Source organism: Nicotiana sylvestris, chromosome 4 (genome assembly GCF_000393655.2).
Source record: "Nicotiana sylvestris chromosome 4, ASM39365v2, whole genome shotgun sequence".
Taxonomy (NCBI): domain Eukaryota; kingdom Viridiplantae; phylum Streptophyta; class Magnoliopsida; order Solanales; family Solanaceae; genus Nicotiana; species Nicotiana sylvestris.
Genome location: NC_091060.1, coordinates 147,703,325 through 147,775,413, shown reverse-complemented (window position 1 = coordinate 147,775,413; position 72,089 = coordinate 147,703,325). Strand labels below are relative to the sequence as shown.

Here is a 72,089-nt window from a genome sequence, read left to right as displayed (position 1 = left end):
CAACCTCATTTTATTACCAGGTCAGCATTCCATTTCTTCTAATTTTACTAGACATAGACTTCTTTGGGCTCATTCAGGCTATACCGAGCTTTATATAATTTAGAGAAACCATTAGCTCCCTTATTTTCACGAGCTTAATCCCGAGGACTTATCCATTTTCGTCACCTTCTCGCTTGCCCTTTTCTTATCCTTACTCTAGTCTTTCTAAAACCTTGTTGTTCTATCATACTTTAGCTTGCGACCGATTTTCTTATGCTTTTCTGGAATATCAAGCGAGACATCACATTGTCTCTAACTCTTATTTTACTCTCTAATTAGACCTTTCGGTTCTTAGAAACCATAGGTCGGAAGGTACGCCACTGATGATGCTTCTATCATTCCTGGATATTGGATCCCAGTGCTTCTAGCCTTCTATCTGGAGCATGGACTATTCACAATATTTTGCATTTAAGTATCTCGTATGTTGTTTACCTTTAACTTAAAATCTCGCATCATATCTTCTATCTCTTTCATGACCTCCCTTCCACATTGGTATAATTCACATCCATGACTTGAAGTTGTTATTATAACACCTGCACCTCTTTAGGTGATTCGGTGAGAGATTTATACTGACTTCTTATGAGGATGGTACCCTTCTAACTGGCTTTATCGTAGAGCCATTATATAATGTGGCTGTTGTACTATCTCTATGACTTAATTACGATTTCTATGATTTTCTGTGTCCAATAACCAGACTCCTGATTTACATGGTTGATGTAACTTTTTAGTTTCGTCTTCCTTCTGATTAGCCTTTATGTAGGCTTAAGCTATCTTCCGATCTGCGGCTCCTGGTATTAGTCATTACCTTAGTCTTTCATGGGCGTTAGGGAATATCCATGATATAATCTTCTAACAACTCAATCTTTTGTCTATGCCCTGGGCTCGATTCTTTCTTTTAACTTATACCGGAGTCTTTTTCCGCTGTATGATTGTCAGCCTATATGCTGCATGGACAATACTCTAAAATCTTGAGTGTATCCATAACGTACTAAGTTTGGATCATTGGTCTAATAATTACTTTTATTCCTTCTCAACTTTCTTTAAATGTAAGTTATTACCTTTCCTGGTCTTTTTGTCCCCTTGTTGCATGCATACTTAGCTTATCTTAATTCCCACGCATGTCGAAATTTTTGTGCAACTCACATAATCTCAAATCCTACATTTGCTTTTACTTCCTGTTCATTAGCCACGGTAGGTGCCACTTTCTTATGGAGTGCATACAATGTTGTTGTTAGATTGTTTTTACATGACCACTTCTTCTTCAAGTCACTATACTTAGGTTGAAGCCTTCTTCTTTATTTACTCAGCTAGCCTTTCATTGTAGTACTTAGGGAGGACCCTTTAACTCTTGCAAAGCTACGAGCTTATTACATCGTATACTTGACGGAATTTTTTATGTCCTTCCTCGCCTCTAATTATCTGCAGTTACTTACCTCCACACCCTTGTGCTCGTACTGTTGCTTCTGAAGTGTAGTTTTGACTATCTTCCCAGTGGAAATACCCTTTATCTACCCTAACTTCTACCTAAATATTCTAAAGGATCACGATGTCACATCTGCGAGACTGAATTCCCTATGTTGGGGCTCACTATCTTTATCTTGCGCGATCTGTTGATTTGTCTGTATCCTCTTGTCTAGCCATAACTAGGCTCTTTCTGAATCAATTACTAACTACTCGTTGGCCCATTCTCATATCAATATTCCGCATAATCTTTCTTGGGTTATTTCCTTTATCATAACTTACGTCTTGCACTGACTCCTTATTTATTTATAACATCCCGGGTAGGAACCGTTACTTTCTTTCCTTGGCATCGTGCTTGCATAATGTTCTGAAATCGTAGCATATCGGTAGGATTTGGATAAGTGCAATCTCATTCCTTTCTCATTTTTATCGCATTCTTCCTTTACTATTCCATAATTACTAGAACCACTTAATTCTGACTTAATGCCATATTACTCCATATTCCTCCCTTTAGGGAAGTACAAAGATTTAGCGCTATGACGATCTACCTATAGATATTTTACCTCTTCAGCTTTGGCATCTTCTCACATCATCGGTGGCCCTTACTCAATTTGCGGTAATCCTTCTGTACCAAGGATAACAACTTTCCTTACTCGTGAGAGTGACACTTAGTGTAACCGGCACATACAATCTCTTACGCTTAACTTTGCTCACATTACTTGCTTTAGGGAAGCGTCTTCTTGAATGACCATTCTCTGAATTTCTCATGAATCTTCTTTTGTTGTCCATTCTATTATCACCTAAGCGAAATCTGAAATTCTCATGATACCGACTATTATCCAATCACCCAGTCCCTAATTCATGTTTAGTTTATCTTGTTCACTAGCCCATACTGATTTTTATTACTTTGGGGGTCTAACTTTTCCTTTTGTTCACGAACTTGTTTCTCGAAATGAGGATATGACTTTATGGCCCATACTCTTTTGTTGTCTCAAGGCCTATCACTTCTCGTCTTTTCCTTCACTTGACTATAGACTCTGTAATACTGTCATTTTTTATCTACCGTTATCATCCATGTATCACATCTTACTCATAACGCACTCTCTTCTTATTTCCTGCTAACATTTCTGTCTATCACTTTATTCTGAAAACTTCGACAAGATATTCTTTTGCTTTTAGCTCCCCTTTGCTCCATCCACTAGCTCTTCGGGTTGCTTAACATTATCTCTCTACTAGGGACATGAGCCATACTAAGATAATATTTATCCTTCTCAGGCTTCCAGTGTCTATCTTTGTAGTACTCATATCTAATTGTATTATGCTAGAGTGCACCATCTGGGTGTCTCACAAGGAGATTTATTAATACATTTACACTATCCTTTGGAAATGTCAACTAACTCTACCAGTCCATCCTCTATTTTGGGTTACTCTAACCACAGCCGGATCCTGGTAACCCGTCCTTCTCTTAAACTATATTTGTTAGCTCCCACAGAGCATAACTGAGACCAGTGTGGCTAATTGTACGTACATCTGTCACTGTTGAAGGTAACTCAAAATGCTTATATCTCACTTCCTGAATGGTAAATAATGATAATCTTTATTAACTGGGTACCCCGTACCATTCTTCACCTTGGTTCTTTTACTTGTTGAAACTTGTGTCTTCCTTCCAATTATGTTATTCCTTTTTACCGTAAGAGTGGATAAGTATTCTTGCCTTAGGGATCCTTACCAAGGAGCTTACACATCTTAGTATACACATAATCTGTTGAATACCTCATATTTATCCATTATAAGCATGATGCAAAAACTGAGTTCCTCTGACTCAAGTCTTCCACAGCTATATCTTTTACCAACCCTATTTCTGGACATAGGCATCGTTGTTCTATGAATAAAATAGAGTTTAGGAAATTGATTTCTTACAACTGAGCTCTACCACACGATCTAGAATAAGAAAAAAGAGTGACAGTCTTAAATGCCCTGTAGCCTCCTACTTATAAGTGTGGTGCACGACACACCCATAAACAAGACTCTACAAGACACGGCTTGTAGACTCCCTAGGACATAACTGCTCTGATACCACTTTTGTCATGACCCAAAACCGATAGGCCGCGACGGGCACCCGGTACCTTACTCAACCGAGTACCAACATAACGTATCTTTTTGTATCATACTATCATAGCTAACTGAGCTGGAGTGGCTGTCGTGAAATAGGTAGAATACCATATGTAATACCAACTTATACATAAGACATATAGGCCTCTAAGATCAAAATAACCACTCGTACACTGAACATAGGCAGACAAGGCCATACAATCTTTTACGTACATGACATCTGTCTATAAGCCTCTAAGGATACATAATTGTCATAAAGGTCAGGACAGAGCACCGTTATACCAAACAATAAACATCTAAATCATACTGACCAAACAAGCAACTCCAGAGCAAATGGAGTATACCAACATCTTCCACTGAGTTGATCGCCTACTTGGAGGACTCTCGACCTGTCTATCGAGACCTACGGGCATGAAGCACAACGTCCCCAGGCAAAAGGGATGTCAGTACGAATAATGTACCGAGTATGTAAGGCACATAAATAAGTACGTAAAATACATGGAAGAAATATAGAGTAAATGACTCGACCTGTAAGTCTAGATAACTCTGTAAATTATAAAATAATATTAGTGTCATGCATATACGTATGAATGACATGTCGTGCATATGTACATGTGTTATAATATAATCAAACCTCTGTGGGCATCCCATCATATCATCTCAGCCACTGTGGGTAAAATCATCAATATATACCAGCTGATCAGGTGGTGGTGCGTATATAACACCGTAACCTTTTTCCATATCCCATATATATATAAATACATATATATGCATATATATATATATACATATATGCGTATATAACCTGGTCATGGGTTAATGTATATATATAAATACATAAAATGCATAAGAAATACATTAATAAGATTTTCTCGGAATGCCATAAAATCAATATACCTTTCGAATAAACTTTATCAAATACGTATTTTTCTGAGACCCATGAACAGAAGATATAATAATAATTCACATGGGGAATCAAGAATATAGACAATTCCAAGAATATAGACACACCTAGTAGTTCTATGAATGGAGTCGTTTATGAAAGTTGCGTATTTTGCTCGTTTAATTTGTATTATTTGGATCATGCCAAAAAGAAAGAAGGGATAGACTTAACATACCTGGGTCGATTCTCGTGACAATTCCTCTAACACACGTTAATTACGACGAAAACGTGACGGCAAGATCGGAGTAGGGAAAATCCGTATGATATTCTTGAGAAAGATTGCACCGTGCTCCTTTATAATTGTAAAATCTCACGTTGCTTAAGATGCTACAAAATATTGTTGAATTTCCATGAAATCATGTTGAATTTGTTGAAAAATGCTAAACTTTCCCATGTTACCAAGTTAGAGAGGTCTTATGTTTGAATTGAATTATTGAAGACTAATATTTTGATGAATGACTTCTTTAAGTCTTGTGATGCCTTAAGATGTGGCCCACTTTAGGAATAATTTGGCCAAAAAAATTTATTAATGTGACACCTATCTTAAATGACTAATGAGTCATTTATAAGAGTAGGAGGGGCTGCCACGTTTTGGCTTAAACCTTATCCAAGATTTTGATTTAATTAATCAATAATTCATTAATTAATTATTAATCTCCCACTAAAATCAATAATTATCCGGTTATCCACATAATGAAGAATTATCTCAAATTCCTTAAAAACTACTCACCTTTAGCACACCTTATACACCTTACTATCATGGCCATGTCGTATCTTGTATGACACTAGTTCATAAATACCGAGTATTTTAGTTCGGGCCGTATTTTATCACAACATGTCAAATTTGGATGAAAATTCATTGTCTTTGACTCGCTTCCCCTCTCACCTTCATAAATTTACTCATCACTTACTTGAAATAGCATAATGCTTATAATCTCCAAATAATCTTGTCCTTGAACTGAGATCAATTATCTTACGATAATTTCACGTATAATACTACAGGGTGTAAAATCATCGTAATATAATATTGCGAATTGTAACATCATCGTAATGTAATAATGCAAGGCGTAACATCATCGTAATATAATACTGCAGGACATAATATCATCGTAATATAATATTGCAGGACGTAATATTACGGGGCGTAACATCGAGGGCGACCAAAAAACTATTGAACAGACTCATGAAGTACCCTCCCACCACTTGGGAAGTAATACATAACGCTTATTGTGCTGAGGTCAGAGCGGATGAGAACGACCTTAATGGGCCAACCCAGCGGTTGACGTCAGTCCAGAAGGAGTCGAGAAAAGACCGCAAAAATAACAATAGGAGGGATCATGAAGGTCCGCGCCTCAATCGCGAAAGACACCAGCCATACACCAGAACGGTCGTCATACTACCTCCCCGCCACGGTGACGGCTCACCTAGGCCACAAACAGCTCCACTGTTATCTGCTCAAAACTTCTATGTTTCTCCTTCAGAATCTACGCTCTAGAGAGGCTCGGCCCTAAGGTGAAATTGCCACAAAATATGAAGTCCGACCCAAACACCAGAAAATCGAATGCCCTTTGTGAATTCCATCAGGAGCGAGGCCACAAGACCGAAGACTACATCGCCTTGAGGTAGGAGGTAGTAAATATGCTCAACCATGGGCATTTGAGAGAACTGATAAGTGACCAAGGAAGAGTGAACTTCGCTCGCGGACGAGAATAACATCAGGGGCCGCCTAAACCACCTTCCCCAGTTCGGACCATTCAAATGATCATCGGAGGAGGCAACAACGCATCTATCAACAGCGTGAAGTTCACCACCACCCACAAACTCAAGCGGTCAATCACTCATGAACAATATGATGAACTCGAAGAAAGTATCATCTTCGATAAGTTAGATACCCACGGTTTGGTCTTTCCTCACTGTGACGCCCTTGTCATTACTTTACGTGTTTTTGATACTGATGTAAGACGTATCAAAGTTGGGGTCGGATGGCGATTAAAAAAAAGACGTCATCAGCGACCTTGAAATCATAGAAGCCACGGGGTCAACCGTAGAGGACCTCGACCCCGTCCAACGAGATGACGACGACCATAGCAAGAAAGCTTTCATCGTCCATAAACTCCAACATCCAGGTAAATTTCATCAATTCTTAAAAAATAATGTAGACCTATTTGCTTTTTCCCATGCAAACATGCTAGGTATCCCAAAGGAGATAGTAACTCACAAGTTGAACGACGACCCATTTTACCCCCCAGTAAGGCAAATTAGACGAAAGTTCAACTCTGCAATAAACAACGCAGTTCGTAAAGAGGTCGAGAAATTGTTAGTGAACGGTTCTATCAGAGAATCGAATTAACCTTAGTGGGTCGCCAATGTGGTCATGGTAAAAAAGAAGAACGGTACGTGGAGAATGTGCGTGAACTTCACAGATATGAACAAATCATGCCAAAATGACTCGTTCCCACTACCCCACATCAACCAACTCATCGATGCCACAGCCGAGCACGAACTGCTAAGTTTCTTGGATGCCTACTCGGGATACAACCAAATCCCCATTAAGGAGGAGTACCAGGAGAAAACCACCTTCATCACCCACCAGGGGACGTACTTCTACAGAGTGATGCCATTCGGGTTAAAAAATGCGGGGGCAACGTACTAGAGACTAGTGACCAAAATGTTCAAAGATAAACTCGGCAAGACCATGGAAGTACATATAGATGACATGTTGGTCAAGTCAAAGAGAAATAAAAACCATATCGACCACCTGAGGGAAGCCTTCGACATAATCAGAAGGTACGACATGAAATTAAATACCAAAAAATGTGCTTTCGGCGTGCATCTGGAAAATTCCTCGGGTTCTTGGTATCACAACGAGGCATCGAGGTCAATCCTGACCAAATCAAGGCCATAAAAGGAATCCCAAAAAATCTAACTAGCAAAAAGCAAGTGCAAAAGCTGACCGGCCGGATAGCAGCCTTGTCAAGATTCATCTCACGGTCCTCCGATAGGTTCCACAATCTTTTTGGCATACTAAAAAAGGATAACATGCTCCAATGGAATTTCGAGTGTGTCAACGCCTTAAAAGAACTAAAGGCCTACCTGTCTTCACCACCGTTGCTCACTAAGGCAGAACCCGGAGAGCTCCTCCTTATCTACCTGGCCATGTCCGACGTCGTAGTAAGTCCAGTCCTGGTACAAGAAAATAAAGGTACGCAGTCTCCAATCTATTACATTAGCAAAACTTTGGTCGACGCTGAAACGAGGTACCCCCACCTCGAGAAGGTAGCTTTGGCCCTGGTCGTAGCTTCACAAAAACTTAAACCTTATTTCAGTGCCACCCCATCTCGGTGATCACAACTTTTCCTTTAAGGAGTATCTTGCACAAACCCAAATTGTCTGGCAGATTGGCCAAGTGAGCCATAGAGATGAGCGAGGACAATATAACCTATCATCTGCGAACAGCGATAAAGTCGCAAATTGTTGCCGACTTCATTAGCGACTTCAGTGCGTAGATAATGTCCAAAGTCGAAAGGGAAACCACCATTACTTCCACCAAAGTACACGACCAATGGGTTTTGTATACCGATGGCGCTTCTAACGCATCGGGATCTAGACTAGGACTCGTGTTCGAGGTCCCAACAGGTGAAATGGTTAGCCAGTCAATACGATGCCCTGATATGACTAACAACGAGGTCGAGTGTGAGGCCGTGATTGCAGGGTTAAAGTTGGCATTCAAGTACGGAGCATAATGAGTCATCCTTCAATGCGACTTGCGTCTCGCAACTCGTCGTCAACCAAGTCGTAGGGACTTTCCAAATTAAGGAGCAATGACTACAGAAATACCAGGACAAAATTTTCAAACTACTACCCGAGTTAGACGAATGCCAGCTCGACCAAATACCCCGAGTGCAGAACATCAAAGCGGATGGCCTCGCCAAACTGGCAGCGGCCACCAAAAGCATATTCGAAGAGGGGGACGTGGTCACTCTTCTCCATTCATTAATAGATCAAATCGAGGTACGATCTATAAACCTGACTTGGGACAGGCACAATCGTATTATCTCATACTTGCAGGATGGAGTACTCCTACCCGACAAAAAAGAAGCCAGGAAGCTTTGAATGTAGGTGGCCAGGTACAACATTGTCAATAACGACTTGTACGAAAGAACATTTGGTGGTCCCCTGGAAAAGTGCTTAGAACCAAATCAAACGCAGTGTGTCCTCTAAGAAGTACACGAAGGCCACTGCGGAGCTCACATCGGCAACCGAGCTCTCTTCAGATGCCTCATACGAGCAGGCTATTGGCGACGATGAAAAATGAACCCGCCGACTTCGTCAAAAGGTGCGAGCAATGCCAAAAATACGCTCCTATGATCCACCAAGCTGGAGAGCACCTCCACTCAGTCATGTCGCCCTGGCCCTTCATCAAATGAGGAATGGATATTGTCGGTCCGCTCCCCGCAGGATGAGGTAATGTGCGATTTCTTTTGGTTTTGACTAACTATTTTTCTAAATGGATGGAAGCAGGTGCATTCGCTCAGATACACGAACAAGAAGTTATCTCCTTCATATGGCGGAACATCGTATGACGTTTTGGCATTCTCAAGGAAATCAGTTGTGATAACGGACCTCAATTCATAGGGAAAAAGGTCGTCGAGTTCTTTGAGAAATGGAGCATCAAAAGACTACTCCCCACGCCACATCAAACCGCCGCCAACGGCCAAGCTGAATTCTCCAATAAAACAAAATTGAATATCATGAAAAAGAAACTCAAAAACACCAAGGGCTGTGGCTGGAAGTGCTGCCAGAAGTGTTATGGGCATATCGCACAACGCCAAAGACGAGCACAGGGGAAACACCATACTTACTAGTCTATGGGACTGATGAAATGATACCAGTTGAGGTTGGGGAACCAAGCCTAAGATATTCAAATGAAAGCGGGCTAAGCAATAACGAGAAGAGAAGGCAAGATCTCGACGAGGCAGAAGAAAGAACAGACATGGCTTACATAAGAATGGTGGCCCAGAAGCAATAAGCGGAGCGATACTTCAAATAAATCCAAGGTTAGGCCACTCAAATCGGGGACTACGTACTCAAAGCCAAAACGTAGGCGAGCAAAGACCCACGAGAAGGCAAACTGGGGACTAATTGGGATGGCCCATACAAAATCACGGCGGCAGCAAGCAAAGGGTCATTCCAACTGGAAACAATGGAAGAAAAAGTTTTACCGAACAATTGTGTTGGCCCAAGAACAGGTAAAGTTTTGAAGATTGACAAAAGAACTCAGACATGGACTAGGTCCATCTTGTGAACCATAGTCATGATCAACCTATACATATGAGATGCGTGAAGGAGATAAATCTAACTGATCAAGAAACGATATCTCCTAATCTGATCGAAAATGTTGCATATTGGATAAGGAGAGAAAGACTCCTTACATAAAGAGAACACAGTTTGGGAAGAAGATAGTGTTAGAGTTTGAGATCATCATGAACTCTTCTACGATAGAAGAGTAGCAATTGAATCCCAGTCAAACTCTGATTACTAACCTATTAAATGTCAGTGTTGTTCTCTTTTACATGTAATGCACATAAGCAGAAGTTAAACTTAAATTGAGAGAAAAAGAGCAAGGCGATTTTGCAAGCAATTTATGTGTGATTTGAATGTGCAATACTGAATCTACTTGAACGAGATAGAAGAACCAGTTTCATGTGTCTATCTTTTATTCTAGTTCAATTGTAGAAGGTGATTTTACATTGTACCTTTCAGCTTTCATTGAAGCAATTGTATTAGGTACCTAGAGTGTTCAATTTAAGAGTTAACTCGAAGTTGTCGCAACAGTTGAGGCTGTGTGCTACAACGGGATTAGAGATAATTCTTAGATTTACAAAGAGTTTTTGTAAATGCTATTTTGGCTCAGTGATATTAGTGGAAGTTTGGGAAAATCCTACTGAGTAGTAGGTCGTGATTTTTTCACCTTTTGAGCCAGGTGTTTTCCATGTAAAAATCTCTGTGTTCTTTATTTTATGTATTTATTATTTCGCAAACAGTAGTAGTTGTAACACCTAGAAGAACCATGTCCTTCTATAGTTTAATTAAGCAAACATTGGGTACCACACAAATTATCCCCCCTCTTGTGTGGTATTGACGCTTAAAATATCAATTGGTATCAGAGCGGGTTATCCTTGAAGAGGTGAACACCATAGGAAAAGATCAAGATGAGTGCATCACCTGGAAACTGGGAAGGGCAATCCACTACTAGGCCTCCACTCTTTAATGGTCAGTACTATTCTTGGTGGAAGAACATGATGAGAGATTATATCATAGGAAAAGACTATGAACTCTAGGACATAGTCAGTGATGGTCCCCTAGCGACTACAAAGAAGAACGTCCAGCCAAGCACAGTAGGACTCAAAATTATACCACTGCTAATGAGATATGGAACACTCTACAAGTGGCTCATGAAGGAACTCCTCAAGTAAAGAGATCAAGAGGAACACTGCTATATTCTCAATATGAGAATTTCACTATGAAGGAAGGAGAAACTGTCCAGGAGATGTACACAAGGTTCACAACACTAACAAATGAACTTAAATCTCTTGGGAGAATTATTCTTGAAGAAGACAAGGTTGAGAAAATCTTGACAAGGGTCTTACCAGTGACTTGGGAAAGCAAAATCACTGCTATTTAAGAATCAAAGAACATTGCTACTCTCAAGTTGGATGAACTGATTGGAAACCTTACTGCCTATGAACTGAGAAGGCAAACCATGAAAATGGATGCACCTAGGAAGGAGAGGATTCTGGCTCTCAGAATAGCTGAAGGTGCAGATCTGGAGGATGATGAAATGGCCATGATCACAAGGGATTTCAAAAAGTACCTAATGAGAGGAAAGGGTTCTTCAAGAGGTACAACCTTCAACAAACCAAGGGCTCTTGAGAAACAGACCAACGAGGGTTGTTACAAATGTGGCAAAACTGATCACATGATCAAGAACTGTCCTTAGTGACAAATTGAATGGAAGAAGGAAAGGGCTGAATGAAGGAACAAAAAGAAGGAACAGGTTCAACCCAAAAGGAACAAAGGATCAACAAAGGTTATGGTTGTTGCTTGGGGAGAAACATCAGATAAGGATTCAGAAGATGAAGCTGGAGATGAACAAGCACTTATGGCCATTAGAGAATCAGATGATGAACAGGAGGTAAGTGTCCTTCATCTCAAAGACAAGATTAAATTTCTGTCTAAAGAAAGGTTGTCTGAACTATTGATGGACTTCATCGATGAGTCTGAAATAATTAACAATGAGAAAGAAGAGTTGTCTAGGGAGTGTGTGATCTTAAAAGCCAAGTGCAAAAATCTAGAATCTAGGGCTAATGAGAGTGACAGTAGAAATGCTGAGTTGAAGAACCAGGTTCTTGAACTTGACACTAGTGTCCTAGAACTTAGGTCTGATAATTTAAAACTAAAATTAGGAACAGGTAAGAAGAAAGCCGATCACATACATCTCATCTTAGAAGAAAACCTAGGAAAAATGAAGGATGAGTTATACAGGAAGGATGAGCAGATAAGAGTCTTAAAATAAGACCTAGGGAAGGTAAAGCATGAACTAGACAGAACTTGCAAATGGAATAACGCTTTTGATGCAGTATCCTAGCTACAAGAACACCACAGTAGCAATAAGAGAGGACTTGGCTATGGGGCACAAGCATCTAAGTGGGACCCCAAAAGCAAGTACCTCACTCTTCCTGAAAACAAAATCTGCACACATTGTGGCAAGACTGGTCATTACAAAAATGAATATAATGCAAAAGAAAAGGCCACTCAAAAGAACAAAACTTTTGTTCAAGAAAAAAATAGGCTGCCTGGATGGGCTAAAAGGAATTTGATTTATCCCTTTGCCTATAGAAAGGGACCCAAACTAGTTTGAGTTCCTAAGACTAACCCCTAATTTCTTTTTGCAGGTCCAAGTTAAAGGAAGTAGCCAAATATGGTACATGGATAGTGGCTGCTCAAAACATATGACTGGAAGAAAGAACCAGTTCCTTTCACTTGAGGACTTAAAAGGAGGTAATGTCTCCTTTGGAAATGGGAAGAAAGGTGAGATTATTGGGGTTGGAAAGGTAGGTAAGACAGACTCACACTCGATTGAGAATGTCTACTTGATAGATAGCTTGAAATATAGCCTAATCAGTGTATCACAACTGTGTGACAGAGGTAACCTTGTAGCATTTACCTCTACCAAATGCTTTGTGATTAACCTTACCACTGACAAGATTGTTTTGCAGGGAAAAAGAGTTAATAATATTTACATTGTAGATTTGTCCACTCTTTCAGAAAATGAACTCACATGCTTGAGTGTATTGGAAAATGATCCCCTCCTGTGGCACAAAAGATTTGGTCATGCAAGTCTGAATCAACTCAACAAATTAGTTTCAAAGGACTTGGTGATAGGGTCACCTAACATCAAGTTCAAGGAAGACAAAGTTTGTGAGGCCTGTGCAAGGGGGAAGCTGGTAAGATCATCCTTTAAAAACAAGAAATTGGTAAGCACGACCAGGACGTTGGAACTGGTTCATATGGATCTCTATGGTCCAATGAGAACATTGAGCAGAGAAAAAAAAAAGTATGATGGTACTTGTTGATGATTATTCTAGGTTTACCTAGATACTATTCTTAACATCTAAGGATGAAGCATTTGACATGTTTACTGCCTTTGTTAGAAAAACTCAGAAACAACTAGGTAATCAACTTGCATCCATCAGGTCTGATCATGGAACTGAATTTGAAAATGCTAAGTTTGCTGAATTTTGTGATGAGCATGGTATAGATCATAACTTCTCTGCCCCTAGGACTCTTCAACAAAATGGAGTAGTTTAAAGGAAGAACAGGACTCTTGAAGATATGGCTAGGACTATGCTTCTTTCTAGTAAATTGCCTCATAGCTTCTGGGCAGAGGCTGTCAACACTGCATGTTATATCATAAATAGATGCATGACTAGACCTCTTGTAGAGAAAACTCTCTATGAGTTACTTAAAGGGAGAAAACCAAATATATCCCATCTTAGGGCATTTGGATGCAAGTGCTTTGTGCACAATAATGGAAAGTACCCTCTAGGTAAGTTTGATCCCAGAAGTGATGGAGGAGTATTCTTGGGATATTCTTCACATAGCAAAGCATATAAAGTGTTCAATAAAAGAACTTTATGTGTAGAAGAAAGTGTGCATGTAGTGTTTGATGAAACTAACGTTCTTTCTGAGAGACAAGAACATGAAGATGAAGCCATTGGATTGGTGAAGGATTTGACTAAAGTCTCAAAACAAGTTAAAATGGCACCAAAAGAAGGAACATGTGATGGAACAGGTCCTTCCATTCAGGGTAACCTGATAGGGGGAATTGATCAAAGAGGAATCGAAACAAATCCCCTAAAAGAACCTGTTCATGACCCTGTTTCTCAGCAGCAGAACATGGGAGAAACATCAAGCAGAAATCAGTTGGTTGTGAAACCTCACAAGTATCAAAGTTCTCATCATATTGAGAACATAATTACTGATCCAACCTCTGGAGTCAAAACTAGATCATAATTAAAGAGTCTGTGTGATTTTGATGCTTTCTTATATCTTAGTGAACCTAAAAATGTTGTTGAGGCTTTGCAGGATGCATACTGGGTAAATGCGATGCAAGATGAACTCAATCAGTTCGAGAGAAGTCAAGTTTGGCATCTAGTTCCAAGACCTAAGGACAAATCAGTGATTGGCACAAAATGGGTCTTCAGGAACAAGCTTGATGAAAATGGAACAGTTACAAGAAACAAGACAAGATTGGTGGTCCAAGGTTACAGCCAAGAGGAGGGTATAGATTATGATGAGACTTTTTGCTCCAGTTGCAAGACTGCAGGCAATAAGACTTCTCATAGCTTTTGCAGCACACATGGAGTTCACTCTTCATCAGATGGATGTCAAGAGTGCCTTCCTGAATGGCTACCTAAAAGAAGAATTGTTTGTTAAACAACCTCCAGGGTTTGAGAGCAAGGAGTGTCCTGAACATGTGTACAAATTAGACAAGGCTCTTTATGGACTCAAGCAGGCTCCTAGGGCATGGTATGAACGATTGTCCAAATTTCTGCTTGAGCATGGCTACAAAAGAGGTAAAATTGACAGTACTCTATTCTTGAGGGAAAAAGGTAAGGATCTTCTCGTGGTACAAATATATATTGATGACATAATTTTCGGGGCAACTACTGACAAACTGATTAAGGATTTTGCCAAATTAATGGGAAGTGAGTTTGAAATAAGTATGATGGGTGAGCTTAACTTTTTCTTAGGCTTACAAATAAAATAAAACCCAAGTGGAACCATGATCCATCAGCAGAAATATGCAAAGTAGGTGATCAAAAAGTTTAAAATGGATGAATCAAAGGAAATAGACCCCCCATTGCAACTGCCACTAAATCAGACATAGATGAACCTGGTTCATCAGTTGATCAGAAGTTGTATAGGGGTATGATTGGTTCACTTTTGCATCTAACTGCCAGCAGACCTGACATAGTTTTTAGTGTAGGGATTTGTGCTCGCTTTCAAGCTAATCCAAAGGAATCTCACTTGACTGCTGTCAAGAGGATACTGAGATATTTGAAAGGCACTACTGATCTATGTCTTTGGTACCCTAAAGGTAGTAATCAATCTAGTAGGGTAAGTTGATGTTGATTATGCAGGTTTCCTTGTAGATAGGAAAAGCACCTCAGGTATGGCCCATTTTCTTGGTTCATGTCTTGTATCATGGGCCACTAAAAAGCAAAATTTCAGTGTCCTTATCCACTATTGAGGCTGAATATGTTGTTGCTGCCTCTTGTTGTGCTCAATTGCTGTGGATCAAATAGCAACTGGTAGATTTTGGCATTGAAGTTGGTTGCATTCCTATCTTCTGTTATAATACTAGTGCTATAAATATGACAAAGAACCCTGTTCATCATAAGAGAACTAAGCATATAGATGTTAGACACCACTTCTTAAGAGATAACTATGAGAAATAATTGATCTCCATAGAATTCTGTGCTACTGATAAACAAATTGTTGACATCTTCACTAAAGCACTAAGTAGAGAAAACTTTGAGAGGAACATGTTGGAATTAAGGATGATTAATATCTCCTAATAGGACCAGCTCAGAATGCAAAATGAGAAAAAAAATTGGCTAGGAAATCTGAACTTGTGTAAATATCTAGATTAATTTTTACTCACCTTCATACTGTAATTAGTATACTACTATGACATGTGTTAATATGACTCACTGATCTTTTACAACATTTTCTCTATTATGGCAAATTGAGGCATGTTCAAGAGAATTCTAAATGAAGAACCTGGTTCATCAGTATGGGTTCATCTGAAAGCTAAGATATGTTTTCTATACTCTGCACAATTAGAAATATAAATATTTAAATCATGAGCAGAAGTCCTATAATTGATTCAATTCCTTAGAAAATACTATCCGCTAGTTTTGAACCAGTTCTGATTGCCTTAGAACTCTAAACCACAAAAATTGCCTAAAATCTAGGGAAACTTAACCGATCATTCAAACCAGCAATTTCAGGTTGATTAGACCTCTAATTGACCGCTACTAAAGCTGTCGTTATACATTAAATGTGTATTTTTCTTTAAATACACATCATTACCTCATGCCATCTCCATAATTCTAAACCGTCAAAAATCCCTCTCACTTTCATTTGCCTTCTTCTCCAAAATTCTAACTCACCAATTCTCTTAAGAAACCAGCGATCATGACAAACCCACAAGACAATCCTGGAACTCTACCACAACCCACTCCCTCCGATTCATCTACCCCTCCTCCACCCAGTACATCTCCCAAACCCAGGCTGAGAAGGACCTGGGTCTTTTGACTCCAACTCTGATTCTGAGTCATACAAATCCGCTAGTGAGGGGGAAGGACCTGGGTCTTCTAACTCTGAAAAGGATCAAGAATCCCCTTCTAAGGTAAGTTCTTCTTTATCTAAAAATCTAGAAACTAGGTTTCTTCTGGTTGGGCCTGTTAAGGATGTAGAATTACCTGAGTTACGAAGGAGTGGAGGTAAAAATAAATCTAAAAAGAAAAGGAGAGAGAGGGTACATATGGTGAAGAGAGGGGAAATGGGAAAAGAGTGGTTGATCATTTACCCACTGTTGATTTGTTTGTGCCTGCTATCTGTGGGGTTGAACAAGAAAAGGTAGAAGAGAGTGACAAGAAGTCAGGGGAAAGTGGTTCTGGTAAAGCTGTTGAAGGGTTAGTTTATCTACGCACACAAAGAGATTAACCTGGTCCATCTACTGAAGAGACCCTCGCTGACCTGTTGAAAAAGGTTGGGGCGAGTAATCCTAAACCTTCCAAGAAAAGAAAGGCTTCATCCCAACAACTACTGAAATTTCATTGCCAAAGGGAAGAGCTACAAGAAGCAGGGTGAAGCAGAGTGAGAGTGATCTTCAAAAGGCTCTAACTAAGAGTAAGAAGAAAAAGATGGCTAAAGGAAAAGGGAAGGTTGCATAGTTCTCAGAGGTTGTGGAGGTTGAGGAGATGGAACAAGTCCATCAGGAGGAAGTTCAAACAGTGGAGGTTCAGACCCCTAAGCCCAAGACTTCTTCCAAGAAGTCTTCCTCTGTGTCTGAGGCTGCTGAACCTTCATTAGCCAAGAGGACAAGGTCTGCAGTTAAAAGTAAACAAGTAAGAATTTCTGAAGATGAGGAATGGAGTGGAGAAGAAGTAGAAGATAATTCTGATGGTGAACAAGACAAGCTTGCCATATTTGGCAAAAGAAAGATTTTGAAAGGTAGACTGCTGAAAGACCTGGTGGAACCAGGAATGATGAGACTGGTGGATGCCTTGCTGCTCAGGGGTGGAAGGACATGGTCCTTTAGATGGATGGTAGGCTAGCTAGGAATGAGATCATTGAGTTCATGGCAAATGCAGAGGTTAAGGATGGCAAGGTTAGCAGCCTGGTGAAAGGAGTTCAAGTGTCCTTTGATGCAGAGAAACTGGGAGAGATCCTTGATATATCCTCTGAAGGGTTTGATGACTAAACAAGGCAAAGGTGGCCTTGTCTGAACTCCCTTCCTACTGCCCTTGACATTAGCAGGAGGTTCTGTGATGCTGAAGATGTGAATGAGGCTAGGGCTGTTCAGAAAAGTGAAATGAGGCCTCAGCACAAGGTCTTGTTTGAATTTGTAAATAAGTGCCTATTGCCCAGATAGGAGAGAAGGCATATTGCAAATTATATGGACCTAGTTCTTATAAAGTGTGTGGAAAGTGGAAGGTAAATTAATTGGCCTGCCTTCATCATCAAGCTGCTGGACAGGGTCATCAATGGATCCAAGGCTCATGCTACCCCCTATGGCTTTATTCTGACTACGATTCTAGATAGGTGCAATGTGCCTCTGAAGAAATGGGAAATGGCCTCAAGCAAGGATCACTTTAGCATTAACAATCTGATTGCTTGTGACTACTTAGTCAGTGCCATCCCAAATGAACCTGGTTCATCCAAGAAGACTCCTATCAGCAGTAAAGTCAGGGCTCTTGTTCAGGAATGTGAAGCCAAGGATGCTGAGATAGCTAGGCTCAAGGCTCGTATGGCAGAGGTGGATTCTGAGAGGGATGCTCTCAGAACTGAGCTTACCAAATAAAAGGAGAAGAATGATAGAATTCTTCATAATATGCTGAATCTTCTCCAAGCCCAAAACCAACCCTCTAGTTCCCCCAAGCCTTAGGAATTCTAGCTTTCTAGTACCTTCAGTGACCCGGATTAGGGATTTTTCTATCTTTTTGCTCATGGTTTAAATGTTTTTTGTTTTTCTTGTTGTAGATTGTGGTAGCAACATTTCCTCTATCAATGATATCTACTATATTTGCTCTTGTTCTATGTTAATCTTTCCTTGATAGTTTAAATATGTTTGCTTGATTACTGATGATTAAACCATGATCGCACTTGCAGTTGCCCCAGTGGCCAGGAGTACTTATTAAAATCTGGGAATCACACTTTGTATGCAACTTTTTGATGATGCCAAAAGTGGGAAGAGATATTGTGCTTTACACATTCTGAATTAAGTGATACTTATAACCTATTAACCTGGTCCTTGATGATAAGTGAATTTTCTAAACTTTGAATTGATGGTTCAGCTGAGTTCTTACAGGATCCAAGTAAGTAAAAAGCACATAGTTTGTCATCATCAAAAAGGGAGAATTTGTTGGCCCAAGAACAGGTGAAGTTTTAAAGATTGACAAAAGAACTCAGACATGGACCAGGTCCATCTTGTGAAGCACAGTCATGATCAACCTATACATGTGAGATGCACGTGAAGGAGATAAATCTAATTGATCAAGAAGCAACATCTCCTGATCCGATTGAAAAGGTTGCATATTGGATAAGGAGAGAAAGACTCCTTACATAAAGAGAACACAGTTTAGGAAGAAGATATTGTTAGAGTTTGAGATCATCATGAACTCTTCTACGATAGAAGAGTAGCAATTGAATCCCAGTCAAACTCTGATTACTAACTTATTAAATGTCAGTGTTGTTCTCTTTTACAGGTAATGCACATAAGTAGAAGTTAAACTTAAATTGAGAGCAAAAGAGCAAGGCGATTTTGCAAGCAATTTATGTGTGGTTTGAGTGTGCAATACTGAAGCTACTTGAACGAGATAGATGGACCAGTTTCATGTGTCTATCTTTTATTCTAGTTCAATTGTAGTAGGAGATTTTACATTGTACCTTTCAGCTTTCATAGAAGCAATTGTATTAGGTACCTAGAGTGTTTAAGTTAAGAGTTAACTTGAAGTTGTCGCAACAGTTGAGGTTGTGTGCTACAACAGGATTAGAGTTAATCCTTAGGTTTACAAAGAGTTTTTGTAAATGCTGTTTTGGCTTAGTGATTTTAGTGGAAGTTTGGGAAAATCCTACTGAGTAGTAGGTCGTAGTTTTTTCACCTTTTGAGCCATGTGTTTTCCACGTAAAAATCTTTGTGTTCTTTATTTTCTGTATTTATTATTCCGCAAACAGTAGTAGTTGGAACACCTAAAAAAACCAGGTCCTTCTATAGTTTAGTTAAGCGAAAATTGGGTACCATACAAATCACCCCCTCTTGTGTGGTATTGACACTTAAAACATCAAATTGGAATGTCGCTCACCTCAAATACTTCAACTTCTAAAAATAAGACGTCCTCCAAGTTGTACTCTTTTTCCCTCGCCCAAGTTTTGTACCAATTGGGTTTTCTCGGGGAGGATTTTTAATGAGGCGTCGAAGAGGGCATCTCGAAGTTACGTATAAGTTCATCGCCCGACCTCTCGACAACCTTTCCAGGTCGGCCGATGAAGGGACTAGATAGAGTGGGACTTCCCTAATGTATGTATGAACAAAGCAAAAACATGTAAACTTCTCCAATGAATGTACAAACAAAGAGAAATACGCAAACACATGAGTTTCTCATTTCTCCGCCAAGTTTATATATTACGCCAATATCAGAGTCAAACATTCGACCTCGCTCAAATCGACTAACATTCGACCTTGTTCGAATCATTTAGAGTCAAACATTCAACCTCATTCGAATCATTCAGAGTCAAACATTCAACCTCGCTCGAATCGACTCACAATCGACTTTGTTCGAATTAATTAACATTCAACCTCGCTCGAATTGACTAACATTCTACCTCATTCGAATCATTCAGAGTCAAACATTCGACCGCGCTCCAATCGACTCACAATCGACTTTGTTTGAATTAATTAACATTCGACCTCGCTCTAGTCGACTTATATTGGACCTCATTAGAATCAGAGTTAAATATTCTTCACTCGTATCGACTCGCATTCGACCTCATTCTAATCAATATAAAATCAATATTTGACCTTGCTCGAGGCAACTTATGTTTTGACTTTGTTCGCTTAAAAACATAAGTTGACATTCAACCTCGAACCAGCTCGATTCGCAGTCGACCTAAGTAAAATCGCAACCAAGGTAGTCGATTACAAAAAAATAACATTCAAGGGAAAAATAAGAAATTCAAGAACAGAAAACAAATGTATTATCATTGCAAAATGTCGTCTTACAGGGGCCAGATAAATGCCCGTAAAGAAAAAAAAAAGAGAACAAAAGTACAGAGAAAAACACACTATTTGGCCGCAGCTCCCCCATCGCCATCACCACCAATGCCCTCTCCATTTGAGTATTCGTAGTCGTACCAAGCATCTGGCTGAAGCCCGTTCAAATCCTCTTCGTCATCATCCATCCCGAGCGTGTCGGGGTCATAGCCGCAAGCGGCACAAACTGCACATGCCGTAACACAAGCATCATCAAACTCCGCCTCAGAGGCTTTTCGAGCCTCCATCAAACCCCTGTATATGTCAACATGAGCCTTAGCATGGACCCACTTCTCGTACAAGTCTCGTGGGATGTTGGGATAAGTGGAAGCATGAGAGGTAGATGACTGAGCCTTTTGCTGTGCTTTCTAGGCCTTGAGGACAGCTATCTGCTCGTTCAAATCCTGGACTTCACCTTCCAGTCCGCCTATCCGCTCTTCGAGCCTTGCCTCTTTAAGAGCAGAAGTCTCTGCTTCACTAGCCTGCTCTGATAAGAGGACGCAGAGGGTGCCCGCTAGCGCCGCCGCGGCTGTTATAGCTCTCTTAATTTGCTCCAACTCCGCAACTTCTGCAGCGAGCTCATCCCTTAAGCTGTTAGCTATAGTTTCGCTCTGCTCAAGCTTGACCCATAAGGACGCCACCTGAGCTTGGAGGTCGACGCACTCGGTCATGACCCCCTTGCTCACCTCGAGCTCATCGTTTTTGGTCCTTAACGTCTCTTTGAGCTTGCTGCACCTGCCAATAACCCTCATGAGCTCATCATCCTTCTCCTTCAACTCCTCATTTTTCTATCTCAGCTCGTCACAGAGAGTTTGGAACAAAGCGTCCTCACCAAGCATGCGGACCAGGACCCGCTGTTTGGTACGATAATCTCTATATTTTGACTCCATCTTGTTATAGAGAACCTTTCTCTTCTCCTCGCGACGGGCGCTCTTAATCTCTAGGATGAGAGTCTGATAAACAGAACGACAAAAGGTCAGCAAAGGCAAATAACGTAAAGGAAAGAAGAAATAAAAATGCTAAGAGAAAACTTACTCGTAGGGCCATCCTGGAAATGCCTAATGACATGTCTGCATCCTTCAACGTCTGCAAGGTCCTGTTCTTGGGGTTCGCGCATAGAGGGTAAAGCCGAAACCACATGCTCCGAGTTGACCAACAAGTTAAAATCCACAAGGATGACAATATTCCGAGTGGATCCCTTGGTCCTCACCTCCACTCGAGTAAATCTCTCCTCGAAAGTCCGTACCTCCTCAGGGTCGATATCAGAATCGACCCGTCATCCTCCACAACGGACCTCTTTTCCTCTACCACCAGTAGACGAAGAGCCAACCTCGGCTTCCCCCGGTGTTTCCCTTTCTGCAGCAGCCTCCATCATCTCCAACGGTCTATCTTCCGCGGCAACCTCTAAGGGGGGAGGGAAGCGGTCCCTGTAGCTGAAGGGCACGCCGCTTCCACGTCCACAATTATTTCCCACTCAGGTATGGCCACAGACTATACTCGTCGTCTTTTCAATGGCGATGTTTCCTCCTCGTTAGGGGAAGATTCGTCCACTAAATAAAATACTGGGCAGGCCGGGACCTCCGCTAATGGAATGGTCATCTGATGACCAGGTTCGCTTAATATCGGAGTCAGGGAAGAAACAGTTTGCATAGACTCGGCCAACACAAACTGCATCCCAGCTGAAGCAACCGCCGGGCGAAATGCAGGGACAGGAGCCTTTGCCTTCTTAGAAGTTCTCCAACCTAGCATCAAAATAAAACCATGAGCGGCAGAAAGAAACGCACCACAATAGGAGTGAAATAGTTATAAGGGCGAAACCCGACTTACCGATCAAAGGCTTGAGCCCGAACTTATTGTTGAAGGACGCCCAGTAATGGATCCCTACAATATGAGGCAAGACGCGGGCCACCCAGTCACTGATATCAGCGATCAAAGAAGGGGGATGCCTCTCAGCTACAAAAAGAAAACAACGTAACAAGTCACGAAACATGAAAAGAACGGAAACATACTCCAAATAATGACACTTACAAGAAAAATTCCATTGTTCAGGAAATTCGCTAGGGTTTGCCACCACGTGCTCGATTTTGATGAAGAAGTAATGGGACCAAAACTGGCGGTTCGTCCTATTATCCATCCCCACCACCAACCCTTTGGTTCTGCAGTAGCGGAGGTGAATCATCGTGTCCCTATGGAAGCTCGGTCCGAAAAGATGCAGTAGATGGCGGATAGAGACTTCGCAACGTGCCAGCTCTGCAAACTTCACCAACATAAGAAAAACATTGTAAAGGTAGGGAGAAAGCTATGCCAGGCAGATGTTGTAGTAGCGGCAGAACTCCTTCGCCAACAGAAGAAGAGGAAGAGAATAACATATCTGGAATGGGTAGGCGTAAATGCGCAATACCCAGGCCGGTGAACTTGAACCACGTCGTCTCCTGCCGGAACCAGGTCAACATGGGCAGGAATGACATATTTGGTCCTAAGGGCGTCAAGGTGTTTCACCTCCATCTCAGATTTTGCAGGCTCCGGTTCATGGTCGGGTTCCTTAGAGAAGTCGGACCTGGAAGTAGGGTTACGAGGAACGATCTTCTCTACAGTGAGGAAGCTCTCATCCTCTATAACCGTTGATTCTCCGCCACCAAAAGGCATGGCCACCGATAATGGAGTAGGGTCAGAGATCATCTCAGCGTTGGGGGTCACGTTAGCTATTTCCGCTAATATGTATACGGTGGAACAGAAAAGGAAGAAAGGGTGGCAACGACTACAATTGCAGAGAGCAAGAACGCAAGAAGAAGAAATGGAAGCGAGTGCAGTGTTGAAGAAATCAGAGAATACAAAAGTTTCATTGAGAAGTTTTCCCCTCTTTATTTATAGACATCAGAGGTGTTCGAATCGATGCAAGCAACCGCCAATGGCCCTAGAATCGAAACGACAGGGACTCGAGGAATGAGGCAACGCATCGGAAAGATGCGAAATGATGATGCATGCGTCGTGACGTCATCCTGCACCAACCCTATGACCCACGAATCTCAGAGCGACACGTCATTATTTTGGCTACGGACACCTCTACTCGATCACCACGCCATAACTTTTCCTAAGTTGCCAATTGATAAAGTCCGCTCATCGGGGCCGACCAGAAGGCGACCTCGACAAGCGGAGGGACTAACTGTATGCGTCAAAATCCGGCTTAGGAAGTTAGGCGTGGGAAAATCGTTAAGTGAGAAGACTGTGTTTTGATTTGGGCAGCTAGGCCGAGGTCGACCAAAGCCCAACAACGAGCATTCGCTGAGCAAGCTGTTAAAGCCGAGGTCGAGTAGCAAAGAGTAGGAACAACGGCTAGTGTAGTCTTGAAACTAGCGACAAGAATATTCCCTTGAATATTCTCTTTGTTGTACTTTTTAGGATTTTTAGAGAATATCCCATATAAATAGAAAGGGAGATAGAGGAAAAGAGGCACGTGAAATTGATTCTGGAAAAAACTATTGTAAGAAGTTGACTCTTGAGAGAAAATACAAAAGTTTACTTTTCCACAGTGATTGATTTTATCGATTATTCTTCCTTTCTACTCACACGATCCAAGAAAGCATTGTTCATTTTCTTACTTATTGCCACACTTCGCTGTTAGAAGGAATAATCTTCCACATCATTCAATATTTGGTTGAATCGTTCTTCCTGTTTACATTTATTGTCATTTTCCATATTTATTGCTCATCATTCATTCTTTGTTTATTTTCAAAAGTGTGCATTTAATAATCTTATAGCCGATTCTGCACATTAAGTATACGATACCATTTAAACACTTAGCTAGATCTAAGAATTATTATGTTTGACTAGGATTCACCTTTCACCTTATTTATCTTTTGATTAGTTTAACAAAAAGTACTATACTTTTTGGTTAAAACATTTTCACCCATTGTAAGCTCTTCATTGAAACTTATGGCCAAATCCAACTTTTATTGGTCTTAGTCAAAACGTCAAATAGTACTTGATGGTTCTTGGGTTTTTTACATCGACCATGAATCCTCATTTTTCAGCATAAAAATAGTCAAACTTCTTTTCATTCTTTTTAAACTATTTAGTATCAGTACTCACCTACAGATTCGTACCACATGTGATCCATTGAAATAAAGAGCGCTCTTATTAGTGGCTTCTTCATTTTCAAATTCGAATTCTAAATTTTTAATTAAGAATGAAGGGATTCTACAAAAATCATTTATGTTCTATGATTTTTATTTTAAATCTACTTTTGTCACGTTTCAAAGATAGCGGATGAGCAAAAAAGTTGGATGAAAGAATTATTAGCCTATGTGAAGACACTCTAATGCTACAATCATTGGTAACTAAATTCCAGCAATATGATTCCTGGAAGTTTGCTTCCCACCATCTAAATCTTAATAGTTTAGATAATATAGCAGAATTAATTAAATATTGTTCTTGGAATTATGCAAGCTCAACATAGGTCATAACATATACTTTACGCTTTATTTTTATACATCGTATAAGTTATAACATAGAAGTCGTGGGAGGATTTACAACAAATATGAACTATGATTATGAACCCCGATAAAATGAATTAAGCTTAAGTGCCTTGTGATGAAATTAATAAATAAAATAAAATATTTTTTATTGAACAACTTAAATATTTAGCTAAGAACTAAGATAGTCACACAATTGACATTAAACAACATAATAACTGTGAATTCAAATTTGACCGCACCCATACAAAAAATATTTTATGTTTTTGGCCTAACAAGAAAAGAATAAGGCTGCATGTAAAGAAGCATGCATATTGTAAACCTAAATAAATAAATAAAATTTTCTCTTTAAACAATTTGAATTTTTCGACGAAATGATTACAAAATGCAATGAAGCTAATTAACATTGCCATTACGAGCTTTTTATACATCAAACTATTTAAAATTAAGTAATTATCTATAATGAATATAGTAATACTAGAAAACTTGGCGATTGCAGGGAGCCGGCGGAAGTAGGAGTTAAACAAACGACGTCAGAAATTTGGCCGGCGGTGGTTGAGAGCCGGCTTGGTCCCATTCTCGCACGTGCCTCAGACAATTCCATTGTTGCCCCATCCCATTTTAGGGAACTATCATGTGTTGTAGGGTCGTTGTTGACACGTGGCAAATGTTTGAATTTTGAAACTTCCACTCTTTTTATTTTATTTTATTTTATGTTGTGAGGCAATTCCATTTGGCATTTTCCTCTACTACAAGTATATAAGAATTTTGTTTTGCTTAAATATAGTTTTTTGGAAGAGATATTGCACTTATTCTAGCTTGAAATATTTTGTCATAATACTCCTTGATTTGTGGTCTGGTGGTCCAAATGAGAATATTCTTAGGAGTTTAGGAAGGTCTAAGTTGACAACACAGAAAATTTGAAGTCCTAGACACTGCAATTTGAATTTGACATATTGACTACCAAATTGTTAAGGGAAAAATATTTAGGTACATTGAAAAATATACTCGATTATGATTATCTCATAAACATATCATATTAATGAATAAAAGGATAGCCCGATGCACAAAACATCTCGCATTCACACAGAATCTGGAGAAGGGCCACACCCCATGGGTGTGATGTAGACAGTCTACCCTAATACAACCATTAGTAGCTATTTTCACATTTCAAACGTATGACTCATATGTCACAAAAAGATAATTTTACCGATGCTCCCTCCGTCACAAATGAATCTTTAAACAAATTAATTGTCATGTTATTCACATAGTTACAACTCATTTGATATGATAGGATAATGAAGTGTGGAACACAATCTAACTGTAATACATGATGTTTTTACAAATTTTGGAAGTGAAAGTCAATTCAAAGCTTTAATAATGGATAGAGACTTATTAGAGTGAAATTTGGGGGTAAAGAAGAACTCCCAAGAAAAGAGCAGGCAAAAGTGACATTTGTGTACTTAGTCACATGACCACAAAGGATTAACCTTCGAAACTTCCAAAACGTTGTCTTAAAATTTTGAACTTTTAAATTTATGTGTAATAAATTATAAATTCAGTAGTTAAGTTAATAAAATAATATTCGAAAGTACTTAGTTTTTTTAAAAATATTAAATTCCTGTTAGGCCTCTTTTACTCAATCAACGAATTTACCGGTCCCAATTTCTCTACTATAAGTAGTAAACAAATATATTTGACCGCAAACTGTCGGTGCTTGGGTTCAGAGTTAAGAAGGTTGTCCTACACCTTCATAATTTAATCAGTCCAATGTTTCATAGTCATTCGTAATGGACTAGCTTTGTGTGTGTGTGTTTTTTTAATTCTTAATTTTGTAAATTATTATTGCTCGTACATCATCTAAAGTGTGCCTCTAACGCGGTATAATATTCAAGGTGATAATTTTATTTATTCGAATATGTTCTTATAACATGTTATAATAGAATAAATTACATTAACTATGCAAAATATTTATTACAAGTCAGTATATTTAACTTAAATTCTTTAGATATAGAATTATTGCACATCCAAATGAAAAATTAAGGTAAAGTCTTAAGTCCATTGCATTTTCATGGAAGGTGGAGAGTCCGACGTAAAAGTTTGATTTCTAGCAATATAATTTTCGCATTCCTTTAAATTCATTTTCCTAAATTAAAGAAGTTGACTTGAATTTATTAAAAGTTTGATCTTACATGTTAAAACGTTAGTCAATAACTTTCATGGACTTTTGCCTTTTTTAAATTCAGTTATAATTTCTTTTCGGTAAAAAAGTGATCTCATATTGCCATATTAAGTACCTATTACTACATGTAGAGCACTTCTCAATTTTATGAGTACTATGCTTCTAAAAGGTAACAATATGTTACCCTATTTTTTTTTTTTTTTTGAATTTTTACCTTTAGAAAAGGAAAGATTTGATGCAGCTTTCTGCTTTGTAGCTCCACTTGTTCTAGGCAACTTTCGTTATTTTCGGAAGTATTATAAAAAGACAATTTGATTTGATGTCATTCCTAAAAATAAAAATATATACTGTATATAAGAAAGAAAAAGAGGTCCACCACTAAATTCTTAAACCTACAAAATTTTCTCTATAGTGAAGTGGCAAGTTTTCGTTTGAGCATTGTCTTTTTGGCCGAGCGTGAATGACGCTAATTATTGAAAACTATTATCACCACAAAGACAAAACCGGTTAAGACGAAAGAAAAAGTAGACATACAATGCGCAATGACTATAAACTCCTCCAATTTCAATTTTTTGAACGAGTTTAAAATTGTATATACTGTCAGTATATAAAATTACCAGTACGATAGTATTATAGATTTTAAAATTTTTAAATCATCATATCACCCTTGATATTAAGAGTAATTATTATTGTTGGTCAACTTAATTTACTAATATGTATTTTTTAAAATGTCAAACCGTAGGATATTATCTCTTCATGTATGATAGAACTAACATTTCCCAAGGGTGATTTGGACATTAACACTTAGGTGACGGCCATGACCCGCTCTTTTCTCGGTCAACGAATGTCGAACCTAACCAAAAACAAGACAACAAATTAAAAAATAGATTTCATTTTTTTTTCTTCTTTTTCCCCCCTACAAAAATATGAATTTACATCAAAAACAAATCCCAGATCTTATCTCTCTAATAACTATACCATTGCAAGTTAAGTTTTGATGATTAGCAAATTCAGCTGATTTATCTCATCCTCCCCCTACATTCTTTTCGTGTGTGAATTAATACTATACCGTATTTCTATCAAATTCTTTGTCTATTTTAATATTTATATTCTCCCTATTTTTATCCCTTGATATCTAGATAGATACCATATTGTCCTATACCAAAAGACAGATCTTGAATCTTGATTTCTTACCTTATGAAATTCACACGCAGAAATATTACATCCCAGTAGAAAGGAAGGGGGATTTGAAGCTTCATAAGATCTTTTACAGTCCATATTTTTACCCTATAAACTTCATTTGAATCTCTGTTTATCTACAAATATTATTATGTTATGAATATAATATCCGTAATGGTAGTTTCTTTTTCTGTTTTTTCATTCTTTTTTCTGGGGTGTTGCTTTTGATTCATTATTATATATGCATTATAATAAAGGAGTAGTAGGTGGAAAGGGAAAGAGAAAACATAATAGCCCACAAGTTTTATGTCCAATTTGATTTTGGGTCATTTTGATGTTGTTGGTCATGTGAAAGGGTGAAAAAAGGAGAGGAATAAAACCACTCTGGTAAAAAAAAATTTGGAAAAAAAAAAAAACAAGAGTGGTGGTATTGAACAAAAGAACGTGCTGTCAATTTCCTTTTGAATTTTTTTGATTTTCCAATTTTTATTGAATACTGGGAATCAAAATCAAAGACGTGTTGAGCTGTTACCATAAACAACACTAGTACCATTCTTCTTGCCTTTATTTTCTCTTTCTAAAATCATCTTTTTCTATTACAAAAAATTCTGAAATTCCTTTTTATTTTCCCCCTGCAAGCTGTAATCCAAGGGGCTGTAGTACTATCTTCAACCAAATCATAGAGCATTATAGCCTCCTCCTCCTCCTCCTCCTCTCTTTCTCTCTCTACATTCAATATACTCTTTTGCAAAATTTCATATTCCCCTTATAACCACTGTGTGTGTGTGTTTTTTTTTTTTTGTGTCTGTCTGTCTGTCTTCGTGAAATAGAGACGCCTTTGCATCTTTTACCCCTCCCCTTCACACGCGTCTCTCTTCTTATCTCTTTTACTGTGGATTCTCTGCAATGGACTCATCATAGCATTTTTGTGTGCTAAACTCAACGACCCTTTACTTTTTTTCCATTTGGGTTTGCTCACATTGTGTTAATTTGAGCTGAAAAGTCTCAATCTTTACAACTTTTAAGGCTCATTTTCCCATCTGGGTCTAATTCAAGAATTCAACAAATGGCACCATCTTTTAACTGGTGGGCTAAAGAGACTCATAGGGGTACACCAGTAGTAGTAAAAATGGAAAATCCAAACAATTGGTCAATGGTTGAGCTTGAAGGACCGTCCGAGGATGACTTTTTATTACCAAACGATGATGTTTCAATGTCTCCATTCAAACGTGAAAAAGTCCGAAACAAGAATGCTAAACAGCTCACTTGGGTTCTTTTACTCAAAGCTCATAAAGCTGCTGGTTGTTTAACTTCCATAGCATCAGCATTGTTCAGCCTCGGCGCCGCCGTCCGCCGCCGTATAGCCTCCGGGAGGACTGACTCCGACAACCCAGCTGGCAAGAACCGGTTCTACACTTGCATAAAGATCTTCCTTTGGTTGTCGGTAATCTTGTTAGGTTTCGAAATAGCTGCATATTTTAAAGGCTGGCACTTTAATGCTCCAGATCTTCAACTGCAGTATTTATACTCTTTGGATTTTCACACATTCGCAAATCCATTAGCTGTGAAGAGTGTGTTTGATTCGTTTTATTCCAAGTGGGTTTTGATTAGAGTGGAATATCTTGCCCCTCCTCTTCAATTCTTAGCCAATGCTTGCATTGTGCTTTTCCTTATCCAGAGTGTGGATAGATTAGTACTGTGTTTAGGGTGTTTTTGGATCAAGATTAAGAAGATTAAGCCAGTGGCTAAACAGGGTCCACTGGATCTGGAATCTGGTGATGCTAGTGGTTACTACCCTATGGTTCTTGTTCAGATCCCTATGTGTAATGAAAAAGAGGTAAACTTTAAAATTTCCAAGATTTTCTTAATTATTTGTCAAGAACTCATTTTTTATGCTGTCGGTGCTTGTATTAATGTTGCTGTGAAATTTTGTGTCGGTGGGAATTGTTTTCTCAGGTTTATCAACAATCTATTGCTGCTGTGTGTTGTTTGGAGTGGCCTAAGTCAAGGTTTTTGATTCAAATTCTTGATGATTCTGATGATCCTACTACTCAGACATTGATCAAAGAGGAGGTGCATAAATGGCAAAAGGAAGGTGCTAATATAATATACAGGCATAGAGTGATTAGAGAAGGTTATAAAGCTGGTAACCTTAAGTCAGCAATGAATTGCAGCTATGTCAAAGATTATGAATTTGTTGCCATTTTTGATGCTGATTTTCAGCCAACTCCTGATTTTCTTAAAAGAACCGTTCCTTATTTCAAGGTATCCAATTTTCTTCAATCTTGGATTCTAACCCCATGTGATAGTCTCCCTTAATTTTGTATGGTTTTATTATATGATTCTAATACTGCTATCACTTAGTGTAAAATGTGTTCATAGAAGTGTTAGTTTTATTGAGTTTATGTATCCTTCTGACTTTGAATTGTAGGATAATGAGGACCTAGGATTGGTTCAAGCAAGGTGGTCTTTTGTGAACAAGGATGAAAATCTACTAACAAGGCTGCAACACATTAATTTGGCTTTTCATTTTGAAGTGGAGCAGCAGGTGAATGGTATTTTCCTGAATTTCTTTGGCTTTAATGGGACTGCTGGAGTATGGAGGATAAAGGCATTAGAAGAATCTGGTGGTTGGTTAGAAAGAACTACTGTTGAAGATATGGACATTGCAGTTCGGGCTCATCTTCACGGTTGGAAATTCGTCTTTCTTAATGATGTTGAGGTAAACTCACTGCTAGAAGCTATAATCTCCGGTATCCCTTTATTGTAAATCCTCTGTCCCTTTATTGTAAATCCTCTGTTTTGAGTGAAGCTTAATAGAATTTGTTAATACTTCAGTGCCAATGTGAGTTACCGGAATCATATGAAGCATATAGGAAGCAACAACATAGATGGCATTCTGGGCCAATGCAGTTGTTCCGTCTCTGTTTACCTGCCATCATTAAATCAAAGGTATAATAAGATCATATTCCGAATGCTTCCACTTGAGTGATCTCCAATTCTGTTTGTTAAGTTAGCATATTTTTGGATGTTTTGGCTAAGCAATAATGCATGCAATTTGGTTAATGCAGATAAGCATTTGGAAGAAGGGCAATTTGATATTCCTTTTCTTCCTTTTGAGGAAGCTGATATTGCCATTTTATTCATTCACTTTGTTTTGCATAATCCTCCCAATGACAATGTTCATTCCTGAGGCAACGCTCCCATCGTGGGTTGTCTGTTACATCCCTGCCACCATGTCATTCCTCAATATACTTCCGGCGCCTAAATCTTTCCCTTTCATCGTTCCATACCTTCTGTTCGAAAACACCATGTCTGTTACCAAGTTCAATGCCATGGTCTCAGGACTCTTCCAACTCGGAAGTGCATACGAATGGGTAGTCACCAAGAAATCAGGGCGTTCCTCGGAGGGCGACCTCGCCTCGTTAGTCGAGGAAAAACCGAAACACCAACGAGGTGTTTCAGTACCTGATTTGGAGGAATTGAGAGAGGAAATTAAGGAGAAGGAGAAAAAGGCATCAAAGAAGAAGAAGCACAACAGAATATATACAAAAGAATTGGCCTTGGCTTTCTTGCTATTGACAGCTTCAGTGAGGAGCCTATTATCAGCTCAAGGAATCCACTTTTACTTCTTGCTGTTTCAAGGTATATCATTCCTGCTCGTTGGACTAGACTTGATCGGTGAGCAGGTCGATTAAATCGCTGGTGTAGGGTTCATAGGTTAGGGATATATTAGTTCAACTGAAAAGTCAAGTTGGAAATTAGATGCTGAACCTGACCTTGGTACATTCATGTAAATGAGAAGAAGAAACAATGGGGAAAATATGTGGAGAGCTGATTGCACTTAATTCCCTCTCTGCCAACCATTAAAGCAAATGGTTAAGCAAATGCAGCAGCAGCATCTATGAATAGGGAAAACCATTAAGAATGGTGATAGTGTTGATTTTAAGCACCCACCTCCCACTCTGTTCATGTAATTTCTTTATATCTTCTGGATTCTTTTTTTCTTTTTGTTGGGCTATATTCTTTTGTAAGAAGAATTTGTCGTTGAAACATTTAAACACGGAATTTAGTGGAAGTTGAATAGTATAGCAGCATGCTGCTTTTTCACAATATAAATCTCCTTGTCTTTTTTCTATTGAGAATCTGTCAAGGTATAAAGGGGAAAACTCAGTATGTTGTAATTAAAGGATTGTACATTTTCTCACAACTATGAGAGGTGGCAATAGGATTTTTCTGGCAACCTTTCTGTCGGCTATTGATATATTCTTAAGGCCTGGAAATCAAGTACCAAAAGACCAGTCTTGGATCAGCCTCTTGTGACATTGTTCCTGAAAATATTTGTCATGTTGTTTTCTCTGTTTTTGACATACACGACCCATGAGCTTCACGGGGAATTTAACTTTTATACAGGAGGGGGCTAGGGTGTCAAGTAACTGTTCGGTTGAATCTTTGGTTCAAATTTTGTACAATAATAAAAAAACTCTATGTAATTTCACAAGTGAAGTCTGGGGAGAGTAATGTGCATACAAACCTTTAATCCTACCTTGTGACGATACAGAGGTTGTTTCCGATAGACATTCGGCTCAAGGAATAGTGAAAAAAAAGCAACAAACAATAACAAGGAACAGAAGCAAATGGCACAATATATAAAAAATAAAAAGGGCAGCCTGATACATTAAGCTCCTGCTATGTGCGGGTCCGGGGAATAGTCAGATTACAAGGCTCCATTGTATGCGGTCTTACCCTACATTTATGCAATAAGTTGTAATAACAAAAGTTTAGAAATAAGAAGATACAAGAATAGTACTGATACTACTAGTGAGAATGACACAACGTGTAATAATAAAGATTTAGAAATAAGAAAATACAAGAATAATATTAATACAACTGGTAAGACTAAAAGAAACTCTAATCTTCAACTCTAATTCTCGACGCTTTAAATTCTGTGTTAGTTTTAAAAAAGCTTTAGTTATTAAATTTTTTATTAATATGTATAAATTATTAATTTACGACCCAATAACTTAAAAGGAATTAATTCCACCTCGGCTTTCACTGTACCTATGTTAAACTGTTTAGATAATGTATTACAAGTTGTTGACCTTGAAATTCCGATAGTACCCCTAGTAGAGATGAATTTGGGTCTAGAAACCATTTGTCCCTTTTGGTAACCTTATCTGTCGTCGAAGTTAGTAAACACCGACAAAGAGTAGATTGAATACAGTCAACTCTATCTGCATGCTCTTTTTAACTCTGTCTTGTAGTGAGATTGCTTATAATCAAAGAACTCCATTGTTATTTTCTTGGACCTCTTTTCTAGCTAGGAAATCATTAATCTCGCTGGTTGTCGATGATATAAATGCAAACTTCACCAGAATTACTGGAAAAGGAATTCCTCTATTATTGTTTATACAGTAAGTTAAATATGTAGCACAGACCTCTTTATATATATAAAGTACTACGTTAATTTCAGTACGCAGTTCCAGATTTTTTATAAGTACTGACATTATTTAGAAAATCGACGTTTAAATTCACCAAAAAGCTAGTAATGTCTACAAATAAAAACAAAGCTAGGAGTTAAATTTTACAGCTTGCGCACTAATTAATACAGGCCTAATTTCTCTTCCATTAATGATTGCAGTGGTCGCAAACTAGTAGAAAATTTTCTATGGACTCTTAACTAAACACTACAAGTAAATTGTTATCGCTAACTGCATAAGCAGCAGATTTTGCACATTATTAAGACATAATCCATACGATTTTAAGAAAGGCTTATTCAAGAGGAACTAGCTGTCGAAGCCAAGCTTGTTTTGTAATTTCCTCACTTGGTGATTAATCAAAAGTTTAATTAAAAAAAAAAACAACCAGAAAATGGACACACTTTTACGTTTCCCTTGAAGGGGAAAAAAACAAGAATGCAAATTAATTTTCTTTTCTTGAGCGAAAACAATACAGCACCTGTCATGAATTTCACATAGTCAATTATGTTTTAACCAAGTCACAATTTTCAAATTTGACAGATTAATAATGAACACATATTTTTTTTTGCTTTTTTTTTTAAAAAAAAATCTGTTTCACGGAGGAAGGGGAAATAAGGTACAAGAACACTGCGAGAATTGAATTTACACATTGCGCGAGAAATTTTCACATTGATCACTAAACTATAAGCTTTGATAATTTTAAAAAGGTGAATAAAAGCAAATTCGAGTTACTGCCTTACTTTAACATAGTAACAGAAATAGAAGGTCGTAAAGTAGCATAGGGCACTATGACAAAAATAAAAAGTAAAATCATAGAAACCTAAAGCTATGTATTTTGACAAAATGAGAGCAAGGGCAAAAGAGTAGATGTAATTAATGAGTTAGTAGCTGGAAGTGTATTAAAGATGGGTGAAGATGAAGATGGAGGTCTTAATTATTAGTACGTGGTAAGAGTGTATATTCTCAAGTGGAAGTTGGGAAACATGAACATGAACATGAACATGACTGCATTAAATTAATTAAAAAGAGGGGGCAGGGGAAATATTGATGTGGAGTTTGGTGGCACAACCCACTGGTTTGAATTTGATTAATGTGACTTGTTAACTACCCTATGTCTTTATTCAACTTTCTTTTTATTTATCCAGTTTTGTTCTAATTAATTAGACTACTTTATTTTATTTTATTTGTACAAGGAAGGAATTTGTAAGTTTTCCTTCTGTCTTTATAAATAGCTGGCTGATTGTTTGTTTGTTTGTTTGTTTGTTTTATTACTTAACAAACTTCCCTGATATCCGTGAATTTGACACGTAAATATTGACGTGCCTTTCTTAGATATAGAGTAATTTACCCTTACCAATTGCCAGTTCATCAGTTGCTTGTTACTATTTTGCTCAAATACTCACAAGGACAGTCCAAAAGTTATAACTCCAACCAGTGTCACGATCACTACTCTTCTGTCGAACTGTTCACATTGACTCAAGCAAATTAGAATCGAATATATAATTTCTCACAATTTGTGTAGCTCCATTTAAGTTTATCACCGTCTAGATGAACATGTACAAACGCACTTTATGTTGTGAGACTTCATCATTATTTGATTAGTTTTGTGTTAGGTTGTTAATTTACATACTACAAGCTTCTTCGCGATCGATAATGTGGGCAACCTCACACAGATAATATATCTGTTAATAATATGATTAAAAAACATTAAGAATTTCTCACTTTGGTCAAGTTTTCTATTTTCTTTTACCCTTTTGAGTTATCATAACCTAATGAAAATAGTATCGGGCTCTTACATTCAAAATGTGAAATATTGAATGGTTTGTTTGCTCATGTTACATGTCTTAAAAATAAAGCCTAGCATTTTGCCATATGTTTTCATTCCAATTGAGGTGATTTGCGGGCTTCTATAGGCAATATATTGTATTATTCGAAAAGGTACTGTCGGCACCACCCGACATGGTTTTGTTAGCTTTTCTTTTATCTAAGTTTTAATGTCTATCCATGTGAGTTCAATCTTTTGGTCGTCTTCAAAGTTACTATAAAAGAAATGTCTTTACTTTTTGCAAAAACTTTCCAAAGAACTTTAGAATGATCATTTACAACACAAGAATGCAAGTATTTACCACTGAAACCATGTACATACTACTCCATTTAACAAGAATCACGGCCTAGAAATAAAGGAGGCATTAATGAGATACTACTAAACTTTCCGTTGCAATCTCGAGTTATATATACAATAATAATTGAGTTTACAGTTAAATATTTACACATATTTAATAAATTTATTAATATAAATATAGAGTATGAACAAAAGCTAGTGATTTCACGAGAACTCATATGCTCAAGGCTAAATCGTCCTCGGCTCCTCCGACAGGGTTTGCGGTTTTAATAATGGAATTTTTATATTCCTATGCTACATAAGAAACCTTTTTACCCTTAATGTTTAAGGTTTGACTTAATTACACTTAGTATACCAAATTACCATTTCTATACCATAATTAATTAAGGGTATAATTAATGAGATGTTTTTTACTCCTTAATTAAAGGATTTCCGTTTAATTCTAGTATCTCCACTCATCCCTTACTTTCTCTCTCCTAACCCCTCAGCCCTGTATCCACATTCTTTTTACCCATACCCACGTTCTTTTTACCATTTTCCATCTTCTGAAACCACCCAATCTCCCTCTAAAATCATAGAAAATTGAAGAAACCCTTCAAACAAATTGGTTCCCCATTTTACTCCAGTTGAAGTTCATCAATGAAGAACAATAAAGCTTCGAAAAAGAGACCTAAAAAATCAGCAGTAGCTAATATACCCTCCTTTGATTTGAGTGTTTTATCCCCAAAATCACCCAAAAAGCAAGGCAAATCTCCACATGCAATTGCAGAGACTACTCATAGTTCCTCTCCCCGACAAATCAGAGCCGAGATGAGAACCAAACAAAAAAACGATGTAGATGCTGGAGAAACTTCTACACCAGTCAAACTAGTCCAACGAAAAGGAAAAGAGATTTATGTAGACGACGACTTTGTAGAATAGGTCCCTAATCTTCGAACAGGAAAGAAAGCAAAGGTGTCTCCTGGTTCGAAAAATCTAAAAATGAAGAAACATTCAAAAAAATACCCTAAAATTGTTCGGAACCAATCATTGGCGAAGGTAAACATTTATTAGTTTCGTTTCTAAATTTTTTTGTTTGGTTTAGGATGGTAAAATCTATGTTCTACGTGTTTTAGACAATTGTAGATTAATTATCTTAATTTTGAAGATTAGTTGTAGTTGTGATGTTTTACCTTTATAGTTTTAGATATTTTGTAGTTATACTGTTAGGTAACTTGTACTATTTGAAGCAGAATTGTAGTTATCTTTCGTTGCTGCCTTTTTGTAGAAAATGCTTTAAATTGTATATATTATGTAATTATTTGTAGTTATGTTGTTAAATCTGTGTTCTACGTGTTTTAGACAATTGTAGATTAATTGTCTTAATTTTGAAGATTATTTGTAGTTGTGGTGTTCTGCCTTTATAGTTTTAGATATTTTGTAGTTTTTTTGTAATTATACTGTTAGGTAACTTGTAATAATTGAAGCAGAATTGTAGTTATCTTTTGTTGCTGCCTTTTTGTAGAAAATGCTTTAAATTGTAGATATTATATAATCATTTGTAGTTATGTTGTAGAGAAAATGTAGATGAATTTATCCTTTTTATGTATTTTATTAATGTGAATTAATTTATTATTTATGCAGAATGGACAGTTTTTTACCCCACATAATGTTGATTATGGGATACTTAGATTCCGCACTTTGTGTGATCCTAGCATTCCTAGCCAGATTAAAGAGCTTCTATCCTCAAATGGTTTGAATCTTTTCAAAAAGACGTGTTTTGGATACTTACTGTCTCTTCCCACTATGTGCATGCAAAACCAAGCCATTCATCTTCCGATGAAGTATGAATTGACCAAATCCAATGAATCATATTTTTCTGTACAATTAAAAGGTGAAACATTAAATTTTGGATTGCGTGAGTTTGCATTAATTACTGGTCTAAGATGTGTTACCCAGGTTACTGATTTTGGTTGTACTCCCACTTATGTTAGCAAAATAATGAGTAGTTATTTTCCTAACAAATTAAGAGTGGAAAAGTCTTATTTGAAACAGATAGTAACCACTAGATCCTGGGTAAACGATGAGAATGCGGTGAAGTTGTGCATCCTTTATCTTTTAGAATTTTTCATTTGTCCTTCGTACAAAGGTCATATTTCTTTTGTAGATCACTTTAGGTTCTATTTAGTAGAATCTGGGCAGTATGAGTCGTACCCATGGGGTACTAAATCTTTCACCCAGATGATGGAATCTGTTAGGCACAGACTAAATCCGTATGTACATTCTTATCTCATACGGAGATGCTCACTAGTATTGCAAGTATGGCTTTATGAGTGTTGCTCTACTGTCAGCACTGATCTAGCTGCAAAGGTGTTCTAACTCAATACCTCGCATACTAAGATGGTCAGCTACTAAAGACCAGATTTGGTTAGCTGCCTTTGAAGAGAAGATGATAAAGCCCGAGTGGATAAAGATATAGTTTCTTTTATTACGATTATACATTTACCTTCAACATATCTATAAGTATTCTACATATTTTGCCTTGATCAAACTAATTTATTTTTCCTCATTCAGTTTACCAACATAGTTGAATCTGGAGAAGAGATTGCAGTGTTGATTTTGCCCGACAAAATTGAGTACAAAGTTCAATAAGGTGAACAAACATCTGAGGTTTCCAATGCTGATCCTCCTACGTTGGAACCCAAAGAAACAGATGGAGAAGAGGACAAGGAGTCTATTGCTGAGAAGATCAGTAAATTAGAAAAAGGAATTGAGCAGGTAATACATATAAACTACAATATATCTATATTTTATCTATAATATATCTACATTTCATAAACTGTCTACCAAATATCTACAAATTTGTAAATTCTAATATATATCTTTACATAATTGCATATGTTTTTGCATTGTATGTTAGGACATATTATGAAGTTAACAACTTACTATATTGTAACTTGTAGGTTGATAGAAACTTGAAGATTTTAGGAAAGCTGTCTTTGTAGAATTCGATAGCCTTCGAGTGTTTATAAATGATTCTGTGCGGTCTGTTTTGTAAATGATAAACATTAGAAATGTGCAAGATGATGCAAAGGTAAGATCTGACTTTTATTTTTATAGCAAAACAATCTAGACAATGAAAAAATATATACAAACTAACATAAAACATTCAGTTTGCTGGCAGTTCAACAAAAAACAATGACCAACAAAAAGACTTGAACAATCAGCATTTTCAGTTCAATATTAGGGAACAAGTGCAGGAAAGCACCAGCAAAATAGGTATTTATAAAATACCTACAAAATATCTACAATTTGTGTCAGTGTATAATTAACATATCTACACTTATCCATAAAATATCTAGAATTTTGCTACACATATGCTACACCTTTCAAGCCACCATTATCCAGTATTATTTACCATTTTAATTATAAAACAGAACATGTTGAAGGTGTAGTTGGTCAAGAAAATCTTCCAGCACATGGTGATTTATATACACATTTTCAAGTTGCAGCTGATGAAGACAAAGCAGGTATCATACTGTCACTGAGAGATATTTTTTTGTTGTTTATAAATTTTAACATTCTTGTAAAAATTGATATGAATTGTGTTATAGTTACGGAAGATATCAATGCACAGTCCCCAATTCACGGAGTGACAGTAGCAGCTCAGTCAGAACAGGTCATTGAGGAACATGACAATGAAGGTGCAGATGCACAGTATGTGGATCTAGGTGATTCAGAAGGATCAGGAGTTGAGAAGAATGGGGTCACACTAGATGATTTTGAGTTGCCCGACAACTTATCCCAGTTGGTTATGTTTGGCGAGCCCATACAAGATGATGCAACACCTATGCATCCGGGGAGAACAAGGCATTCGGAAAAGCATGCCCGATCACCGATTATCTTTTACATATCTAATTCAATCTACAATTTTTTTTATCATTTATTTGTTGTTACAGGAGGAAGACGCTGTTTTTCATAAAGGATAACCAAATTAAGCCTTTGTTAGACCTTGGAGTGGAAAAGGTTGATAAGAAGGAATGATTCTTTTCGCTGGCTCACCCCGGATAAGTCCTCAATGACTCGGTAAGTATCAAGGAGTCTATTCCCAAGATATGATTTGTAGATATTTTGTCTTCTGTTTTGTAGATAATATATGAAGATGACTTGTGGTATAAAGTGTAGATATGATGTAGACATGATTGTAAATGTTGTCTTTCTTGTATGTAGTGTAATTAATATTTAGGTTTCATGTTATGTATCATATTTGAAGATTATTTATAGTATAAATTCTATATGTATTTTGTGGACAGAATAGTTTTATTACTGTATTTACTGTTTGTAGTGTAATTGTAGTTATTTTGTAGTTTATGTAGAACATTACAAGATTAATTGTAGTCTAAAATGTAGATATAATGTAGACATGATTGTAGATGTTGTGTTACGTGTTTGCCTAGTAACTGTAGGTAAATTGTAGTTATTTTTAGATTAGGTACTTAAACTGTAGGTAAATTGTACATTTACTGTAGGTAAATTGTAGAGCTGTTTTTAGATATCATTGTAGATATTTTTTGTTTCTATTTTGTAGTTAATTGTAGTTATAATGTAGGTTTCATGTAGATTATTTGAAGTTGAATTGTTGTTTATATGCCAACTATTTTTGGGTGCAGCACATTAATGTAATAATGTATTACTTGAGAAAAAGAGGCAAGTATGGCCCCAATAACAAGACCAGGTTTACCACAACGGATTGTGTGTTCAAGACCAGGATAGAACAAATTTATGAAAAGTTCATAAATTTATCTCTACAAGAGAAGTATTCGGTTGTTAAACCCCAAGATGTTGTTGCAGAATATATTTTGGGGTATAGACTACTTGCCAATGTTGCATGGGATGAAGTTGACTATGTCATCATGCTCGTCAATATTAAAGAAAAATTCCATTAGGTGTTGGTCGTTTTCGACATTGCAGACAGGCAACTTTATGCGTTTGATTCCATGATCTCTTCACACAACTATCATGTTGTTGAATCCTATGTCGAAAAGTTTTCCGTTAGTATCCCTTTGTATTTTTCATGCACTGGTTTCTATGGGAAGCATAAGGAAATTAACTTCATGAATATAAAGGCATACATCGAGAAACCTGTTACCGACCCTCTTAACATTCAGTGGATGGTTGCAGAGATTCCACAGCAAAAAGAAGGGTCACTGTAAAAGATCTATTCTCTCTTTTTATGCATTTAATTGTTTTTTTATTTCTAATTATTTGGTAAATATTTTAAAAAAAATTGTGTTTCTGCAGCGATTGTGGTGTATTTGTTACTGCATTTGCGGAGTATGTTAGCCTTGGAGATTTGTCAATTCCCGCAGAAGACCTTTCTGATATTGACCAACATCGCAGACGCTATGGAGCGCTCTTATGGGACTATGCTACAAAGAAGCAGGAAGATGGTCAGTGAAAGTGAGGTTACAGACAGACTAGAAAGGAGGAAGGGTGCACCTGCATTGAATGGGAAAACAAGAGTCCTGAGAAAGAAGAAGTAGTGTCATGTCTATGTAATTTAGTTGATACTAGTTTGTAGGAGAAGAATAGTACACAACTTTCTGAACATTTCTTTTGTGTTTTTATTGTAGCAGACCTTTTATTTTGTTAATTTCTATCCAATTTAGTAGTTCACTTGAAAATAACTTGGTGGTTTTATCTCTAGTTGTTTAATATTTACAGCACTTATTCTTCATTATCTTAAAAGTAGTTATTATATTGTTAGAATACAAATTATCTACAAAAAAACTTCAAATTATCTACAATCTGGAAACACTGAATGTTGAGATTGTATATAATTTTATAGTTAAATATATATATAATTTATAGGGAATACCTCTAGTTGTATTTACTTTCTGTATATAACTATCAGTTCAAGTTATATTAATTTTTTTTAACTTGTAGTTATATTGTAGATAATAAATATTAACTGCTATGTACAGAATGTAAAAAATGGAGATAGATGATTGACACAATACAGAAAAACATGTTAACAAACACAGAAACAAATTGAAGTTAACTACATTATGATCTTTCAAAACTTAAACGATTACACACAAAATTATGTTAACTTGAACACACTAACAATTATTTTGAAATACTATTTTAACTACACGATATTTATTTCTTTTTGGGTGCATTCTTGCAAGATCTTTTGTTATGCCCTTCATCTCCACAGTTGGCACATGACACCTTGTACTCCTTTGACTTTAGTTCATCAAATGTTTTGTATCTTTCCTTTTGAGGACTTACTGGCTGCTTTTTCTCTCCCGTAGGTGGATTTACTACTTTATCAGATATATGTTGTGGCACATTCCATTTGCTTTCATCAGGAAGAGGATTTACTGGTATTTCATATGTACGCAGCAGGCTCTCCCTTGTGTAATACGGAGAGCAATAGTTTTCATAAGTTTCATTCATGTGCCTTAGAGCTGCCAAAGCATGTGGACATGGAAGTTCATCAAGTTGGAACTGGCCACAACTACATTTCTTGCTTTCAAGACACACAATGTACCGCTTCACACTATCTATCACAATATGGATATGATATGTTGAAGCCCTCACCTACAATTACATAACAAACAGAAAGAAAAATATTTACAATCATAAAAATAGATTATCTACAATTTATCTACAATTATATCTACAAATTATCTACAATCTTCAAATTAACTATAATTTGTCTACAATTTATCTACAATCTAGAAATAATGTATATTAATTAATTAATTTTCTGCACCAAATAAACAGATCTTACCCTAAGTTTCTGAGATAATGTACTGTTTTTCTCCAATTCTTTGTTGAATTTGTACCCAAGGTATGTGAAAGTACCCTTTGCCTTCAATAACTTCTCTTTCGTCCAACGTTCAAGAAGTGTCCTCATATACTCTAATAGGTCAAATATTGGCAGCTCTCTTGCCTCTTTTGTTACAGCATTCAACAACTCGGCAATGTTTGATGTCATAGTCCAAGTTCTATTCACCGTTGCATGTACCCTTGACTATCTATGATAGCCAATATCATAGAGGTATGATTTAACACGCGGGTCTATCTCTTCAATCTTCGACATCCTTTCATTAAATTCATCCAGAGTGTATGACCCTGCTGTAGCAAAGTACAATTCATTTAATTGTAGATGACCCTTCTTGAACTTTGCCCTTATATTTGTCTAAATATGCCACACGCAAGAGTAGTGTGGTACGCCCGGATAGACAATTGATGTTTCCTTCAGGATACTCTCATTCCTATCTGAAACAACACACATTGAAGTTCTTTCACCATATATTTGCTTGAATTGCTCAAAAAACCACTTCCACGATACGTCGTTTTCCGAATCAACCACAGCATATGCCAAAGGCAATATTGTACCTACATTATTAGTAAAAAAATAATTAACTGGCAGATTTGAAAATGAATATGAAAATACAAGTACATATAAACTACAATATATATATATATACAAAATATCTACAATGTATCTACAATTTATGAACTGCCTACAAAATAACTACAATTACCTGTTGCATCCATTGTGCTTGCTGTCAGCATAATCCCCCTGTAGGCTATCTTTAAGAATGTCCCATCAACCACTACTACTGGTCTACAATATTCCCAACCACTTATTAATGTACAAAGAGCAACAAATGCATATAAGAAGCATTCATCTGTTGTCTTCTTCAATTTAACAACTGAACTAGGATATGTCTTCTCAAGAATATAAAAATATTTTGGTAATTTGTTGTAGGAGTCAGCCGGATGACCTCTCAATAACTGTAAAGCCTTTTCCTTTGCCCTCCATGCTTGCATGTAGCTTAGGGTCACTCCGTGTTGGGACAACATGTCAGTTTGTATGTCCTTTGGTGTGTAAACTGTCTTAGGATCACAATACTTTGGCATGACCATGCTACCAACTACAACTGTAGTACGTTTGCGCTGTATGAATGTATCGTCCATTAAGGTGCATGTGTGTTGTCGGTTGAAACTCCTGATCTTGAACATGGCAGAATCATTAATTGATGTTGCCTTGAAGTGCCAATTACAGTTTTCTGCAACGCATATGAGCCAGTAGCTACAAAAAAAATACATTTATAATACAGGTTATCAATGTAGATTTAACAAAATGATTGTTTTAACATAAAGTAACACACTATACAATATAACCACTTTTCATCTACATATCACAAGGAAAATACTGTTTATAAAGGTCTTTTCACAATTATTATCTTCATACCTTCTGTGGCTAGATCTTTTAACCCTGAATTGGAACTTGTGCATGACAGAATAGTGCCTCATTGCAGTTGCAATTGTTTGCTTGTCTTGATATACTTGTCCTTCTTCGATAACACTTTGTGTACCTTCAGTTATTATTTCACTTTGATATTCCTCTATGATGGGAGAGGCTGACATATCAAGTAACTGTATTGTCCCAGACGAACCTGCATGAAAATAAAGATAAACAGTGTCATATACAATTTTGTAGAATCTTTGTAGATAAATTGTAGATGAATAAAAAAATTTGTAGTCAAATTTTTTTCAACATGGATTGTAGCTTAATTGTAGTATAAATGTAGTAATTTTGTTGATAAGCATGAAAACAATATTGCTTTATACATCCTAAAACTAAATTGTAGTTTATTTATAGATAAATGTAGGAATTTTGTAGATATTATCGTAAAATCAGACTTCCATAGAATTTGAAACATAACAAACCTGCACTTGTGTTCTCATTTGTAATAGCCAATTCCATATTGAAATCTCGTACACTTATGAGTAACGGATACGATCCTAAGTTTTTATTCTCCTTTTTTGTCTCCATATACACACTAACCCCCATATTGTTCTTAATCTCCAATGGAGGACAATTCTCATTCACAATGTATTTGATTTCTACAATTTTTTCCGAAGTATCAATCATTAATTGCTCTGCAATTGTAGAAATCAACATACTATAACTTGTCTCCTCATCAAGCACAATGCCATCAACTTGAAAATCTCTAAATCTGCCATAGCTATCCCAATTGCCATTAAAATGTAGCATGATTGGGATTTTGGACATGATTGCGTGTCGTTGCTGAGGTATTGTTCAATATTTTGTCGCTTTTTTTATTTTTTGGATTAAGAAAAAAAGACGAAGAAGAGAGAATCGGCAGAATTGATTTCTACAATTTGACTTGAATTTGTTGAATATTTTGTCGCTTTTTTGATTAGTAGATTAAGGAAAAAAGTCGACAAACTGAAATTTGCAGAACTGATTTCGACAATTTGAAATTGAGCTTCTGATTTCGATGAACTGAGATTTTGATTTGTAGCGATTGTGAGAATATCGAAGAACAAAATTTGATTATAAATTGAAGCTAAAGGATTTTCGTGATATGATTTGATCTGATTTACGCCAAATCTTTTTAGAAGATTCTGTTCCTGAATTTTAGCTCGACAAATTAGGAAGATTCAGCTACTATTAATTAGTATTTAATGATTGGTTAATAACTGTAGAAAAAATGTGGACAGGGCGAGTAAATTAGAAACTATGCACATTTTTTATAATAAGGTTTCATATATGGTATAAGAAAGAAAAAATCTCTTTAATAATTGTAGGTTAGTGGCAAAAGTTCCATATCTCATTCGCTTTCTCCTTTTGGAATCTAACTCAATCCAAGAAGATTGTAAAAGAAATTAGCGATTGCGATAAGCAGTCATCAAAAAAATTATGTTGGGCTACTTGATACTACTTATGTTAGTAAAAATAGCACGGTATAGCCAGTTTTCAGACTGGTTATTCAAAAATAGCCAGCGTTTACCAAGTTAATGAAAAATAGCCACTATTTTGCTGCAACAGAGACCGGTCCAGCATAATATACTGGAGTTCGGTGCACCTATGTATGAACTCCAGCATATTATGCTGGACCGGTATACATTGCTAGCCCCAGTATAATATACTGGAGACTGGAGCACCGGTGCTCCAAACTCCAGTATATTATGATGGACCAGTAGCTGTAGGAATCATTGTAGCTGTAGACAATTCATTAAATAAGGAATCATTGTAGCTGTAGGTTTGCTTATTTTGGCGCGCTGAAATTGGGGATTTAAATATTCTTCCAGATCTTCTACAATGCAAATCACGCACATTCATAATTATCGTCGGTTTTGTTTCCAATTTTTCATACTCTGTTTTTGCGATACACTCTGTTTCAAGCTTTTTTCTGATTTCACAAATCAAAAACTATTAAATCTTCTATAATTCTTCTACAACAAACGCAATTATGTCCAAAATCCCAATTATGCTACAACTGAATAGGAATTGGGATAGCTATGGGAGATTTCGAGAATTTCAGGTCGATGACATTGTAGTCGATAATGATGTAAGTTATAGTCTATTGTTTTCTACAATAGCACAACAATTAATGATCGATACATCTGAAAAAATTATAGAAATCAAATACATTGTCAACGAGCATTATCCTCCAATGGAAATTAGGAACGATATGGGTGTTCGTGTATACATGGAGACAAAAAAGGAAAACAAAATTTAGGATCATATCCGCTATGTATAACTGTTCGCGATTTCAATATGGAATTGAGTATCACCAATGAGAACATAGCTTGCAGGTGTGTAATGTTAATTTTTTTAATAAAATTCTGGATTTATGTCAATGTACTACACTTTATCTACATTTTATCTACAATTAAACTACATGTCAGAGTAAATATACATCAGTATGGATTTTCATAATATCTACAAAATTTCTACATTTAGTCTATAATAAAACTACATATCATTTGAAAAATTAATATGAAATACAATACTTCAACCTTTCTACAAATTATCTACAAACTGTTCATAATAGTATTTATATTTATTTTCATGCAGGTTCGTCTGGAACACTAAAGCTACTTGATATGCCAACATCTCCCGTTATAGAGAAATATGAAAGTATAATAATAATAGATAGTACACCAAGTTCTATTGAAGTAGGACAAGTATACCTAGACAAGGAAACAATTGCAACTGCAATGAAGCACTATTCTGTCATGCACAAGTTCCAATTCAGGGTTAAAAGATCTAGTGCTAGAAGGTATGAACATATGAATGGTCAAAGATCATTATTTTTTTTATTTTGTAGTTTATTTGTAATATTTTACTTCTTCAGTTTTTTCTTGTGATAATGTTTATCAGAATTGTAGATGAATTGTAGTTATGCTGTATATAGATGTATAATGTAATCGTTTAAGTTAAAATAATTTTTTTTCTTTTTAAATCTACATTTTAAACCAGTGTTTAAATTATATTTATGTTGTAGCTACTGGTTGATATGTGTTGGTGAAAACTGTACATGGAACTTCGAGGCAACTAGCATAAATGATTCTACAATGTTCAAGGTCAGAAATTTCAACAGCCAGCACACATGCTCTTTAATGGACAATACATTCATACAACGCAAACCTACTGCCATGGTAGTTGGTAGCATGGTTATTCTAAAATATTCGGATCCTAAGACAATTTACACTCCAAAAGACATACAATTTGACATGTTGTCTGAACACGGCGTGAATCTATCCTACATGCAAGCTTGGAGAGCAAAGGAAAAGGTTTTACAGTTTTTGAGAGGTCATCCTGCTGACTCCTACAGCAAATCACCGATTTATTTGTATATTCTAGAGAAGACTTATCCGGGGTCAGTAGTTAAATTGAAGAAAACGGACGATGATTGCTTCTTGTATGTATTTGTTGTGATTTGTACGTTAATCAGTGGTTGGGAATATTGTAGGCCAGTTGTAGTAGTTGATGGGACCTTCTTAAAGTCAGTATACAGGGAAATAATGCTAACAACTAGTACAATGGATGCAACGGGTATTGGAGTTTTATAGTAGAAATATTGTAGCTTGTATGTTTTTTGTAGTACTTGCAGATTTATTTTAGATATATTGTAGAAACGTTGTAGTTTATATATATATATATATATATATATATATATATATATATATATATATATATATATATATATATATATATATATATATATTTCTTCTTCTACATTTTTCCTGCAGCCAATTAATTTCTTTTTTGCCACATAATGTAGGTACCATATTACCATTGGCATATGTTGTTGTTGATTCAGAGAATGACGCATCATGGAAGTGGTTTTTTGAGTAATTCAAACATGCATATGGTGAAAGACCAAATATGTGTGTTGTTTCGGATCGGAATAAGAGTATCTTAAAGGCAACATCTATTGTTTATCCCGGCATACCACATTATTCTTGCATGTGGCATATTTGGACAAATATACGGGCAAAGTTCAAGAAGGGACATCTAAAATTAAGTGAATTATACTTTGCCACGGCACGGTCATACACCCTTGATGAATTTAATGAAAGGATGTCAAAGATTGAAGAGATTGACCCCCGTGTTAAAGCATACTTACACGATATTGGCTATCATAGATGGTCTTGAATACATTCTACGGTAAACAGAACTTGGACTATGACATCAAACATTGCAGAGTCGTTGAATGCTATAACAAAATATGCAAGAGAGCTGCCGATAGTAGAACTATTAGAGTATATGAGGACCCTTCTTGAACGTTGGACGAAGGAAAAGTTATTAAAATAAAAGGGTACATTCACATACCTTGGGTTCAAATTCAACAAAGAGTTGGATGACAATGTTCGCAAAGGGTACATTCACATACCTTGGGTTCAAATTCAACAAAGAGTTGGATGACAACAGAACATTGTCGCACAAGCTTAGAGTAAGATATAATCATTTATTGAATCAAATTAATTTATACAAGATAATGTAGATATATTGTAGTATTTTGTATATAGTTTGAGTTTAACCGTATACGAATTATTTTTTTGTTTGTGATGTAATTGTAGGTGAGGGCTTCAACAGATTACATCTATGGTGTGAGGCGCTATATTGTTTGTCTTGAAAACAAGAGATGTAGTTGTGGGCAATTCCAACTTGACGAACTTCCTTGTCCACATACTTTGGCTGCTTTAAGACATAGGGATGAGTCTTTTGAACAATATTGTTCTCCTTATTACACAAGGGCGAAACTCTTACGTACTTATGAAATACCAGTAAATCCCCTGCCTGATGAAAGCAAATGGAATGTACCACAACATATATCTGAAGAAGTAGTAAATCCACCTAAAGGAGGGAAAAGACAGTCAGGAAGACCTCAAAAAGAAAGATACAAAACATATGATGAATAAATTCAAAGAAGTATAAGGTTTCATGTGGCAACTGCGGAGGAGAGGGGCATAACAAAAGATCTTGCAAGAATGCACCCAAAAAAAAAATTATGCAGTTAACAGAATATTTCAGTTGTTGGTGAGTTCAGGATAACAGATTTTGATGTGTAATTATTGAGGTTTTTTAAGATCATAATGTAGTTAGTTAGAATTTTTCTGTACTGAGATAATACTTTCATAGAGTGATTTGTTTATGAATGGTTTCTATATATAATCTACAACTTTTTTACTATCTCTAAAATCCTTTACACATTAGTTAATGTGTTTTTGCAGTTTATCTACATTAAAACTAAAAAAAATACATTAACTGGAATTTACAGAGTATCTACATTATAAATCAGTAGGAAAGTAGTTAAAAACTTTAAATATGTAGATGAAATATTGTTTACATCAACAAATGAATATAAAAGAAATAAAACACACTGTTAAATATTATCAACAAATTATCTACAAATACAACTACAAAAAACTACAATATTTGTAGCTGACATAATAGATAGATTATAATTCAGCTAGAAAGAAGCTATATGGTAAAAATAATGTAGATCATGTAAATTATCTACAAATACAACTACAAAAAACTACAATATTTGTAGCTGACATAATAGATAGATTATAATTCAGCTAGAAAGAAGCTATATGGTAAAAATAATGTAGATCATGTACTTTATACATTCAACAAATTGAATTTAAAAGCAACAAAATGTTTAGTTACTGATTTTTACACTTTATCTACAAAAAAACAACAAAATAACTACATATTTTTGCGTTGACAGAATAACTGTATAAAAATTCAGTTGGAAAGGATTTATATGCTAAAAAATAATGAAGATCAAGTATTTTAAAGATTCAACAAGTTAATATAAAACCAATAGAATGTTTCCATTTGAACTACTAAAAAAAATAAAGACTACTATAATTGTAGCGCTATAATTAAAACAACAAAAATTGTTCAAAAACTTGTCTACCATCTTTCTTCTAAATTAGCATCAACTAAACAATTGTACTAGATGTTCCATACAAAATATTACAACTACTTCTTCTTCCTCTGGACTCGCGTTTTCTCATTCAAAGCTGGTGCACCTTTTCTCCTTGCTAATTTGCCTGTCAACTCACTATCACTAATTGCCCCATGCTCCTGCTTCTTTCTAGCATAGTCCCAAAGTAGTGCTCCATAGCGTCTACGGTGTTGGTCAATATCAGAAAGGTCTTCTTCCGGAATTGATAACTCTCCAAGACTAATATACTCTGCAAAGGCAGCAACAAATACACCACAATCGCTACAAAAGATAAAAAAAGTCAATATTTACCAAACCATCAGAAAAAGGGTTAAATGTATAGAAAAAAAGAAGATTTTTGTTACAGTGATCCTTCTTTTTGATGTGCTATCTCTTCGACGAACCACTGAATGTTAAGAGGGTCGGTAACAGCTTTCTCAATGTATGCCTTTGTATTCTTGAAGTTGATGTCTTTACGCTTCTCATAAAAACCGGTGCATGACAAATACAAAGGGATAATAACAGAAAACTTGTCGACACAAGATTCAACAATAGGGTGATTGCGTGAAGAGACCATGGAATCATACGCATTAAGTTGCCTTTGTGCAATGTCAAAAATAATCAACACCCAGTGGAATTTTTCTACAATGTTGACGGGCATGATGACATAATCAACTTCATCCCATGCAACATTTGCGAGTAGTCTATACCCCAATATATATTCTACTACAACGTCCTAGGGTTTGCCAATAGAAAACTTCTTTTCTTGAGGAGAATTTTGGAACTTTTCATAGATTTGATCAATCCTAGTCTTGAACAAACAATCTGTTGTAGTAAACCTAGTTTTGTTGTGGGGGCCATACTTGCCTCTTTTCCTCAAGTAATACATTATAACATTAATGTGCTGCAACAAAAATAAATTGCATTTATTCTACAAGTTATCTTCAAATATTCTACACAAAACTACAAAATAACTACGCTTCATCTACAATCAGAATACAAAGTATCTACAATCAGAATACAAATTATCTACAAATTATCTACAAAAAATCTACAAATCAAATACATTGAATCTTACCGAGTCATTGAGGACTTGTCCTGGGTGTGCCAGGGAAAAGAATCACTCCTTCTTGTCAATCTTTTCCACTCCAAGATCTAACCATGGCTTAATTTGGTTGTCCTTTATAGAATACGGAGCCTTCCTCTTATATAAACAAATACAAATTAAAATAAAATACTGAAATAAAAGTGTCAAATTGTGAAAACTAACCTCCTTGAACCTGTGTCGGTACTGTGTTATAACCACTTGTGGAATTGATCCAATAACTCAGGATCTATATTTTGACCAATAACACTAGTAAATAGGTGCTTGAGGTGAAAATTTTGGGGTCCAACCGAGGTACTGCCACCAGAACTGTAAAAAAGGAGAAGTGGTGATCGAGCATGCTTTCCCGGCTGCCTTGTTCTACCTTGATGCATGGGTGTTGTTTCATCTTGTATAGGCTCGCCGAACTTAACCAACTAGGAGAAGTTATTAGGCAACTCGAAATCATCAAGTGTAACCTCCTTCTTCTCACCTCTGGAGTCTTCTGAATCACCTACATTCACATAGTCTGCCTCTTCACCCACGTTATCATCTTCCTAATTCTGCTGTTCTGTTTGAGCTGTTACTGTCACTCCGTGAATAGGAGATTGTACACGCATATCTTCCCTCTTTGTAACACCATGTATATATAGCTTAATAGAATGGTAAAAATATTGAAACATAAAGAAAATATACCTGAATACAATCTCATACCTGCATTCTCTTCATCAACTGCCCCTTCAAAATGTGTATATAAATCAACACGTGCTGAATGATTTTCTTCACCAAGTGCACCTTCAACATGTTTTGTTTTTTCATTAAAAATATTAAATCATAATGGATAGTAGTGTCTTGACAGTTTAAGAAGATATATAGGTGAGTTATAAGATCCAAATAAATCTGTAGAGCTGTGCCAAATATGCTATATTTATTTTTATATATTTTGTATATATAATGTAGACAAATTGTAGTTATTATGTTTATAACTTGTAGATATTCTGTATATAATTGTAGATAAAGTGGAGTTATTTTGTAGATACTTGTTTTACTGGTACTGGCTTGCACTGATTCTCTACTACAGAATTGAAATTGCTGATTGTTATTGTCTTTTGGTTGGTTAGTATTTTTGGTTGAACTCCCAACAAACTGAAAGTTTTATATTAGTTAGGACATATTTTAGAGGTGACATAAATAGTTTTGTTAATTTGAATAAAATTGAAATGATACATTTGCATCAACTTGATCATTTGGACTGTTTATCACCTGCAAAACATTCTTGACTGACTCATTTATTAGCACTCGAAGGCTACCTAGTTCTTCAAAGACATCTTTCCTAAATTTTTCAAGCTTTTCATAGACCTACATAATAAAAAAAATACATAGTTAACTTCAGAATATGTCTTAACATACATTAAAGAACAGATGCACTATTATGTATACATCACAATGCTATTTAGGAATATATGTTACATTCTCAAGACCTCTTTTTAACTTGCTTATTTTACGAAGAATAGACTCTTTGTCCTCTTTTCCAGTTGATTCTTTGGGTTCCAATGGAGGAGCATCAACTTTGGGATCCTCAAAAACATGTTCAACCTCTTCAATTATGTATTCAACTTTATCAGACAAAGACATCACTGAAAGCTCTTCAGGTGATTCATTTATGTTGGTGAACTGAATGAGGAAAAAAAATTAGCTTGATTAAGGCAGAATATGTATACAAATTGTAGACATTTAGTAGGTAAATTGTATAATCATAAATAAAAACCATTTACCTTCATTCATTCAGGCTTGATCATTCTGTCTTCAATTGCAGCTAACCAAATTTGAACCTTACCAGCTGACCAGTTAAGTATGCGAGGAATTGAATTAAAAATCCTTGTATCTATATCAGTGTTGATAGAGGAGCAACACTCATACAACCATACTTGCATGGTTAGTGAGAATCTTCAAATGAGATAAGAATGAATGAAAGGATTTAGCCTATGCCTAACTGATTCAATCAACTATCTGTAAGACCGAATACCCCATGGAAATGTCTCGTACTGACCGGATTCCACCAAATAAAATCTAAAATGATCTACTAACCCAATATGGTCTCTCTCTGAAGGACAAATGGAGAATTTTATGAGATATAGAATACATAACTTTACTGCATCCCCATCATTTACTCAGCTTTTGTTGGTTACTATCTATTTTAGGTATGTCTTCTCCACTTTTACTTTTTTTTTGGAAAGTAACTTCTCATTATCTTACTGACATAATTAGGAGTGTAACCAAAATCTGTCACCTCGGTATGGCATCTAAAACCAGTTATTACTGCAAACTCTCTCAATCCAAAAATTAACCTCTCACATTTTAACTCAGCTAAAAAATAGGAAGCATCAGATGAATTCAATTCATACTTCATAAGAAGATGAATAGCTTGATTTTGCATGCATAAATTGGGAAATGACAGTAAATAACCAAAGCATGTCTTCTTGAATAGCTTCAAACTATTTGGAGACAAAAGCGCTTTAATTTTGCTAGGAATGCTAGGGTCACATAATGTGTGGAATATAGTCACCCCATAATCAACATTATGGGATGCAAAAAAAATGCCCATTCTGCAAAATTCAAAAAATATAATCTAACATTAATACAGTGATTAAAAACATAGATACATTTGCATTTTAGCTACAAAATAACTTCAAAAAATATACAAAATATCAACAATTTAAAACAGATCAACAAATCTACAATTAATCTTCAAAATTAAGACAAATAATCTCACATTAATTCAGTGCTTAAAAAACATAGATACATTTGCAATTTATATACAACATTTCTACAAAAAATCTACAAAGCAAAAACAACACAGATTATGTAGATTTTTAACAACTAAAACAAGCGAAATAGCTAATGAAGAAATTACTAAATTCTTAACTTCATCAATGACTGTTTTTGAGCATTTTTAGGAGATTTAACACTAGGGGCTTTTTTTGAATTTTTCTTCTTTTTGGGAGTTTTTGAACTGGGAGCCACCTTCGCTTTCTTTCCAAGTTTACTAATAGGCACATCTTCTACAAAATCATCATCGAACACTATCTCTTTTCGTTTCCTTTCCGCTTGTTTGATTGGCCTCGAAGATTCTCCAGCATCGAAATCATGTTTTTGTTTAGTTCTAGCTTCAGCCCTGATTTGGTGCGGAGAAAAACTATGCTTCATATCTACAATTGCATGTGCAGATTTCCCTTGATTTTTGGGTGAATGTGGTGATAATACACCCAAATCTAAATAAGGTATATCAGCTTCTCTAGCTTTTTTAGGGCTGTGCTTTGAAGGTTTGTTCTTCTTCATTGAGAAAATTTGAAGCTGAAGGTAAATGTGTGTATGAACTTTGAAGATTTGACTTCAATATTGACTGGTTATAGAAGAAAAAACTTGAATTTGGACGTTAATGGAAGGGGGTTACATATGTTTCTCTAGTTTTAGCAGAGGGAATAATGGTTTGAAAGGTGGGTGTGGGGTGATACGTGGGTGAGGGTGTGGATTTGTGTGAGAGAAACATCGGGGGTCGGGGGGGGGGGGTTGTGGGGGGATTTGGAGGATATACGGTACAATTAATGTAAAACACATTATGGTATAGAATTGGTAATTAGGTATACTAAATGTAATTATATCAAACTTTAAACATTGAGGATAATATAGTTTCCTATATGGCATAGGAATGTAAAAATTCCAAAACATATTTCACTGAAAGGAGGAAACTGTTCTCTTTTACCTCAAAGTCTCGAAGTTACTGCTCTATATGATTATGTTTTTTGGGGGAGGATCCATTAAATGGACCAATGGAATACTGTCGGGTCGATAGTCCTTGATTCTAAATCTTTTTTTAATAAAAAATAGTTGGATTTACTAATTTTAGCCGAAGAAGATTATTTGTATAGTGGTAGGTTCAAGAACCAATTCAAACCATCTCATAGGTCATCCTCAGTACAAAAGATCGATTCAATTGCCCTGGAATGAAGCATTATTCAAAAACAGTAGGCAAGGCACTTCGAAGTGAAGTAGGTAACTTCATATGTCCCTCCAACCAATTAGACATGATTATCTATCTCTAATACTAAAAGATTTTATAAAAATAGTATCGGATTTGATAATATTATTATAGACTTTTAATGCGGGTTTTTTTCAAAAAATATTTTTTCACTCACCTACCGAACCTCAAAAAACCTTTTTCATGAAAATACTTCCAGAACAATGAGTTATTTTCCAAAAGACGACTTATTTATCTAACCCAGGCCTCTTTTGCTGTGTGTGCACGGGGTGGTGGGTTTTTGGTGTTCTTATAGCTATTGATCGATAGTAAAAAAATGTTGGACCTTTTCTTACTTTCTCATAGTGGCCTCATTGTATATAGCTATTGATAAAGGGAACATGACATTGTATAGTCGCTCTCAAAATAATCGCTGAAAAAATGTATTTTTTTTATATGTATATACATTATGTATGTTATATACAAAAGTTATATACACTTCTTCGATTATCGAATATAAAAAGTTTCTAACGCACGCTAAAAACAAAAAAAGCCCATTGATCAATGTTATAAAATCCCATATTGTGCTTGCCATAGAGTATGATCCAGAGTGGCTGCCGATAATGTTGTATTCTGGGCCGGGCCTAAATGGGCCGGGCTTAACGGGCCTGGGCTCTGGCGGTCCCGGGCCTCACTGTCCCGGACTTCGTGGACTCAACGGGTGGAACCAGCCTGTGACGGGCCTAAGCCCATATGGTCTTGGGCTAAACGGGCCGGGCTCGTGGGCTTAGCGGGCCTAATGAGCTTTTTTATTTCCGGGTTTTTTTTTTTAAATTTTTTTTGTTTAAGGCAATTTCTTGTAAACCATATCATGGCTATATAAAAAATATATATGTAGTATATTTGTAGAAATCTAATTATTAAAGTGCTTGACGAAAAAGTAAAATAACAAAACAATAGTAAAACTAAATTGCCATGCATAATAAATTAATAAGAAAGTACAACATGAAGCATAAATACGTCTAATAATTTTAAAATAACACAAATTGTTGAAAAATCTTAAAGACGAATTTGCGGATAAATACCATCCAACACAATACGTTATATGCCTCCTTAAAATGCCTGTGGTACACCCTGAACGAAAATTTAAGACTCTTCCACAGTTCTTGCACTTTAATATTTGGCCTTCTTCATTTTCTTCAAGCACTTCATAGTAGTGCGAAACAAATAAGTGCACTCTTTCCGAACGAGGCATGATGTAACTTGAAAATTAAGATTGAGACTTGAAGTCTTGAAAATTGGAGATTGAGAGATTGAGAGAAATTTAGATTGAGAAATGAGTATTGAGTATTGAAATGAAGAAGAGGGAGGGGGTATTTATAGTGTTAGAGAAGGTTAGTTTTGTAAACTGAAAAAATGGCTATTTGTGCAATATGGCCGTTGGTGGTCATTGGGGGTGGGGCCCTCATTTTGAATTTTGAAAAATCTTGTTTTGTAGTATATATAGTATACTAGTATAGTATACTATATATAGTATGTTATGTATATATATTTCCAAATATAATTTCTTATAATGTTTTGTAATATATATATATAGTATGTTATGTTATGTATATATTTTACCTTATATATTTTCTTGTAGTATATATTGTATGTTATGTATATATATTCCCTTATATATTTTCTTGTAGTATATATTGTATGTTATGTATATATATTCCCTTATATATTTTCTTGTAGTATATATTGTATGTTATGTATATATATTCTCTTATATATTTTCTTGTAGTATATATTGTATGTTATGTATATATATATTCCCTTATATATTTTCTTGTAGTATATATTGTATGTTATGTATATATATTATAGAGTATATATTGTATGTTATGTATATATATTACCTTATATATTTTCTTGTAGTATATATTGTATGTTATGTATATATATTCCCTTATATATTTTCTTGTAGTATATATTGTATGTTATGTATATATATTCCCTTATATATTTTCTTGTAGTATATATTGTATGTTATGTATATATATTATAGCTTATAAATAATTGCAAGTTAAAGACAAAAAAATATTGCAAAAAGATATTCAAGGGCATGTCTTATAATTTTTATTACCAAAAATGGCATATCTTTCTTAGTCTTCCTCCCCCCAATGGAATGAGCACAACAAGGTACTAATACCACCATTAAAAGGGAAAAAACTAAAAGAAGATATGCCAAAGTACAAGTTACACCATAATCTACATTGTATCTCTAACAAATTTCATAAATCCTTCAAGGTTCGGAGGAGGTTGCGTTGGTGGTGGTGGAAAAGAAGCTTGTTCATCACCACTTCCGGGCGAAGCAGCATCCTCCGCAAGTTCCTCCATCATTTCTTCATAAGCTTCATCTATCGCCGGTTGTGATTCCGCAATTCCAAAGTTTCTTCTTTCCGAGCGGATCCAATCTCTGAACAGTACAGATTTTTCCAAGCTCTCCCTCATTGACGCTCTATGATCACCTATTTGAAGTCTTGCTTGACTGAAAGCGCTCTCTGATGCAACAGTTGAAGCTTGAATAGATAAAATATCTCGAGCCATCCTTGCAAGAATCGGAAAATATTTTTCCCTTGCCTTCCACCATTCCAAAAGATCAAAAGTGCCGTCTAGATTCTCCTTTTCAAGTCCCTGCGACAAATAAACTTGAAGCTCATTTAGATGTGAAGTTTCATCATAATTATCACCTTGAGAATCCCTGAACTCCGTCCAAGATTTAAGTGCTTTTAAGCCCGCAGCTCTTTTAGACGATTGTGAACTAGACGAAGTAGGGGTTGGAACATTTGGCCTAACATGCTCTAAGGCAAGTTGATAATCATTATAAATTGTTTGAGCATTGATTTTAATTGAGGCTTTTGCATCTGCAAGTGTAGCAAATTCCTCATGTGAAAGATTTAAAGCCTTATAAATACTTGAGTACCAAAAATGAGGACCTCCTAATTTTATTGTAGGATTTAACATTGCAGCAACACCATAAATAGGAGGGATAGGGAAAAAAATGTTTTTTAAACTTTTCTTTCATTTCATTTATAGCAAGTTGATAAATTTCCCCACCCTCCGAAAATTCATCAAACAAATCACATAGTGCTGCAATATAAACTAAATAGTTTGAAATAGTAGGATAATATTGCCCAGAAAATGCATTTGTAGCAATTTGAAAATGTTCTAAAAAATCTATAAGAATTTTAACATTCATCCAATCTTGAGTAGTAAGCATTTCATCATCATCCTCACCACCTACCCGAGCATTAAACGTTGTATTAATTGGGTTTCTATATTCATATGCAACTACTAAACTTTCGTACATACAATTCCATCTAGTCGGGCAAGCTTTAGGAACCTTTCTTTCTCTAAGGCCATATTCATCACATTTTTTAAAATATTCTCTAAGTCTACTTCTACGGTTTGAATAAAAAATCCAATTAAGAGCCATTCTAACCTTTTCAATTTCTAAATTTAAAATTCGCATACCATCACCGACAATTAAATGATAAATATGACAAATACATCTAACATGAAATATATTCCTAAATGCAGGATTTAGTGTTGTTGTAAGTATGCCTATAGCACTAGTGTTACTAGCAGCATTATCCATAGAAATTGCCATTATTTTATCTCTAAAGCAAAAATATCTACAAATATCTGCAACAGTGTTAGCTATAAACTTACCTGTGTGACATGAATTAATTATTCTATACGCAATAATGCGTTTTTGCATTGTCCACTCCTCATCTATCCAATGACTTGTAACAGTTAGATAATCACAATCATTACCACTTCTACCAATATCAGTAGTAATAGAAATCCGATTAGTTATATGAGTAAATAAATACCGCAAATATTGTTCATATTCATGTTTATATTTATAAATATCGCTCTTAACTGTTGCGCGAGGCCAACCTTTATAAGTAGGATTAAAAACTCTTCTAATATAATGCACCCAATTAGGATTAGAAGGAAAAGAATAGGGTAAGCACATAACGGTAACCATCTTTGCTAATTCTTCACGATCTCTATTTGGATCGTAATATAAAATACCTCCGGTCACAGTGTTAATTCCTGGTTGAACTAGATTTGAACCTGTACTAGGGTTAACATCAGAATCTACATGTGTTCCCTCTAGCTGCGCTTTCATTTGTAAATATCTAACTTTATCTCTAGGGTGTGTTTTTATGTGCCTAGTCAAACTACCCGTGCCGCTACGGTCTCCAGTATATTTATGCGCCAGTAATTTTCCACATGTTTTACACTTAACCTTATTTTGTTCTCTTACTTGAGTAAAAAAATTCCAAACTAATGATGTTTCTAGGTGTTTAGGAGGTTGTCTATTAAAACTAGGGGTTTCTATAGGTGGGTCGGGGTACATCAGTTGGGTTATTAACAGGACTAGTAGGTGTATCATCTAAATCCGGTTGGGTTTCATCTTCATCCTCATTTTCAAAGATAGTTTCATTAGGATAAAGAGCATTCAAAGTTTCATCATCTAAATTTTCACCTGGTGCAACATTATGGAAAAATTGACTATCGAAAAATTGAAAACAGGGGTTATCACTATCAAGAATAATAGGAGCAGCAGGACGTCTACCAGGTCTGGGTCGGGGAGCCGGGGGAAGGGTAGTAGGTTGGCCACTACTTTCACCAGTTTTAGCTTTACCCTTACCACCAAAAATATTTTTCAAAGAAAATGCCATATTAATTATAATTATACTAAATAAAACTAACAAAACTATAATATTAAAACTTAAGAGTTGGAACGCGTTTACCGAATTGCCGAACAACTTCTTGAAAATTGAAAATCGTTGAAGACTTGAATACTTCAATTCACCAACTTCACAATTTTTCACGAAATTTCAACAATAAAATAAGCAATTATAGTAGAGAGATTGAGAGAGATTGATGAATTGGTGAGTAAAAATAAAAGAATGAGGGGGTATTTATAGTTGAGAATTGGGAAAAAGTGTAATTATATAAAGTTTGGGGACCAAATGGCTATTTTTGAAAGTTCCAAACGGTCAAAATTGCAGCCCAACGACTACTTTTTTAATTTTTGAAATTTTTTTAAAAAATAGCCGTTAGACCCGGTAAGACCGGCCCAGGCCCACCAGCCGGTCCCGGGCTCGTGGGCTATTTTATCATACCCGGCCCGCCCCAGGCTTTTTGCACCATTAAGGACCGGCCCACCAGGCCCGACTCGCTAGGCCCGTTTAGCCCGTTAGGACCGCGGGCCCGGTCCAGTCCCGGTCCCTGCCCGACCAACCATACAGCACTAGCTGCTGAACATTGGTTTACATGTGTATGGCCCAAAAATTCCTCCATTTCATATCTCTTAGTTCTGAACTACCATATCAACATTATCCTTACTAATCCTAAGTTATGGGTATTTACCTCGAAAATTCGAGTAACAATTAAACTTGTTTGTGGTTTTAAAGATATGTGATTTAATCCAATACTAATTGATAAACAATGAATCTAATGTATAAATTTAAGAGTAAGACAAGTCAAACCAATCATGTAAGCAGACCTCGACCTCGAGCAAAGGCAATCTCGAGGTATATGAGCAAGAACAATAAGAACAGTAGAATAATAATAAGATGATTCAGATGAGCAGCAAACAGAAAAGTAAGAGAGTATATTCTTTGCTAATGATGATGATGGTTACAAATGATTGAGTCTCTTTTATATAATAGGGAAACCCTAAATAAGGTACATTTCTATTTATAGTAAAGAATCTTATTGCGACAGTTGTCTAACCGTCTAGTACGAATTAGTACTAATTCGTACAAATCTATTCCGGAATTTACGCCACGATTTTGGGAATGTGGAAGGAATCTTTTTATTCTGTTACAAACTCATAACGACACCATCTCAGGGTTGGGTATACTCGGGTTCGATACTCATCGCGTTCTTCGATCCTCGAGCCTTGTACTCTGTCATCGGGCTCGAGCTTGGTCCATCGAACCTCGAACTCGACCTATCCTGACCTCGGGCTTAAGGCGACCCCTCGAGCCCGTGAAATCGGGCATACCTGATTTCGACTGTATACAATAGGATATTACATATCATTTATAAAAAACAATATGGGTAGAAATTTCATTCAAAAAGTAAAAGAAAAATGAGTAAGTAATAAACGAACAAAAAATCACTGACATATAAGATAAATACAAAAAAGATAAGACGAGATATGTACCCTCATGAACTGGCAAAGCAACTCTCATTTTGATCCCCTTTGTATATGATAACTTCTCAGTGGATTATGGTCAAGATCTTGCTTAGAAACCTATCTTAACACTATGTTTGGATCATGTTACCTTTTGTTTTATAATATGTTGTATTGTGTTGTACTGTATTATATTTTATTGTATCTTTTTATGGATACAATATTTGGATAGATTGCATCGTTTAATGTTGTTAAATAATATTTTTGTTATTTGATTTGGCTATATTGTATTGTACTGTAACTAATAAGTTTACTAAAATACCCTCAATTATTTTAAATATTAAATTTATCAAAAAATTATGTATAAATATAATTAAATAAACCTTTTTTCTACTAATTTATTCACCAGTTACGTAGCTCGGAAACAAGAGCAAAAACCTGGGGGGGAGAGGGGTGGAAGGTTAATTATCATTAACAAAAAAAATCATAGAACGATGAAAATAGACAAAGAAACGAAACGAGATCTGGAGATTTAGATGAAAGCACAGCACGAACAATCTCTGAAAAAGATGGACGAAGACAAATAGGTAAATAGGTTAGAGATTTGGAGTTAAAATAAGTAAAGGGTAAATTAGAATTATGGAGTAATAAGTAAAGGTGTAGACATTGAAATTTTAACGGATTAGCATAAATCCTAAATTCACGATATTACAAGACGACTTTTGAAATTCTAGGAGTCCATTAGGGCTGCTTGGAGGATTCTCTACCAAAACCCTAACTTGGAGGCTACTCTACCTAAGCCCTAGGTCATTCTTATAAAAAGGGTTACATATTCTCTTAAACATCTCTCGCAAATTGAGGTCATCTCAAAAAATCCCATAAATTCTCGAGATATTCACAAAGGAATCAAGGCATAAAATAATGTTGTGATAAATAGATGTTCTTCTTGATAATCAAATATTGCAAGAAGAACATCCATACAATGATCAACTTTCATGGAGATCAAATAATCCAGAGAGGTCCGCATCATTCTACGTTCGAGAATATGCTGATCCATCCCTCGAATCACGAAGAACAATCTGGAGGAAGAATCAAAGGATAAACATAGTTGTAACCAGTAATTTTCTTTATAGTTATTTGTGATTGCAGTTTTATTTTTTTTGCACAAATTTACTGCAAACAAATTGAGCATGTAGAAACACTCCATTTGGATCTTGAATGTTGCTAGAACTTTGAGCAAGACATATTTGATATGTCTTGGATCTCTTAATGAATATTCCAAGAGTTTTATGAAATTTTGGAGATAGTATATTTGATCTTTTTGTGTACATTCCGAGAGCTTATGTAATTGTTTTGTCATGACTCGGATTTTCCACCCTCGGGAGTCGTGATGATGCCTACTCGTAGAAGCTAGGCAAGCCGCGCAAATGAAGAATCACTAACCCTTTCATTTTACCCCTTTTTAACAATTGAGATTAACAGGTAATCAATATTGAATATTAATGATAAATAAAACAAACGGAAGACTTAAACTGATAAAATAACCAAAGCCGGTACTACAATGCCAACATACGTCTCTACCCAGAATTTGGTATCACAATATCACGGACTGTATATGAGTACTACATACAAGTGTCTGAAAAAAGGGAATACAGTTTGTCTCGGATACAAGTGAAAACAGAGCACATAATAATATAGAAGAGAACGTCGGGCCTGCAGACGCCTGCAGGATTACCTCGGGATCTCTAGCTAGACTGAAGGGAACCACCCAAATGCTATGGTCCAAGAGTTGCTCCAGAATCTGCAAATAGTGTAGAGTGTAGTATCAGCACAATCCGATCCCATGTGCTGGTAAGTGCCTAGCGTAACCTCGGCGAAGTAGTGATGAGGCTAGGACCAGACTACCAAATAACCTGTGCAGTTATATAATATTCAGCGGAAAATAAAACAAAAATAAACAAGTAAAGATGGGAGGGGGTATATGCTGCGGGGTATACCAATATCAACAGTAAATCAAGAGTAACAACATAAGAACAACTTAGATTCCACAACAAACAATAAGAAATTTGTATCCAATCTATAAACACTTTGTATCAGAAATTGTTGCGGCGCGCAACCCGATCCCAATATATATCAACACTGTTGCGGTGTGCAACCCGATCCATATCATTTATCATTGTTGTGGCGTGCAACCCGATCTAAATATATCATTGTTTCGGCATGCAACCCGATCCAAATATATCATTGTTGCAACGTGCAACCCGATCCAAATATATCATTATTGCGATGTGCAACCCGATCCAAATATATCATTGTTGCACCGTGCAACCCGATCCACATATACGATCAACAACAATCATAGCAAGAGTCCCGACAAGGGATCAATAAAGAACTACACTATCCCGGTAAGGGAATTGACAGTATAAGTAACAACATCCCGGCAAGGGAGAAACAACTATAACCAACCTTGTTCCAACATCTAACTACCTCAGCTAACACCAATACTTAGTCATAAGTAATTTCCATGAGAATAATCACGATCCTTGCTCAATACAGAGAGTCATCAACTTAAACATCCGTAGTATTATTTAAGAACACAACAAATTACAATTCAAGACTCACGGTCATGCTCGATACCAACGTATAGATACTCGTCACCATGCCTATACGTCGTACTCCACAAGAAACAAGTAGCAAATAGGACACAACTCCTAATCCCTCAAGCTAAGGTTAGACCAAACACTTACCTCGAACTTCTATGGCCAACTCAAGCCTCAAAAACTGTTTTTTTTTAATTCGGCTCTAAATCAATTGTATCTAGACATAATCGACTTAATAACATCAATAAACGCTAAACAATCCAATTCCAACACTTAATTATAGCTTTCCCGTCATTCTTCCTAAAAAGTCAAAAATTGACCCGAGCCCGCTTGGTCAAATTATAAAGTTCAGACTAAAACCCGATCACCCATTCACCCACGAGCCTGAATATATAGTTAGTTCCAAAATTTGACCCCAAAACGAGGTCTAAATCGCAATTATACAAAAAGCCCTAACTCTACCCAAATCCCTAATTTTCTACCCTTAAGAACATGATTTAAGCCTAGAAATCTAATGGGGGTTAATGGAAATTGAAGAAAATGAGTATAAGATTACATACCTATGAATTGGTGGTGAAATCCCCTTTCAAAAATCGCCCAATTTGGAGTTTTGAAGAAGAAGTTATGAAATTTAGGCTAAATCCCGTTTTGGTTCTGTTTTAAAATCACTGGACAGGCCTTCATCGCGTTCGCGACAGGCCTGTCGCGTTCGCGATGGGTCAGTCCAAATAAACCATCGCGTTCGCGGAGCTTCAGTCCCTAGAGCCTTCGCGTTTGCATTCGTGTGGAAGCGTTCGCGTAGGGTAAAATACCCCTCCCCCTGCCCAGGCCCATAAGCCTTCGCGTTACCAGGCCCGCGTTCGCGAAGGGAAAACCCCCAAAGCTTCGCGTTCACGACCTGGGTCTCGCATTCACGTATAAGGAAATCTCCTTTATCCTGACTAACTCATCGCGTTCGCGAGGGTCCTCCCGCGAACGCGAAGAAGGACATACCAGAACATCAGAAACTGAACAACCTGTAACTTTTTATGAGTTCAAAACCTTCCGAAACTCACCCGAGCCCTCGGGGCTCCAACCCAAACAGGTACACTAACTCAAAAACATTATATGAACTTATCCGTGCGATCAAATTGCCAAAATAACCCCTTAAACAATGAATTAAACCTTAAAATCAATGAAATATTTCAAAACTTCTTAAAATATCAAATTTTGCATTTAAGGTCCGAATCACGTCAAATGACATCCGTTTCTTACCAAATTTCACAAACTTATCTTATTTCAAATATAAGACCTGTACCGGGCTCCAGAACCAGAATACGGGCCCGATACCATCAAATTCTAAATGCATTTCATTTTCAAAACTCATAGAAATTTCCAGAAAATAATTTTCTTTAAAAATTCATTTCTCGGGCTTGAGACCTCGGAATTCGATTCTGGGCATACGCCCATGTCCCATATTTTTCCACGGACCCTCCGGGACTGTCAAATCATGGATCCGAGTCTGTTTACCCAAAATGTTGACCATAGTCGACTAAAATGCATTTTAAGTCAAAATTTCAACATTTTCACAGATTTTCACATAATAGCTTGCCGGCTACGTGTCCGGACTGTGCACGCAAATAGAGGTAATGCCGAAAGAGGTTTTCAAGGCCTCGAAACGTAGAATTCAATTTAAAAACAAGTGAGGTCATCACATTCTCCACCTCTAAAACAACCGTTCGTCCTCGAACGGACATAAGAAGGAAGTACCTGAGTCGGGAAAAAGATGGGGATAACGGCTCCGCATATTGGACTCGGACTCCCAGGTCGATGCCTTAGTAGGTTGACCTCTCCACTGAACGCGAACAGAAGGAAAACTCTTCGATCTCAACTGACGAACCTGCCGGTCTAGAATAGCTACCGGCTCCTCCTCATAAGACAAGTCCTTGTCCAACTGGACAGTGCTGAAATCTAACATGTGGGATGGATCGTCGTGATATTTCCAAAGCATGGACACATGAAACACTGGATGCACGACTGACAAGCTCGGTGGCAACGCAAGTCTATAAGCCACCTCTCCCACTCGGTCAAGAATCTCAAACGGGCCAATGAACCTAGGGCTAAGCTTGCCCTTCTTCCCAAACCTCATCACGCCTTTCGTAAGCGACACTCGAAGCAATACCCTCTCACTGACCATGAATGCCAAATCACGAACCTTGTGGTCGGTATATCTCTTTTATCTGGACTGAGTTGTACGAAGCCTATCCTGAATGAACCTAACCTTGTCCAAGGCATCCTGAACCAGATCCGTACCCAACAACCGAGCCTCTCCCGACTCAAACCATCCAACCGGAGACCGACACCGCCTACCATATAAAGCCTCATAAGGAGCCATCTGAATACTCGACCGATAGCTGTTGTTGTAGGCAAACTTTGCTAAAGGCAAAAACTAATCCCACGAGCCTCCAAAGTCAATGACACAAGCTCGGAGCATATCCTCCAAAATCTGAATAGTTCGCTCGGACTGCCCGTCTGTCTGAGGATGAAACGCTGTGCTCAACTCAACCCGTGGCCTAACTCTCGCTGAACTGCTCTCCAAAAATGTGAGGTAAACTGCATACCGCGATCCGAAATGATAGACTCAGGCACACCATAAAGACAAAAAATCTCCCGGATAAAGATCTCAGCTAACCTCTCGGAAGAATAGGAGATCGCCACAGGGATGAAATGCGCTGACATGGTCAGCCCATCAACAATAACCCATACTGCATCGAACTTCCTTTGAGTCAGTGGGAGTACAACAACGAAGTCCATAGTGATCCTCTCCCACTTCCACTCAGGAATCTCAATCTTCTGGAACAAACCACCAAGCCTCTGATGCTCATACTCAACCTGCTGATAATTCAAACACCGAGCCACATATGTAACGATATCCTTCTTCATTCTCCACCACCAATAATGCTGCCGCAAATCCTGATACATCTTCGCGGCGCCCGGATAAATAGAGTATCGGGAGCTATGGGCCTCCTCTAAAATCAACTCTCGAAGACCGTCCACAAACTCAACCATGCAATCTCAAAACTCCATCATCACCTAAGGTAACCTGCTTGGCACCTCCGTGATGCACCGTGTCTCTAAGGATATACAAATGGGGATCATCATACTGCCGATCACGGATACGCTCCAATAAATAAGAACGAGTGACCGTGCAAGCCAGCACACGACTGGACTCAGAAACATCCAATCTCACGAACTGATTTGCTAAATCCTGAACATCCAAAGCAACTGGCCTCTCACCGACCAGAATATAAGCAATACTGCCCATACTGGTTGACTTTCTACTCAAAGCATCGGCCACCACATTGGCCTTTCCCGGATGATATAAAATGGTGATATCATAGTCTTTCAACAATTCCAACCACCTTTTATGCCTCAAATTCAACTCCTTTTGCTTGAACAAATACTGTAGACTCTTGTGATCTGTGAACACCTCACATGCCACGCCCTACAGATAATGCCTCCAAATCTTCAACGCGTGAATTATGGCTGCCAACTCCAAGTCATAAACCAGATAGTTCTTTTCATAAATCTTCAACTACCGCAAAGCATAGGCAATGACATTGTCATCCTGCATCAACACCGCACCAAGTCCGATACGAGATGCATCACAATAAACTGTATAAGGCCCTGAACCTGTGGGCAAAACCAACACTTGTGTCGTAGTCACAACTGTCTTGAGCTTCTGAAACTCGCCTCACACTCATCTGCCCATCTGAACTGGGCACCATTCTGGGTCAATCTGGTCATCGGGGCTGCATTAGATGAAAACCCCTCCATGAACCGACGATAGTAGCCTGACAATCCCAAGAAACTCCGAATCGCTGTAGCTAATACTGGTCTAGGCCAATTCTTGACTGCCTCAATCTTCTTCGGATCAAACTAAATACCCTCTGCTGATAAAACATTACGTAGAAATGCAACTGAGCTCAACCAGAACTCACACTTCGTGAACTTAGCATATAACTAACTATCCCTCAAGGTCTGAAGAACCACTCTAAGATGATGCTCGTGCTTCTCCTGGCAGTGGGAATATATCAAAATATCATCAATAAAGACTATCACGAACGAATCCAAGTAAGGCCTGAACACCTGGTTCATCAAATTCATAAAAGTTGCTAGGACATTTGTCAATCCGAATAACATCACCAAGAACTCATAATGCCCGTACCGAGTGTGGAAGGCTGTCTTAGGGACATCGGATGCCCTAATCCTCAACTGATGGTAGCCAGATCTCAAGTCAATTTTCAAAAATATCTTGGAACCATAAAGCTGATCAAACAAATCATCAATCCTCGGCAATGGATATTTATTCTTGATTGTAACCTTGTTCAACTGTCGGTAATCAATACACATTCTCATCGACCCATCCTTATTCTTAATAAACAACACCGGCGCACCCCAAGGCAAAACACTGGGTCTAATGAAACCCTTCTCAAGCAAGTCTTGCAACTGCTCCTTCAACTCTTTCAACTCAGGCGGGGCCATACGATACGGCGGGACAGAAATGGGCTGAGTGCCCGGAGCCAAATCAATGCAAAAGTTAATATCCCTATCGGGGGGCATACACGGCAGGTCCGAAAGAAATACCTCAGGGAACTCACGAACAACAGGCACAGAATCAATAGAAGTAACTCGGCACTAGAATCACGAATATATGCCAAATAGGCCAAACAACCCTTCTCGACCATACGTCGAGCCTTAACATAAGATATAACACTACGGGTAGAATGACTAGGAGTCCCTCTCCACTTTAAACGAGGTAAACCCGGCAAGGCTAAGGTCACAATCTTGGCATGACCGTCCAAGATAGCGTGGTAAGGTGATAACCAATCCATTTCTAATATGACATCGAAATCGACTATGTCCAGAAGCAACAAATCTACACGAGTCTCAAAACCCCCAATCACGACTATACAAGAGCGATGGACTCGATCTACCACAATAGAATCACCCACCAGTATAGACACATATACAGGAGCACTCAAGGAATCTCTAGGCATGACCAGATATGGTGAAAAATAAGATGACACATAGGAGTATGTAGACCCTGGATCAAATAAAACTGAAGCATCTCGGCCACAAACTAGAATCGTACCTGTGATAACTGCGTCGGAAGCCTCATCCTCAGGCCTGACTGGAAGAGCATAACATCGGAGCTGGGCCTCACCACCCTGAACTACATCTCTAGGATGGCCTGTTGTTGGCTGGCCTCCACCTCTAGTGGCCTGAGCTCCACCTCTAATACATCTACCTCCACCTCTAGCACCTCTACCCCCACCTCTAGTTGGCTGGGCGGGATGTGGAACACTCGGTGCCTGAACCATGGCACGGGAACCCTGATGCTGAGAGCTACCCGATGCTCGAGGGCAATACCTAACAATGTGCCTCGTGTCGCCACAAGTAAAACAAGCCCTCAGCTGCTGGGGCTGACGACCCTGGAAACTCTGAAGCGGCGGTGCACTGATAGGAGCTGGTGGTGCACTGTAGAAATGCTGATCAAAATACTACATCTGAGAACCACGGCCACCTGAAGCACTGTGAGAAACCTGAAGTGCTGACTGAAAAGGCCTGGGAGGATGACCCCTATCATATGAATTCCTACCTCCAGATGAGGTACCACTGAATCTACCTGAATGGCGAGGCCTCTTGTCCGACCCCTGACTACCTCCCTGTGACAGAACCATCTCAACTCTCCTGGTCACATTGGCTGCCTCCTAAAAAGATATCTCACTCCCAGTCTCCCTAGCCATCTGAAGACGAATAGGCTGAATAAGTCCATCAATGAACCTCCTCACCCTCTCTCTTTCTCGGTGGGAAGTTTGATAAGAGCATGACGAGCCAAGTCGATGAATCTGGTCTCATACTGGGTAACAGGCATAGAACCCTGCTGGAGATGCTCAAACTGCCTCCGATAGGCCTCTTTCTGAGTGGTGGGGAGAAACTTCTCCAGAAATAGCTGAGTAAACTGCTCCCAAGTCAAAGCTGGCGATCCGGCTGGTCTAGCCAAATAGAAATCCCTCCACCAAGTCTTGGCGGTTCCAGACAAGCGAAAAGTGGCAAAATCGACCCCATTGGTCTCAACTATCCCCTTGTTCCTAAGAACCTCATAACAGCTGTCTAGATAATTCTGGGGGTTCCTCAGTAGATGCACCGCTGAAAGTAGTAGTAAAGAGCTTGGTGAACCTGTCCAACCTCCGCAAATGACTCCTATGAACCTAGAGCTCTGATACCAACTTATCACGACCCTAGTTCACCAACCGTGAACATGTCATGACGGCACCTAGTCTCCGTGACCAGGTAAGCCTAACACTTTGCGGAATTTAACAGTTCGAAATAAAAATAGTAAACAAACACTAAATAGAAAAGGAAGTGTATAACAATGCCGCTTGGCACATACACTGAATACACAACTCCTGAAAGTAACATCCCAAAACCCGGAAACTCACGGGAAAACACAGGCTACAGAAATGTATAGTGAGGCTCCAAACTCCAGAATATCTAACAAATGGAAGGAAAAAGAACTAAGTACTAAAGATAGAATAAAGAGGGAGACTCGTCGGTCTGCGGACGCAGCAGATCTACCTCGAAGTCTCCGTAGTCCTCCTGCCTCACTGATAGTGCGCCTGAGTAGAGGTACCTGGATCTGCACATGAAAACATGCGCAGAAGAGGCATGAGTACACCACAGCGGTACTCAGTAAGTGCCAAGCCTAACCTCGGTTGGGTAGTGACGAGGAAGGTCAGGGCCCTACTAAGGTTATATAAAAAATAAAGATGTCAGGATAAGATAAGCAGTGCAATTGAGAACCTACAGTAAGAATCTATGCAGGATAATAAGAGTACAATAACGGAAACAATGATGAAAGCAAACCATAAGGAAAGTAACTAGGGATCTCTAAGTATCCCGAGGATCTCTTAGTATCCTCGTCATGTACTAGGGATCTCTTGGTATCCCGAGGATCTCTTGGTATCTTTAATATAAGCTAGGTATCTCTTGGTATCCCGAGGATCTCTTGGTATCCTCAATATGTACTAGGGATCTCTTGGTATCCCGAGGATCTCATGGTATCCTCAATATCAACCAGGGATCTCTTGGTATCCCGAGGATCTCTTGGTATCCTCAATATAAGCCAGAGATCTCTTGGTATCCTCAATATGTACTATGGATCTCTTGGTATCCCGAGGATCTCTTGGTATCCTCAATATCAACTAGGGATCTCTTGGTATCCCGAGGATCTCTTGATATCCTCAATATATGTGTCGGGGATCTCCCGGGACTCTAACCCGTAGTCCCAAAGTAAATGTGCAGGGGCCCGTAGTCCCAAAGTAAATGTACAGGGGGAATCTCCCGGGAATCTAACCCGTAGTCCCAAAGTAAAACACAGAGCAGCAACACAAGAATATTAAATTAAACGCTAATTTCGTACCAAGTAAACATTTACTTCTAGCCTAACATGCTTCATGTAATGCAATTCAGGCAATTTAAGCAAATAGGCAATTAAGTCAACTAAACATACCTTTCTAGACTAGCAATATGCTAAAATTCACAAGTAGCATAAAATAAGGAAAGAACTCAATTGAAATACTTAAGGAAAAACCGGATTTTCAACAATTAGCTCAAGTACGCGCTCGTCACCTCACGTACATGGCATTTCAATTATCAAATATAGCACATCCTAAGGGGAAAGGTCCCCCACACAAGGTTAGACAAGCCACTTACCTCGAACCGGTACAAAAATCGCTAAGAAACAATGTCCTTGCCATGAGTAT

At 37.2% G+C, this 72,089-nt stretch overlaps 3 protein-coding genes across 3 annotated transcripts; 1 reads left to right on the top strand and 2 right to left on the bottom strand.

Moving 5' to 3' along the window:
- The first annotated feature begins 29,199 nt into the window (after nucleotides 1-29,199).
- LOC104216069 (probable xyloglucan glycosyltransferase 12) lies at nucleotides 29,200-32,612 on the top strand. The gene is made up of 5 exons (XM_009766030.2): nucleotides 29,200-30,330; nucleotides 30,450-30,758; nucleotides 30,925-31,215; nucleotides 31,332-31,445; nucleotides 31,565-32,612. Exons 1-5 carry the CDS (start codon nucleotides 29,560-29,562, stop codon nucleotides 32,189-32,191), a joined length of 2,112 nt encoding a protein of 703 aa, XP_009764332.1. The 5' UTR covers nucleotides 29,200-29,559; the 3' UTR covers nucleotides 32,192-32,612.
- A 9,624-nt stretch (nucleotides 32,613-42,236) lies between these two features.
- Nucleotides 42,237-43,080, bottom strand: LOC138890317 (uncharacterized). Its single transcript, XM_070173693.1, has 2 exons — nucleotides 42,874-43,080; nucleotides 42,237-42,680 (listed from the first exon to the last, which is right to left on the bottom strand). The coding sequence occupies exons 1-2, from the start codon at nucleotides 43,078-43,080 to the stop codon at nucleotides 42,237-42,239; spliced, it is 651 nt and encodes a 216-aa protein (XP_070029794.1).
- Nucleotides 43,081-43,116: 36 nt separating this feature from the next.
- Nucleotides 43,117-45,171, bottom strand: LOC138890316 (uncharacterized). The gene is made up of 5 exons (XM_070173692.1): nucleotides 44,826-45,171; nucleotides 44,347-44,551; nucleotides 43,634-44,184; nucleotides 43,353-43,484; nucleotides 43,117-43,217 (listed from the first exon to the last, which is right to left on the bottom strand). The coding sequence occupies exons 1-5, from the start codon at nucleotides 45,169-45,171 to the stop codon at nucleotides 43,117-43,119; spliced, it is 1,335 nt and encodes a 444-aa protein (XP_070029793.1).
- Between the last annotated feature and the right edge of the window lie 26,918 nt (nucleotides 45,172-72,089).

Bases quoted from the DNA above. Each gene is read 5' to 3' on its own strand.
- LOC104216069 (XM_009766030.2), top strand. From the start codon at position 29,560: ATGGCACCATCTTTTAACTGGTGGGCTAAAGAGACTCATAGGGGTACA. The intron at 30,331-30,449 runs GTAAACTTTAAA...TTGTTTTCTCAG, and splicing joins CTATGTGTAATGAAAAAGAG to GTTTATCAACAATCTATTGC. The intron at 30,759-30,924 runs GTATCCAATTTT...TTTGAATTGTAG, and splicing joins GAACCGTTCCTTATTTCAAG to GATAATGAGGACCTAGGATT.
- LOC138890317 (XM_070173693.1), bottom strand. From the start codon at position 43,080: ATGACATCAAACATTGCCGAGTTGTTGAATGCTGTAACAAAAGAGGCA. The intron at 42,681-42,873 runs GTAAGATCTGTT...ATGTAATTGTAG, and splicing joins CATTATCTCAGAAACTTAGG to GTGAGGGCTTCAACATATCA.
- LOC138890316 (XM_070173692.1), bottom strand. From the start codon at position 45,171: ATGTCCAAAATCCCAATCATGCTACATTTTAATGGCAATTGGGATAGC. The intron at 44,552-44,825 runs GTTTGTTATGTT...ATTTTCATGCAG, and splicing joins AAATGAGAACACAAGTGCAG to GTTCGTCTGGGACAATACAG. The intron at 44,185-44,346 runs GTATGAAGATAA...TTTTTTTTGTAG, and splicing joins AAAAGATCTAGCCACAGAAG to CTACTGGCTCATATGCGTTG.